Source organism: Prionailurus viverrinus, chromosome B4 (assembly GCF_022837055.1).
Source record: "Prionailurus viverrinus isolate Anna chromosome B4, UM_Priviv_1.0, whole genome shotgun sequence".
In the NCBI taxonomy this organism is placed as follows: Eukaryota; Metazoa; Chordata; class Mammalia; order Carnivora; family Felidae; genus Prionailurus; species Prionailurus viverrinus.
The window spans coordinates 136864326-136936237 of record NC_062567.1 but is presented as its reverse complement, the minus strand read 5'-3'; positions in this window follow the sequence as shown (position 1 = coordinate 136936237).

Below are 71912 nucleotides of genomic sequence, written 5' to 3'. Positions count from 1 at the left end.
ATGCAGTGTATTCATACAAAAGACCTTAAGAAAAAAGAAAAGAATTATAACCAGTTAATGTGGGGTGTTTTTTTTAATTTTTTTTTTAATGTTTATTTATTTTTGAGACAGAGAGAGACAGAGCATGAACGGGGGAGGGTCAGAGAGAGGGAGACACGACACAGAATCTGAAACAGGCTCCAGGCTCTGAGCTGTCAGCACAGAGCCCGACGCGGGGCTCGAACTCACGGACCGCGAGATCATGACCTGAGCCGAAGTCGGCCACTTAACCGACTGAGCCACCCAGGCGCCCCTTAATGTGGGTTTTGAAAGTCACTTTACCCCCTTCCAATGAGAAGCATAAATCCTTGTGGGTTTACAACCGACTCAGGTTAAATGTGAATTATTTTGTCCTACTGGAACAATCAGCAGGGAATCCATGGAAGGCGCTCACCTATTCTGCTGCCAGGAGCCCAGGGAGGCTCTATGCTATGCAGCCAGGAGGGGAGGGTGCCCGGAAGGGAGGAGGTGGTGGCCAGGAACTCCACCCCCCCATAGCTCTAGATCACAGTCAGACCCGGCTGCCCCCCAGTGGGGCTCCAGGGCATTGCCCACTGTGACGGGTCTTTCCCTGGACCTTCTTTTACTGTCTTCCTTGACTGACCCCTCTTCCAGTCCTGAAGATAGTTGTCCCCCTCCCCAAACTGCTCACCCACTCCCGTGGGAGTTCCAGCAGGGACAGGACCTGTGGCCGCCACAGCAAGGAGGTGCTCCTTTCCTGGCCGTGGGAGGACTTCACCACTGGGTCCTCAAAGCTGTCTTCCTCGAGGGATCTCCGAGGCGGTCCGAAGGCCAGGGGGGCCCTCAACACCTCTTATTTGCCGCTGTGTATTTCAGCAATCACAAGGTGTTACTGATTGGCGAATTCAAACGCATATTGTCCTTAATTTGAGGTTAATTATAGATAACATTTCAAAGGAGGTAATCTCATTAATTTTGATTTGCTTCTAACAGTATTAAAGCTCGCAGTGGAAGACTGGCTCAATTAAAATGGAGCGCGTGGGGCGGGGGGGAGTCCTGTTCTTGCTGCATTGTTAGCGCACTTTATTAGCCATGGCGAGCCAAGAAGATGCTGGTGGGGCCGCTCCAAAAACAACAGTGCGCTTCACCAGAGCTCCCTCGCCGCCGCGGATCCGCTCACACCGTGTGACCCCGGCCCCGCGCCTGCACCTGAGGGATGTTTCCTGACCTTCTGTGGGGTGAACGCACGCGCAAATGGGAGGCTAGGTGGGTCAGTGGCGGCGGGAGGTAAAAGGGGCCGTGAGGAATCGCATCATTCGTGCGCTGACTCAGCCGCAGTGAAAGCACAGAGCACCGTCCTGGGGTCAGGTTCTTGGAGGGAATCACAGCGTGAAAACAGAGGAGTCAGCGGCGGGACCTCAGGCGTGGATCTTAAACCAGGGTGGGCGGGCGAGGTGCGCCGGGGGTCAGGGAGGACCCCTGGGGGAGGTGATGCTGGACCCCACGGCCAGGAGGAGGGCCAGGTGTGAGCAAGCCTAGGCCAGCGGGTCCGAAGGGAGTTCAGAGCCTGGGGGCAGCCCCATGGTGGCAGGACCAGCGTGCCCAGGGACCAGTGTGCCCAGGGAGAGACCACCGGGGGCTTCAAACAGCTGTGAGGCACAGAGATCTGGTTACATATTTACTTTAGACGTTTGTGGGGAGTGGATTGAAATCAGACAGGAGGGGTCGGGGCAACGGCCCGCAGTGTATTAAATACCCCTCAGGCGTAAGAAATTTAGATAAAAATCTTTTAAACTTTTAAAATTGCTAAACATCTCATAAACACAGACGCGCATACTTAGGTTACTTCCTCTTTTTCCGGAAGACTGTAAGCCCACCCGTCTCTGAACAGCCAAACTCAGAGCCCCTGCTGAACAGAGGGTGTCCTGCACTCTGGTGAACACCTTTGTTTCCCCCCAGAAAAGAATGTTTCCACGTTTTAGACGATGCCCACGGGGTGTGAACATTTCTACAGCTCTCAGTTATTTGCTGCCAGACCGCTTTCTGAGCAAATTGTACCAATTTACAATGTTACCCGCAACCAATGACTATCAGCGTCCACACACCCTCCCCCCCAAAAAGGATTTCGCTAATTTCAGAGTTACTTTCTATTTGTGCCCAAAGTCTCCATCAACTCCCTCCCGCCCTCCACCCTTCCCATCTCCCCCCTCCTTCCCTTCTGTAACTAGGAGGCGTCCAAGGCAGGTGGGGGGCTCAGAGAGCAGAGGAAAAGGTGGGGCCCAGACCTCTGAGCCTCCCCTGCCACATGAGAGTCTATCTTGTGTGTAACTCAGGAGCCACCGATGCGTTTGAAGCTGGGAGCACGTCTCAGTCCGCTCCGGCCGCTGTAACAGAGCAGCACAGAGTGGGCGTGGCTTGTAAACACGAGATGTTCACTTCCCACGGTCCTGGGAGCTGGGAAGTCAGAGATCAAGGCACCCACAGGCTTGGTGCCTGGTAAGAACCCACGTGTTGGTCCACAGACAGCCATCTTCTCGCTGGGTCCTCGCCTGGCAGCAGGGTGACGGAGCTCGAGGGGTGTCTTTACCAGGCGCTGGTCCTACTCACAGGGGGTCCACCCCAGGACTCGCTCGCCTCCCCAAAGCCCCACCACCCAACACCGTCACTCTGGGGGTCAGGTTACAACACATGAATCTGAGAGGGGTGCAAACAGAGAGTGGCTGGATTGGAGGTCATCGTGGCTGTCCTGCAGACTTCCAGGTCGAGGGCAGAGAGAAGGACCCCAAGACAGAGCCCCATCAGTGAGGGGGGCTTTGCCAGGAGATGAGCAACTCTGGACAGAGCCCAGGGCTGGAAATCAAAGTGAAGGGGTTTGGGAGATAAGGCGGGGCCAGATGGGCAGAAGCTGAAGGAAGGGTCAGCGAGCAGCTGAGGCCAGCAGGTGTCTGGGGACAGATGTGTGCCTCTGGAGTGTACCAGGCCCCGAGAGGAACGGACACAGGGGCAAGATGACATTTCAACCCTCCCTGTACCCTCCCCTCACTGCCTCTGCCCAGCCCACTCTTCTTCAAAAGGAGTCTGAGCTGCCCCAACTTGGCCCTGCCCTGGGGTGGCCGCAAAGGGCATGGGGGTCAGGACACGGTGTCATGCTCTCCTCTTAGCACGGTGTCTGCATCCTGAGAGCCGAACTTCTCTGCAGTGAGAACAGAGCCCTCCAGCCTGGGCGCTGAGACCATCCAGAAGGGAAGTGGGGGACAGAGCTCCAGGGCTGGGGAGTCGGCAGGTCGGCGGCCATAATGAGCGGCTTTAAATCTTTATTCTAAGAAGCACACCAGCCACAAACAGATCCAGAGTGGTGACAGCAGGGCTAAGACAAATCGGGAGTAGAAAATTAAGTAGCAATCAACTTATTTGATTTGGGTATATATTTGTGACAAGAGAACTAAATCGTATATTGATCCCAAATAAGAGAAAATTCAAGTTGGCTTTTTTTTTTTTTTTTTTTTTTTTTTTAGGTGCACAATACTTTGGAGCCTCAGCCAGAAGGAAAAAACACAAATAAAGGAAGCAGGGATAGTCGACTCCGAATTAGAAGGGCCCCATGGTGTTTGCATTGATTGGATAGATTTTCCACTTTATTTTCTTGGAGGGAAGTTCATTTTATGCCTTTTCCAGTTCAACCAGCTCAGCCAGACCCCGAGGATCCCTGGGTGGGAGGGGTGTTCAGACAAAGGCCGCCACAATCGATCAGGTCAGTCAAACCTGGGAGAACACGGCTCAGCTCTGCCTCTGGGTCTCGGGAGGCTCCATCAAGGAGGCTACAAGTGGTCTTGACCTGGAAAGATAGGTGAGCATCCAGCAGGAAGAGAACGGCCCCGGGATCCCAAGCAGAGGAAACAGCTGGAGCAAAATGGTTGCTTGGAAAACCAGATTTCGAAGGTACAGAAGCAGGGAGACATGATGTAGAAAGGCAGGCGGTGGCCAGCCCAGGGGCTCTTGGCGTCACTCAGAGGATGGCAGATGCCACTCCTTTATTCCAAAACGTTTCCCAAACATACACCTGGTGGAGACCCTGTGTGAAAGTGGGTACGGTTTCTGCCTCGTGGAGCTTCAAGTCCGGTTGGGGCGGCTTATGTTAGAAAGCATCACGCACAGGGGCGCCTGGAAGGCTCAGTCGGTTGAGCGTCCGACTTCGGCTCAGGTCACGATCTCATGGTCTGTGAGTTCGAGCCCCGCGTCGGGCTCTGTGCTGACCGTTCAGAGCCTGGAGCCTGCTTCGGATTCTGTGCCTCCCTCTCTCTCTGCCCCTCCCCTGCTCGTGCTGTGTCTCTCTCTGTCTCAAAAATTAACATTAAAAAAAGAAGAAGGCACCACGCACAGTCATATGCAGGGATGAAGGGTGTAAGTGGTGTGAGGGAAAGAGCCAGGGGCCACAGGGAACAAGGCCAGAGGGAGCGTGCACAAGTCGGGAGTTTCCCAGGGACGCAGACAGGCAGGCATTGTGTCCAAAGACAGAACAGAGGGGAGGGCATATGACGTTAAATCAAAAGGTAGTTTTTTTTTTATTTCTTCAAACAACAGACTTTAGGGAGAAAGAAAGAGCTCGAGTAGATGTAGAATTATGACTGCAACAGATCCATTAATCGCAAAATTAAATTCACTCTTGATATCAAAGCCTGTTACAAAGCTACAGTAATTAAGAGTATGGTCTGAGCATCAGGATAGAAAAGACACAGAACAAAAGGGAAGATGAGAGTGGAAATGACGATAAAGGTGATGTTTCAGATCCAAGGAAAAAAAGGAGATTTTTTTTTTCTCAATCAGTATAATTAGTGTAATTGGTTAGCCTTTCAGGAGAATGTTGAGACGGATCTGTCTTCTACACTTACACCAAAATAGATCCCAGATGAATTTAAGATCTAAAATGTTTTTAAACGCTCAATCTGTAAGGCGATATTTACATTTATTTATTTTTTAATGTTTTATTTATTTATTTTTTTTTTAATTTTTTTTTAATGTTTATTTTTGAGACAGAGAGAGACAGAGCATGGACGGGGGAGGGGCAGAGAGAGGGGGAGACACAGAATCCGAAGCAGGCTCCAGGCTCCGAGCCGTCAGCACAGAGCCCGATGCGGGGCTCAAACTCACGAACCGCGAGATCATGACCTGAGCCAAAGTGGGACACTGAACCGACTGAGCCACCCAGACGCCCCTGGAGATATTTACTTTTATAATCTACGAAGCAATTATGTTTTTATAATCACTGGGCAAGCAACGCTTGTCTGCACTGGTCTCTTCTGGCAAATCTAGACCCACAATCGGAGACTGGACTATGTCAGAGTGAGAACCACATAAGGGACATAAAGACCATGAACTAAAGTTAGAAAGTAAATGACCTGGCCCACAAAGCATTGCTTTGCTTCATGTGTGAAGAGATCCCACAAACGAGGCACAACGAGAAAAACTCCAACAGAAAATAAGAGTGGGGGGCTTGGCACCCCTCAAAGCAACTCTTACAATAATGAGTTAAAAATTTCCAAATACAGGATTAATTATATTTATCTTTATACACCCTTCAAGCAAGGTAATAGTGTGTATGCGCTAAAAATGATCATGTGAGAGGCATTCGTGACATGCTCTAAGGGATTTTAAAAATCTGCTTATTAAATAACTTGGCGTGCCACCATTCTTGTTTAGAATTTTTGTTAAAAAACTCCCCCCTCGGGGCACCTGGCTGGCTCAGTCGGTGGAACATGCAACTCTTCATCTTGGCGTTGTGAGTTCGAGCCCCACATTGGGTGTAGAGATTACTTTAAAAAAATAAAATATTTTTTTGGAGGCACCTGGGGGGCTCAGTCGGTTAAGCGTCCAACTTCAGCTCAGATCATGATCTCATGGTTTACGGTTTCAAGTCTCGCGTCAGGCTCTGTGCTGACGGCTCGGAGCCTGGAGCCTGTTTCAGATTCCATGTCTCCCCCTCTCTCTGCCCCTCCCCTGCTCGTGCTCTGTCTATCTGTCTCTCTCAAAAATAAATAAATGTTAAAAAAATTTTAAAAATTAAAAAAAATAAAAATATATATTTTTTAAAAAATCCCCCCATGTATCTATATCTATCTATATGTCATATCTCTACCTCTGTGTCTATCTCTCTCTTCCCTATCTATCTGTCTACCTATCATCTATCTCATCAAAATTGTAATATATTCCTAGAAAAAAATAGTAGGAAACACCACAAATCCTTACAGTTAGAAGTGTTATCTTTGATCTTTGTTTTCGTCTTAGACTTTTCTATATTTTATGTATTTTTTGTGATAAGCATAAAATACTTTGAAAATCAGGGGAAAAAAATAAAGCTACTTCCAAAGAGGAGGCAAAAACACGATAGCTCACATAATAGTCTATAAAGGATGACCCCACTTCTGTTTTTTTTTTTTTAATTTTTTTCTTTTAACGTGTATTTATTTTTGAGACAGAGAGAGACAGAGCACAAACAGGGGAGGGGCAAAGAGAGAAGGAGACACAGAATCTGCAGGTTCTGAGCGGTCAGCACAGAGCCCGACGCGGGGCTCGAACTCACAGACCGCGAGATCATGACCCGAGCCGAAGTCGGACGCTTAACTGACCGAGCCACCCAGGTGCCCCCCACTTCTGTTTTAAGTCCGTGTGTTTCCGCACGCACGGCCGGGGGACCGTCCCTGGCTGTCGGCTGTGGCCGCGGAACTTCAGGATGATGAGTACGTTTGGGGTTTCTCTCGTCCTGGGATCCTGCGCTGGCTGACATCTTCACCGTGTGTATGCAGGACTTTAGAACACAAGCAGAAAATGTCATGAAGTGTCAGGAAGTGTGTGAACAGGGAAGGCTAGCCAGCACAGGGACAGCGGAGAAGACAGGGTTCCACGGCCTTACATGCCCTGCCCCAGGTGGGGCAGAGGGACAGGAGGTGAGGCCCACCCCACTGTCTGAGGCCCACGCCACCCCAATGCACACACTCAGCACTGTTGCTCAGGGTCCCTTGGCCTGACTTAGTCACTGCAAAGGGTGCTGGGAAATGTAGTCCAGTGGGGCTGCCGCGAGCCGGCTGTCATCCCTGCACTTAGAAGGGGAGGGTGAGTTTATTGGACAGCTAGCCATCCTGGCCACCAGGAGCAGCTAGGGAGGGGGCCCTTCACACTCGGCTTAGGGTGAGGGCCTTGTCCCAAGCAGCACCCCCACTTCCCTCCCTTCCCTTGCGCCCCGAGAATGCCTTCGCCAACAGGCGGCTTAAGTAAAGTCTCTGAGCATCTCAGCGGGCCCTCGATCCTCCCGCGTTCTGAGCAGCCTGTCCACAGGGAGGGGTGTCCTGGTTCACACTGGATGGGAGGTGAGCCTGCAGGGTGGGCTCTGTCCCCGGGGAAGAGGGCTGCAGTCGCCCGTCTGTGCCCAGGGCTGCGTGGTCGACCCTCCCGTTGAGGGCAGCTGCTCACAAGCCCATTTGGACCCACGCAGCTTTGTCCACAACAAGCCGGCATCGAGTCTCCATCTGCCTGCATTCTCATTTCCTTTGTTATTTGCGTCCAGCCTCGGGGGGGGGGGGGGGGGGGGGGGGAGGGAGCGGTGTCCGTCCGCCTACGAAACTGTAGCTGTGGACTCCTTTATGTTTCATCTCCGATCGCAAGGTGCGTCCAGAGGTGAACGTACACTCACCCACACACGGCCTCGCCGCACCATCGCCCCAGAGGACGGGGTGGGGCGGGTGGAGGGACCGCAGGGGAGGGTCTCAAGGCCTTCCCATGCCAGGCCCTTTCCGATACACAATGCACAAGAGTCTTGCTCTGCTCTGGCCCGCCCGTCACAGTGCCCATCCAGGAAGGGCGGGCTGTGTCCAGTTTGGGGGAGAGGGTCTGTCTTATCGAGGAATCCCACAGCTCAGTGCGGGCTGGCCTTCGGTCCAGGCGAGGCCCGCAGGCCCCGCTTTCCTTCGCTGGTTTGTCCTCAGGGCCCATGAGCCTTCCGCACTGCAGCCTTCTTCCTGCACGATACTTGGTCGCCTCCCCCATTCTTGCTGTCACCCTCCACTCAAGCACACGTGCCATGACCCTTCTCGAGCAGGCGGGCTCTTAACAAGAGCCAGGTTCCTTTGGGTCTGGAGTCTGGGGAGAAAGCACAGATTCTAGCCACTCCCTCCAGTGGCTGAGAAAGACCAGGGCCTGCCCGGTGCAGGGAGGGGGCCCGCGGGGACGACGTCATCCAAACTGCATCCCCGTGTTGCCAAAGGGCCTTCAAATAACTCATCTCGCCGGATTCCTGAGGGTCAAGGAATAGTTATCACCTACGTGTGATCAGGACCAGAGCTGGTCCCAGAACCTCCCACCCAACCCTCTGTATTAGTCATCACCTGCTGTGTAACAATCACCCCAAACTTAGCTAAAAATAACCACAAACAGGGATCATCGCACTGTGTCTAAGGGTCAGGAATTCGGGGCCACGTGGCCGTGTGGTTCTGGCTCGGGGTCTCTCGGATGCTGCTGTCACCGGGAGGCCCCGCTGGGGGTGGGGATCTCCTTCCGAGGCCGCTGGCAGGAGGCCCCCCATCCCTCACCACGTGGGCCTCCCCCCCGGGACTGCCGGGTGTCCTCACGACAGGGCAGCTGACCTCCCCAGAGCCAGGGCTCCATGACCTGCCCTTGAAAGTCACATGCCCTGGCCTTTATCTCATTCTGTTTGTGGGAAACTGAGTCGCCAACTGGCCCACATTCAGAGAGAGAGGAATCAGGCTCCCCTTCTCGACGGGAGGAGTGTCCGGGGATTGTGGACAGCAGGTCAAACTTGCACACTCTCTGTGGTTCGCTCTGCGCCACGGCCCAGCGCGGTCCTTCTCAGACGCGAACGCGCGTACAAACAACGGGGTTCCTGTCCAAATGCAGACTCTGAGTCAGCAGTTCTGCGGTGGGGCTGACTCAGCTTTTTCGAAGCTCCCGGGGGATGCTAATGCGGCTGGTGCTGGACCCACAGCCCAACCAGCAAGATTTACAGGAAACAGGGAGCCAACCAGAGATGCCGGGGGTGGGGGAGGGGGGGTCGGAGCGCAGCGAATGCCCAGCTGAGGCTGATGGGCGGTTTGTGGGCTAACAATCAGCGTGATTTCAGGTGCAGACCCCCATCCCCTGACCTTGACTGCAGGCCACGTCTGAATAGCTTTGCCTCCTGGCAGAGTTCGGGGTGAGCCTCTCTACCTGTTCCCAGGAGCATTTCTTCAAGGCTGTTCACACAGCCCCAGGTTACAGAGATCCCTGGCCAGGAAAAGAAAGCAGGACAGGGGTCCGGCTCAGGATGCTAGGCCCCGACTCCCGAGACCCTGCCTCAAGGGCTCATGATGCCTCCCACCCCGCCCCCCCCCTCACCCCGCCCCGATCCACTGCAGACAGGACTCAGATTCTGCCCACCATGTCTCAGGCCTTTCTGTTTCTGTCCCTGCCTGGATGCCCAGCTTAGGCCCAGGAGCAGGATAGGAGGGGCGGGCCCCAGGGCTGCTAGGCTTGGGCGTCCTGGGCAGTTGCTCAGGGTTGAGCAATTCTGGAGTGCCAGCATCGGGAACCCATAGGGGACACAAGGCTTAGGAGAGGGACATAGCGAACCCAGAGGGGACACAAGGCTTAGGAGAGGCTCATGGGCATCAGGGTCTCTGCAAGGCTGGTTCTAAGGGAGCAGAGGTCTCAGAGGGGAGTTTGGCGGGGAGGCCCATGACAGTGTCCTCAGGACGAGATCCTCAGGGCAGGCCGGTGTCCAAGATGTGGACGAGGCTCCAGCTCTGCCGAATGCTGTCCTCAGAGAGCAAACCTGCAACATGGGATCGTGGGAGTCCCTGCCCAGACCCTCTCACATGCGAGAAAGCCACCCCAGCACCGCTGTAACCGCTGTCCCCTCCCTGTGTCCTCCCTACGTCAAAGGGAGCCATGATGAGAGGCTTTGTCACCACATTCCCATTGCCTACCATCCCCCCTGGTAGGTAGGGGGTGTCCTGATCCTGGATGCATGCATCCCGTTAGTCTCCAGTTTGAAAAGGAAGCACATTGGGGCAGCTGGGTGGCTCAGTCAGTTAAGCGTCCGACTTTGGCTCAGGTCTTGATCTCACGGCTCGTGGGTTCAAGCCCTGTGTCGGGCTCTGTGCTGGTGGCTCGGAGCCTGGAGCCCGCTTCGGATTCTGTCTCTGTCTCTCTGCCCCTACCCCGCTCACTCTCTGTTTCTCTCTCTCTCTCTCAAATGTAAAATAAAACATTTAAAAAAAACTTTTTTTTTTTAAAGAAAAGGAAGCACGTTCACAGCAGCGTGGGTCACTCACAACAGCCCAGACGCGGGCCCGCGGGCCAGTGAAGGATACACAGAATGCAGTCTGTACAACCCTGGCATATCGCTCGGCCTTGAAAAGAAGGAAATTGTGGCACAAGGTACCATATGCATGAACTTGAGGGCACTGGTCTCAGGGAAAGAACTCAAACACAAAAGGACAAATCCCATATGACTCCACTCGGAGGAGGCTCCCGGAGGAGTCGAATCCTCAGAGGCAGAGAGCAGACTCGTGGCCGCCAGGGGCTGGGGAGAGGGTGGGGAGTGAGTGTCTAATGGGGACAGAGACTCAGTTCTGCAAGATGAAGACAGTCCCCGAGACGGACGGCGGTGATGGTCGCACCACAGCGTGAATGTGCTACAGAACCACATGCTTAAAAACGGTTTAAAAGGTAAAGTTACGTCCTGTGTATTTTAACACAGTTTTTAAAAACTGGGCAGGTCTGGTAAATAAGGCGGGCTCTCCAGGAATAGCGTAACCAGGAAGGGCCGGGTCATCACCCGAGATCCTTTATGAGGTCACCTTTTCTGCGCACCAACCAGCCCGGACTGCAAAGTGGTCCCTAAGTGTCCCCACGCGTGCAGCCGGGTGGCCCCCTCATACTCAAAAATATTAGGGTGCAGATTTTACTTGTCTGCGTCACAGAGGTTAAACACCCACCAGATTATCTGCTAGAAAACACACAAAAGATGAGACGTGACCTGTGGCTAGAACGTGGACACATCATTGGAAGATGAGGAGAAAAAGGAAGAATTAACGTGCGTTTCTTCTCTAGTTTGATCGACAAATAATTGTTTGACCGGAATCCGGGAAGATATGTGTCTTTGTAGATTTTAACAGACACATTTTTAAAATATAAAAGGTATTTTTATACGTAAAGAAGGAAGAAGCAGCATGACAGAAGGCAGAGAGCCAGGCTGGTCACCAGGCGAGTGGTGGGCACAAAGGCCCGGAAGGGGTGACGCCAGCCATGCGCCCCAGGGACACAGAGCAGGTGGTTCACACTCACCCACCGCGACAGGCCCCGCTCCCGCATCTGGAGTGGCTGTCCCGTGATCACAGGAAACCTCCAAACTCTCAGCTGTCTTTCCAAATCCTCTTGTCCGGGTCTAGCCCTCGGTGTGAGCACGTGGGTCTCTGCACGGCCCCCACACCAGGTGCGTGTCCCCACCACTCCCCTCCTCCCTCCCCAGTGCTACGGACACCATTACTCACCTGTCCCAGACCTCAAGACCTTCTCAAGGGCACCTCTTCCGGGCAGCTGCCGCCCGGGGGGACGGTCCCCTAGGACATTCGTCTCCATGCCTTCTCTTGGGAAGCTCCAGCAAGGTCACTGTCCACATGACCCTGGGAGGAGACCAACAGCCAGAGCACCTCGAAGTGTGCCTTGAGCACAGCATCGCCCCTGCCCCTGCCCCTGCCCTGGGGAGGGGTTTCTAGGTGTTTCTACTGCCGTGATCGTCAGGATGGGGCTGAATCGCACCTTGCCCAAAAGTCACACATTGGAATCCTAGCCCCTGGGACCTCAGAATGTGACCTTATTTGGAAATAAGTTTGTTGCGGAGATGCAATTAGTTACGAGGATGTCACGCTGGGCGAGAGTGGACTGCTAATCCATATGACGGGCGTCCTCATAAGAGGGGGAAATGTGGACACAGAGGCCGACACACAGGAGGAGAGGTCCACGTGGAGGTGAAGGCAGACGCGTCAGGACACCACGGGACACCCGAGACCACCAGCAAAGCCCCAGGAGCGGAGAGAAGCCTGGGACAGGGTCCCCCTCGGAGCCTCAGCGGGAACGAACCTGCCAACACCCCGTCTCGGACCTCCAGCCCCAGAACTGTTGAGAATAAGCCCCACCTTCGGAATGTGTAGACCTCCCTTAGCCACGGGGCAAAGCAGCGCGTGCACAAAGCCTGTGTCGCGGGCACAGAGAGCTGGGTGGCGGGGATGCGGCGGGTGTAAGGAGCATCCCCTTCCGAACACCAGGGCCAGGCTGGCGGCCAGCAGCCAGCGGACGAGCCCCGGAGACCACGGCACAGCCCCGTCGCTCGTTCTAACAAGTCTTCAGACTCGCCGTGTGTTTCCAGCCTTGCTGCGCCCGCTGGGACCGCCCTGGGCACTTAGGTCCTTTCCGCTTTCTTGGCCCACCTGCACCGGACGACACAAACACAGGGGGCAGCGCTAGGCCTGCAACTGGGACCTTTCTTTCCCGCCTCCTGCCGTCCTCCCCACCCCCACCTCCTGTCCTGACCCTCCCGGGAGCGCAGCAGACGTGGGGGAGAGGTGGGTGACCGCCTCGCCTCTCCCTGCACCCGGGCGTGGAACTCCCACACAGCCCAGTCAACATCATTGCCAACGTCTAAACTTCGCCCCGTGAGAAACACCCATTTCCCTGGAACCTGGAGGGGAGTCGCCTTCCTGCCGAGTCCCTGTCAACCTGGCAGAGCTGACGGACGGCCCTTGGATTTGCTCCTGGAAGAACAAATCAGGAAGGACCGTCAGAATCCATCCGACCCAAGGGAGGCCGCTTGCCCAAAGTGGCTCAACAGAGGGAAAGCTCCCGTTGGCAGGGCTTTAAGGCTCCAAAGTCACGTTCACAGCCTCCCGTTTGGCCCCCACTGTAAGTGCTAACGCGTTGTCGCAAAGGAGGATCAAGGACATGCCGCCTTGCGTAAGAAGAATGGAGATCCAGTCCCTCCAGGTTGGCATGAGCAGTCTCCAGGTGCAGACAGGTGGAGGGGCCTGGGGCCCGGACGCTTCTCCGAGTCTCACCCCTTCCAGGCCTCCCGCTCAGTCCACGGACACCCATTCACGGCCCCAGAGCAGCCCGGAGCACCCCAGCCCAGCACTTCCTGGCTGGCCCCACCCGGATATACAGAAGCAGGTGTTCCCAGGCTCAGCAGTAACAACCAGGGAAACAATACCCACCATCAACCCAATTCTTTCCCTGCAGGCGTTTTTGTAAGTTCGCCTCGGTATCTCGGCCCTGTGAGCTGAGCCTGGTGCATTTACATTCAATGGGATTACTGTTATGCTTTGAATTTTCCTGCCGTCCTATTCTAGGTTCTATTTTGGCCATCGTGTTTAGTTTCTTCCCTTCCCTCTCTCTCTTAATTAGATAAAAGTTTCTCTTTTCTGTTGCTTTAGATGCTATATATTACATTCTGTAAAAGCTGTGCCATAATCTTAATATACATAATGAATAAACACAATTAAATATGTATTATTTTCCTAATAATACCCACAGATGCTCAGTTTTTCCTTCCTTGTCCCCATACACCATGGAATTCAGCTCACTTTACCCTTGAACACCCTCCCCAACCGCCCTGTTCTTGTTATTGTAGGTTAGTTTTCTGCCAGCTCTTTGGGGGAGAAAAGATACAGCAATTTACTGTCGACAGTTGAATTCATCGGCTCATATTTACCCATTTATTCTGCTCTTATTATTGCATATTGGACCTCAGGTCCACAGAATCGGACCGATCACCATCAGCTTCACTCCTCCAGCAGATCTCATGTTCTAAAGTCGGCCACATGGTCCTACCTCATCCTAGAGGACGAGCTGGTGCTCTCTCCACCGTCAGCCCACAGGCGGGACCTTGCTCCTTCCTCTGAAACCCTAGCACGCCTTGTAACTGCCTCCCCCAATGAGAAATGTTCCTGTTCTCTCTCTCCACGTGATGCCCCTCGGGAACCTGGAGCTGGCATGTAACACTCTGGCCACAATGCAGCCACCATGTGACAGCCCATGCAGAGCCCACGTCGATGCTGCGTGAGGGGCCCCGGTGTGCCGGCCCCCTGTTGTCCTTGCCTTCCAGATGAGGCCCCAAACATTGAGAAGCATGGACGAACCTTCCCACCGTGACCTATCTAAACTGGCCCACAGAATCCATGAGCATCACGATTGCGGTTTGTGCTACTAACTTTGGGTAAGTGTTCAGGCAACCATTGTCCCTGGAATGTACCTGGAACAGTCAATAGTCCACTGTGGCCCTCTGCTACTTAGTTATTTAATTAGTTACTTGTAAAGGTGTAATATTCATACCCACTTTCTAGAACACAGTCTAGGACCTTGACAGTGACTGGCTTGTGTGTGGTCCACTCACTGCTGCCCCATGGCCTGTCCTCCCAAGGGAACCACCATCCTGAATCCCAAATGTGCCATTCTGGGTTCTTGTCTTGCTCTACTGCATCAGTAGGTTGTTGTTCATCATGGCGTACAGCTTTCTTTACAGTGGAAGCAAATAGTTTTCTTTTGGTTTAATGTTTCTTTTATTTTTGAGAGAGCACAAACAGGGGAGGGGCAGAGAGGGGGGACAGCGGATCCGAAGGGGACTCTGCACCGACAGGCTGACAGCAGGGAGCCTGATGCGGGGCTCAAACTCAGGAACCACAGGATCATGACCTGAGCCGAAGTTGGAAGCTCAACCGAGTCAGCCACCCAGGCGCCCAAGGGATCCTTTCATGTGCGGGTCTCTCTGAGCTCTCTGTCCTACTCCAGGGCAAATCTGTCTACCCCTCCAGAGTAAGCCCACAGCTGAACTGCTTCGTCATGACCATGCCTGATTTATCCAACGGAGCAAGTCCTCCCCGCTCTTCAGAAGTGGTCTGGTATTCTCAGCCATTTTTCTCGTCCATGTTTCCAATGTTTCGAACCACCTTTAAAATGTTATTTGAAAAAATGCCTGTCGGGAGTATGATTTGAATTGCAGTGAACCTTTAGATCAGACTGGGGTGAGTTCCCATCTTTATCATCTTGTCTTCCTATCCATGAAGACACTATCCTTACATGTATTTCGTCTTCCTTCTTATCCCTTAACAAAGTTTTTATGTTAGAGTCATTCAGAATACTCAGATTCTGACACTCTCATAGATGGTATCTTCTCCTTAATTACGTTATGCATTTTTTACTAATATTACATTAAGCCATTTAAGCTAATCAGTCTAATTATTTCTGATAATCAATGCATGGGTTCTTTTGGAATCTCTGTTTAAATAATTATGTCATCTACAAATGACAGTTCTATTTCCTCTTTCCTGTCCTTTGTCTCACAGCTTTTTCTTATGTTAATGCATTGGCAAGGATCGCTAATACAATGTTAAAGAGAAGTGGCAATAATGTGTATCCTTCTCTTTCCTGACTCTAACGAATGTTTCCAACACTTCCCACTGTAAGATGGCGTTGACCCCAGGTCTGTTATATTCTTTTGTAGGTTAAGAAAATTCTCTATTTCTAATTTACTAAGAGTCTTCCAAATGAACGGTTGTTGAATTTTATCAGATGCATTTTCTGGGTGTATTGAGAAGACACGTTTTATTTAATTTGTTAATTTAATAAGTTACATATATAAATTTCCCATATTAAACCATCTTTGCACACCCAGCATAAATCCAACTGGGTTGTGGTGTGTTATGTATTTCATACACTAGTGGACTTGATTTTCTAGTATTTTATTTAAGACCTTTGAAATATATTCATGAGTTAGTATCAGAGTTACATTGACATCACAGGAGAGGTTAGAAAGTATTCTTTTTCTTTGTTAACTTTAAAACCACTTGGGGATATTCATTAGTTTTGTTTTGCTTTGTCATTGTTTTGTATAGAAAGATATTTAAGTGCTTCCATTTCTTTAATAGTCATCAGACTATGTAAGAAGGTTTTTTTGTTGTTGAGTCAGTTCTGATGTTATATGTGTCTAAGAAATTTTTTATTCCTTCAAAATATCAAAACTATTGGCACATATATATTGATAGTTTCCTCTTAGTCTTTAAATTTCTATTTATCTATATTGATTTCTCCCTTTTCATACTAACATGGTTTGATTGTGTCTTCTCTCTTCTCTTGAAAAGGCGAATAAGAATTTCAACGATATGATTTTTTTTTTCCTAAGAAATAGCTATAGTATGTAGATTTTCTCTATTGTGTTTCTACCTTTATTGACTTATATGATTACTTTAAGATCGCTTTCTACTTACTTTGTATTTATTCCTTATTAATACAGAAATACAATTAACTGGGGCGCCTGGGTGGCTCGGTCGGTTAAGCGTCCGACTTCGGCTCAGGTCATGATCTCACGGTCCGTGAGTTCGAGCCCCGCGTCGGGCTGTGTGCTGACAGCTCAGAGCCTGGAGCCTGCTTCGGATTCTGTGTCTCCCTCTCTCTCTACTCCTCCCCCGTTCATGCTCTGTCTCTCTCTGTCTCAAAAATAAATAAACGTTAAAAAAAATTAAAAAAAAAAAAGAAATACAATTAACTATTTTATAGGATTTTTTTCTTCTCCAGTATAAGTATTTAAGGCTAAAAAGTTCACTGAAAGAACCATACCATTTTTTTATCATTCAGTTGTAGGTGCATTTGATTGTATTGTGAGTTATTCTTTTATCTATGAGTTATTTAGCAGTGTGCATGTTTTTTTAACTTAATTATAATATCTAGATAGAGAAGTATATAAAATAAATGGTTTATAGCTCAACAAATTATTATGAAGTGCACAGATCCAAGTCACCATCACCCAAACAAACAAAAAAAATAGCATGTTAGGTTCATTTATCGTCCACCACAGGCACTTAAAGCCCTTTCAAAAGGTAACCATTACCTGATTACCTGATTCCTAATCTCAAATTAGTTGCGGCCGATTTTGACCTTTATAGGAATGGAATCCTGCAGTACATATTCTCACGGGCCTGGGCTTTTTTTCACCTATCACTATATATATGAGATTCACGTTTGTGGATAGATGTGGTGCTGGTTTTTATATTTTATATGCACCCATATACAATCACCTATACTTACCACTATGTTTTTATCCATTCTACAGTCAATGAACATTTGGATTATTTACATACATTTTGTTACACACGTGTGCAATTTCAGTAGACTATACATCTAAGAGCAGGAATTCTGGGCACAGACTAGTGTTATGTTGTGTCAAGCTATGGCAGATTGTTCTGAGTACAATCGCACAAGCAAAGTATGAGAGTTCTGGTTCCTCCAAATCTTTGCTGGAACCGAATGGCTTTCATCTTCTAAAACTTTAACTATTGTAGTGTGTCTGGGGTCTTAGCAATGTGGTTTTAAGTGTATTTCCCTGGTAACTAATGACATTTAATCTTTTTTTTTTTAACATGAAGTGTTTTCTCATGGCTTTTGAGTTTTATTTTCCCATCGAGTTTTTTTTTTTTTCTAATCTAATGTAGTTCTTTATATCCTATGAATATGAGATTTTTGTTGAGGATACACAATATTGCAAATATTTTCTTACTCTGGGGATTGCCTTTTCACCCTCTTAATGATCCTTTTGATGACCAGAACTTCTTAATTTTAATGCAGTATAATTTACCAGTCTTTCCCTTTGTGATTGGTACCTTTCAGTTTAACAAAGCTTTGTATATCCCAAGGTTACGATGCTATTCTTCTATAGTTTCCTCTACAAACTTTAGTGTTTTACCATTCAAACTTAGATACACAGTAGGTCTGTATGGTGTACAGGAAAAGAATAATTTTTCCTTGTGGCTAATGTTTCCCCCCACTGTCCTACAGTGTCGTTTGTAGGCCTGTTTCTGGACTTTTTATCCTGCTCCATTAGTCTATTTGTCTGTCCTTGACTAATACCCTATTATCTTAACTACCACAGCTTTATGATAAACTTTGGTAATCATTTGCTGTTCATATTTAATATCGTCTTCGTTATTCTTGGTCCTTTGGATTTCCATGTACATTTTTTACACAGTTTATAAATTTCCTCAGAAAAATCTACTGAAACTTTTATAAGGACTGCATTAGATCTAGAAACGAAAGTGCATACAGTGGCTATCTTTGCAGTATTTGGTTTTTCAGTGCATGAGAACGGCATCGCTGTTGATGTGCTGGTGAATGGGAGACAACAGTTTCTCCAAGGGGAAATATGTGTCTCGCAGATTTGCCAATTTCTGAGCTGTGAATACCACTGCTGGCCAATTTCAAGCTACCATTGTGGATTCCTGGACACAGCCTTTGGAAAAGATACCTGCAATTGACTTTTCTGAGAAGTTAGGAACAAACCAGTGGTTATAGCCCTCCATTTATGTAGGTCTTCTTTAATATTCCTCAATAGTGTTTGTCCTTTTCTGCGTAGAGAGCTGCATGTTTATTCCTGGGCTTCAGATGCTCTTGTAAATGTTATTTTAAGTGGCATTTAAAATTTTTATTTTCTAATTTGTGTAGTATATACACAAGGCCACCCACCTAATGTAGAAAATACGCAAATACATAATAAATGATTCATTGATGTTACAATAGGGGAGAAAATAATATTCTCTGTATTTCCAGACTTGGGGACCATCTTAAAGAAATACAACTGATTTTTGTGCGTTGACCTATTTTCAAAAACAACTTACCAAAATCCTGCATTAATTCTAATAACTTATTTGCACTTTGTTTTGGATTCTTTATGTCTATGAATATTTTGTCTTCAAATAATAACAGTTTTATTTCCTGCTTCCCACTTACTCTACGTTCAGTTTGTCTTTCTTACCTTTTTTTTTTTCCTGGTTAAAACTTTAATTAAAATATTGGCTGGAAAAGGTAATAATTGGTGATCTTGTTTCCTTCTGTGTAATATTATAAGGTACAATTTTTCTGTAGTTTTCTTATGAATATACTTCTACATATTAAGGAATTAGCATACATTTGTTTCTAGTGTTTTAAAATTTTTGCATTACTTTTGTTCGAATTTTATCAAATATATGTGCTTTGAATACTGCATCATGTAGCTTTCCTTTCCCCTGTCCCCCCCCCCCCCCCGTGTTTCCAGTATAGTACATGGAAATACTCTTTATCTTGATTAAGGAAAGAGTTGCATGACCCAATGTTTTTGTCACAATCCATAGAACTGTACATTTAAAAAGGGTGAGTTTTACTTTTATATAAATTATAAGTCGATAAGTCTAACTTTTCAAAGAAAGTTCATTGTTTCCCTTTAATATATCTCTATTTTTTGTTTCCTTGTTTCCTCATTACCTCTCATATCTCATAACCTGAGTTGGACAACTCATCTAGCATGGGAGTTGTTTCGCCCACGCCAAACGAGGGCTTACGTTACTCCGCTGTTTCCTTGCTCCAAATGGAGGAGGCAGTTCTCAGCGAGCATTTCCACTGTCCGGACCTCTCTGGGGGGCCAATTACAATTTCCAATCGGCCTGGGGGTACCCAGCCTCTTTTCCTGTGTTACCAGTTATGCAAATGTCCTGTCCCTTACCTGTTCTTTAGTCTCCGACTTCAAGTACCACTGGTAGTTTCTTCCTTGATCGTTGATCTAGTCAGGCTTCCCTACATACCCTTGAGTTCATTTTGGTACAGCGCACCCATTTACAATGCCATTTGCCAAAATTATTTACCATTTAATACATTTTTTTTTGAAATGTACAAAATTTTAAAAGTGCATTCATACATCACTGTTGATGGGATTCTCATAGGACTTCGAGCTTTTCCATAGCTGTTCTTACAGACTATTTTTGTATCCAGTGATTTATTTGTGTTTCATTCTTTTTTGCTGTTCATGTTTGCTGAAGTTTATCAATTTCACTGTTTTGGTTCCAGAGAGTAAGTCCTGAGTACATTTACCAGCTCTGCTGCCTTTCTATTTTCTACAGCACTTGTTTCTGCTTTTATCTTGATTATTTAATAAGCTCCCTGCTTCTGTAGCATTGTGCTTCTGTGGTTTTCTATGTTTTAATTAAAAGTTGCAGTAGATGGTTAGCAAAGCTGGCTGTCATGACTGCCTTGCCTGAGCATTGCCTCTGGGTGGTCCTTTCCTGCCCTGGCCCTGGGCTTGGCCATGCAATTTGCTTTGGCTGCTAGGTCGGTAGCATACGGGGCACAAGCAGAAATTCGGACATTGCTCTGTGTTGGGGTTCACCCTCTCCTTGCTGCACTTGGAACCATAAGACCATCACGTGAGTGAACAGAGGCTGGCCTGCTGGAGAAAGGCCACCTGAGAACCTTCATGCCCTGGCCAGCAGCTGGCCAACCACCAGATGTGTAATTAAGGCATTTCTAGATCAGCTATCCTTCCCACCAACTGGCCACAACCCCACGAACGAGCCCAGTGGAGACCATCCATGCCAACCCTGTCAGAGGACTGACCCAGCCAGTGCACAGAGCCAAAGACAACAGCCGTGCTAGGCCACCAAGATTGGGGGTGGTTTGTTTTGTACCCAGAGCTACCAAAAATAACTGCCACATTTATAATGTTGTTTTCTGATAATAAGGTAATTCCTGGTTATGAATTTTCCTTTGAGGACTGTTCCGGCAGAATGCCCGAAGGTTGGGTACGTGATGGTCGACACGGTCTGTAATTGCACTATGACTTTCGTTCTTCTCTCTCTCTTTCCTTGCAAACAGTGAGTTAAGAGAACATTTCTGTTCCATCTTTCCTTAGTTCAAAAGCTTCTGATTATTTTCTAGCTTTATGGTATTGTAGTTTGCAAAAGTAACCTGGACAATTTCTGCTTTTTGTAATAGATTCCTGTTTTCTTTACGGCTTAAGAGTTTGTCAGTTTTTATAAATGCCCCAACACCTCTGGCAAAGAATAGATATTCTCTACAGGATTCATATTTCAATGATTGATGTCTTTCCAGTCAACCCTTCTCAGAATGCATGCTTCATGGGGATGGGGTGGTTGCCTCTCCTGCACGGCCGTGCCCTGGCCCACAAATGTGGCCTGGCACATAGTGGGTACTCAGTTAGCATGTGATGGATGAATAGACCTAATTAATAATGCCAATTAGATCCTACATTGCCTCACTATGATTCATTATTTATGATTTCTTGTGATGATTGATCCTACTAATACGTTGGGAAGTGAAATAGACGTGCGATCTTGCTGCCGTTGTAGGATTTCCAATTTCTCCTTGTATATCTGGTACTGTTTTTTTTTTTTTTGCCAGTTGTATGCTATCTGTTGTTGATAAGGTTTCCTACATCTTTGAGGTTAGCTTTTATCTCTATAAAATCATAGGCTTTGTCTTGCGATGCATTTTTTTGCCATGAATTTCTCTTTGTCTAATATTAATATTGGAACTCCTGGGAATCTTCTGCCTGATCTATTGTTGGCTTTCTGGGGCAGATGGCTCAGTGACTACCCAAGATCATTTTCCCTCTCATTCTTGGTAGAAAGAAGAAGGAAGGAAGGAAGGAAGGAAGGAAGGAAGGAAGAAGGGAGTGAGGAAGGAGGGAAGGAAGGAGGGAGGGAGGGAGGGAGGAGGGAAGGAAGGAAGGAAGGAGAGAAGGAAGGAAGGAGTGAGGGAGGAAGGAAGGTGGAAGGGAGGGAGGAAGGAGGGAAGGAAGGAAGGAGGGAGGGATGGAGGGAGGGAGGAAGGAGGGAAGGAGGAAGGGAGGAAGGAAGGAAGGAAGGAAGGAGAGGAGGGAAGTGAGGGAGGAGGGAGGGAGGGAGGGAGGAGAGGAGGGAAGGGAGGGAAGGAAGGAAGAAGGAAGGGAAGGGGAAGGAAGGAAGGAGGGAAGGAGGGAGGAAGGAAGGAAGGAAGGAAGGAAGGAAGGAGGGAAGGGGGAAGGGGGGGAGGGGGGAAGGGGGGAAGGTCACTTGTGTTTAAGGCATCAACGTGTCCAGCTAGGAAGGCACATTTCTCCTGAAGCAGGGATGACATGACTGGGTTCTGGCCAATGAGACGTAAGGGGAGGTTGCTGAGTGGAACTTGATGACGGCTCCTCAGGAAAGACGTGCCACCAAGGAGTGCCACTGTGTTCCTTTAGGTCGCCCTCCTGCCCGGCAGCATTGGCAGAGTCATCTTGGGTGCCAAATCTCTCTGAGGGTCAAGGCCAGCACTAAGCGACCATGCAGCAGGAAGACGGAAGCTGAGCTAGCCTCCAGCAGCATCTGCGGTGGCCGTACATCCCCAGTGTCCTGACATCTGGACTTCTGTCACATGGCACCTAAATGCTCACACGTAAACTTCATGCTACGTGCCAGGCACATGTTGCAGCGTCCAGACTTCATCCCAAACTGGCTCACTCCAATTAGTGGTCAAGACGCAACTGAACAGCCTCAAGCTCAGACAAAACATTAAGTATGCTCTCCTCGGCTTTCTCCTCATATGTCACATCATCCCCATTGATTTCACGTACCTCCCCCCTCTTCCTCCCTCTGTCTCTCTCCATCCCTCGCTCTGCCCCCTCTCTCATATATTATTTACAAGATTGTTTTCCTTTCCATCAGAATTTTCAAAAATTGTTCTATATTTAATTCTAATGCTTAAAATAAACCTTTTCATGCCATAACTTCATCATCATTGAGCTCTTAATTTGCTTCCTCCATTGGTTGATTGGCATATATCTCCAAAGGGTATCTAAAGAAGGCCATGCAGGGAGTGTGTGTGTGTGTGTGTGTGTGTGATCCTTTGCCTGTTGCTTTCACACCTTAAAAAATCAATCAATTCAATCCAATCAACCCTGACTAGATACCAAATTATTGGATTATACGGATTTTCTTTTAAAATCCTGGCAGAACCAACAGACACTTTTTTCTGTCTTTCTTTCTCTGTAAGCATGCCTGAATGAGTGGGTTATAACATGCAGCCTCACAGGAAAAATGGTCAGGATTCCAGGCCTGAGCAGGGCTCTCTGAGACAGCATCTTGTGGCTCTCACTCCCTCAGGAAGCTTGGGACATGGGCAAATCCCTAGCTTCTAAGAACCATCCTAACTCAAACTCAAATGAAAGCCTGGCTTCTTGGTACCCAAGAAGACCCAAGCGATGGCTGGCCACAAAGTGAGAGACTGACTATCTCTGGGAAATATCAAGGCTGCCTCTTCCAACTCTCAGCACACGGTGAAAAGTTGGTGTTGGGTCGTTGGGTGTGTCCCACTGACCCTTTGGAACACGAGGAAGTGTGGAGACCCATGGAGCCTGGGATTCCCATTCTATCCTCCATGGTCCACCAACTCCAGAGAACGTTCTGGACACTGGATCCTCCACCAAGACTCTGAAGCGTGCCCTCCTGGCTGAGCTTGGGCTGAAATTTCATTCTAGGACTGTCGTGGGTTGGATGGCAGATCTGAAGAAGAAATACCTGCCCTAATCCCAGGAATCTGTGAGTATGGCCTTATTTGCAAAAAAGATCTTTGCAGACACAACTGACTTAAAGATCTCCAGACAAGATCATCCTGGATTTCAGGTGGGCCTCAAATCCTTATGAAAGAAAGGCGGAAAATGCTTTGTTTCTGACTTCTGGCCTCCAGCCTGAGATGATAAACTTCTGTTACTTTGAGCCTTCCATGTCTGCAGTTAGTTGTTACAGCATCTCTGAGAAACTAAATCGGGCACTTAATTCATTAGTGGGGACGTATTGATAAAAATGAGTTCCAATTATTCAAGGTTGGAGCATTTTGTGTGGTCACCTAGTAATGTTTGTAGGGTTGTTTCTGATGATCTGTAATAAAAAATAGATCGCAGCATACGCAGGGGGCCACGTGGGCAGTTTGACCTTGGAGTGACCCTGAATGATACTCTCCTTTGACTCCTCTCAAAAGCAATAGAGCATCATAGCAAGAGCATGGGCACTGCTGGGTGTGGACCTGGTCCTGTGCCAAACTAGCCAGTAGCAGGACCTTGGGAAAGTTAACCCATCTTTCCATGCCTCACTTCTACAAGGTTGGATGCCAGTGTTTACTTTATAATTCATTTAGTGCGTGTAAAAAGCTTAGAAGATTGTTATATCACCATCATCATCACCATCACCCCCACCAAGAGCTAAACTGTCAAAACCACCATCACCATTAACATCACGGTCATCATGACTATCAAGAACTGAACTGTCCACAATGCTAAACTTTGCCTGAAACCTACGCTCCTGAAAAACAGTGATGGTTAAGACAAGCTTCCCCACCCATATATATTCCAAAAAATGCCCTACTGCAAAGAATCACCTGCCCGTATGACTTACGTTAAGACTCATGGATGCATCTCCCGGTTAGCTAGGAAAAGCCAAGACTTCCAAATTCCTAATTTTCCATGCCTCTTCCAAATTCCTCTTCCATGCCTCATAAATAATGACCAGAACCGCTTTTTCCCGTTGATCATTCAAAACAAAGTGCTTGCTAACTAGTTCGACCAAAGGTAAGTTAAGCTCCTCTCCTTCCCCCCAGGCCCCTGGACCTTCACCCACCCTCCGGCTGGGCCAGCAAAGGACCCCTCCTTAAAGGCTCCTCCCCAGAATCTGCTGACACAAGGAGAAACATTGGTCAACGGTCCCACCACACTGCTCCCCCACCCCCAACACCAGTTCCTTTCAGCCTTGCTGGCCCCTCCGTAGAAAAGGAAATCCTCTCTGCCTGACCTCTGAGACACTGCAGCTCTGAGGCCCATTGTGTTCTCCTATTGTGATGGTCCCCTTTCACTACTGCAATAATCCTAATAAATAGAGGCATTCCTCACCCAGGACAGTCAGTGAGTCACAGCTTGAATAGTCCCCGTGTTAGTGTCCTGTGGCCACCGTAAGAAACAAGGCAAATCGATTAACAGAAATTGATGTTCCTCACAGTTCTAGAGTCTAGAAATCCAAGATCAGGATGCTGACAAGGTTGGTTCTTTCTGATGGCTGCGAGGGAGAATCTGTTCCAGGCCTGCCTCGCAGACTCTGGGGTTTACTGGAGACCTTTGGTGTTCTTGGCTTATAGGCACACCTCCCCAGTCTCTAATTCCATCTCCATGTTTTCATTCTGTGAGTGTCTCTGTGTCTAATTTCCCCCTTTATAAGGACAGCTGTCATGTTGGATTAGGGCTCACCCTCCTCCAGGGTGGCCTCATCTTAAATGATCACATCTGCAAAGACCCTATTTCCAACTGAGGTCTCATTCAGAAGTGCTGAGGGTAGGATTTGGGGGCCATCATTCAACCCAGAATGGTCATCATGCCTTAGGGGGCACCTGGGGGCTCAGTCGGTCAGGCATCCAGCTTTCAGCCCAGGTCACGATCTCGCGGTTTGTGGGTTCGAGCCCCGCGTCGGGCTCTGTGCTGACCGCTCAGAGCCTGGAGCCTGCTTTGGATTCCGTGTCTTCCTCTCTCTCTGCCCCTTCCCTGCTCACACTCTGTCTCCTGTAAATAAACATTAAAAAAAAAAAAAAAAAAGACTTCGGGCTTCCATGAGCATCACCCTCTCCTGAGTTTCCTGACTCCAGGTGAGGATCCTCCCTAGCGGAGGGGCACAGGATTGGCCCCTTTCCAGGGGGCATCTCCTTTTTCCACGGAGCTCCAGCTCCCTCTTCAGCCAACCCAGCTGTCAAGGATGCGGAGGACAAGCAGCAGGCGTCAGGGACGCCTGCACCCCGGTGAGGTCACGACTCCGCCTCCTTCGGCACTATTTCCCACACGCAGAGTGGGACTGACCGTGGCGTCTGGAAACCCCCAGGGCGATTAGCAGGCAACCCGCGGACACACCTCCTGAGCCCCTAGCAGCCGCCCACCCCCCCCCCACCGTTCCTGGTCACCAAATGTGGCAGAGGAGACACCTGAGGCCAACGGGACCTTTGTTCACTTTGACATATCTCTCTTCTCCCTGGATGTTGACACAATAGCTTTCTTTACCCTTGCCACTTCAGAATTCCACGGGCTGTGCTCATTCCGAGGTCCGTGCAAGAAAATCTTTCTACCCGGTAAGTGAGCTGTTTCTTCGAGGGAGGAAACGCGACTTCTGTCCCTCCCACTTTTGCTTCCTCTGTGTGTCTCCAGACCCACGCGCTGGCTCCCCGGACTCTGCCTACCCCACCCGACCCCTGCTGTCTGTTCTCTTCCTCCCCCAAAGGAACAAGACGGAGCAGGTGCCCGAGTGCAGGCTCCTCACTAAAGCCCCCCCTCCCCCCAGGTTAGATCGGGGTTGTCGTCGGTAGGCAGAGCAAGTCGAGAGCAGAAGGGTTAAATCGACTGCCCTGGGTTCATGAGTTTGGCGGGGCAGAGTCAAGACTCTCACAGGAAACTGTCTTATTTTGTTGCGTGGACAGAACCGGCCTTGTACTTGTTGCCACGGCGCCCCATCCACTCTGGAACATCGTCTCCTGGTCCCCCGAGATGCAGTGTAAACGCCCTGACCTCCTCTGCTGAGGCAGCTCCCGCAGGACTGCAGAGCGGGCGTCGGGGAGGAGCGGGGCCCTCGGAGCGACGTGAGCTTGCCCCCTGCAAGACGTCGGGGCGCATCCGGGGCAACCCACGGGACCCTCCGCCGCCGCCAGCTTCCGCACATTCTACATTGTTCTTCTCCAAACACTAAACACCCCAGACGGTAGCAGAAACAAAAACACCGCACGAGTTATCACTTAGAAACTCAACCTGTTTTTTCTTTCCCGAGCAGAAGCCTGTCCACACTCCAACGCTTTTACAGCCTTTATTAAGAGAAGCGAGAACTCAGTCTATTTGATTTATAATTGAAAATCATAAGCTATAGCATTCACCTGCTGTTCCCATGCACTGGTGAAACGATACAAGGCCACTTCATCACTCAGCCTCCTAATTGGCATGAACCAGCATCAGTATGCACCGTGGCGCTCCCCGAGGCCCACTCGGCAAGTTCATACAACTACACAGGCTGGAGAGCAGAAATTTAGTCAAAATATTATTTCGCGCTGATTTGTTCTCTAACTCCTGCTTAGTGAGGAGTCACCAGGATGCACAAGGGCACTTCATTAGTAGGGGCTGGAGGAGGGGCTGCGAGAGCCCGGGTCTGGCGTGGACACGTGGCCCCACCCTCAGCCACACAGCGACCCTGCAGCTCCAGCCCAGAGCGGACCCCGGGGCCTGGTGCACCACCAGCAGCCTGGCACGGAGACCCTGGGGCTCACGCAGCCAGGGGAACATCTCACACCCCGCAGCAGAGCCCTTGAGGTCTGAGGGCACCTGCAGGGTCCGGCAGGACTGGGCTTTGCCGAGCGCCGTCCGCCTTGTCTGGCTGGACCCTGGGGACGCAGAGGTGACTGGGACCAGGACCCTGCCCTCCCCTCGGGGCTCCACGTCTGGGGTGGAGGACGATGGGGGGAGACGTCACAGGGACAGAGGAAGCGAAAAGAGCAGTCTAGACAAAGAACTGGGGGTGGGGGTCGGATCACTTTGGACCGCGTCACCCCGGAATCTCCACGAGGGGGGTTATGACCTTTATCAGCTGAACTTAGCAAGTGCTCTTTGAAGCTGGGACGCAGGAAATACGGGGGAGCCACAGGGAACCTTCTGGTGCTGTTGGGGTGACGGCAGGGCCGGGGCACTGCCTGGACAGCAGGGTGGCCACACTGTGCACAGCCGAAGTGCTCTGCTAACATTACAGTGGCATCTTTTCTGCAATTTGTTTTAAAGTTTATTTACTTATTTTGAGAGAGAGAGAGAGATGGGGGGAGGGGCAGAGAGAGGGGAGGGGAGAAAGAGAGAATCGCAAGCAGGCTCCGTGCTGTCAGCGCAGATCCCGATGCGGGTCTTGAACCCACGGACCGTGAGATGAGCTGAGCTGAAATCAAAAATCGGATGCTTGACCAACTGAGCCACTCATGTGCCCCTTTTCTACAATTTTTAATTAATAAAAAGAACACGAACAGGTATTATATACACCTGTGAGCCAGGCCTTTTTTTTTTTTTAATGTTACTTAAATCCAAGTTAACATACGGTGAAGCATTGGTTTCAGGAGAAGAACCCAGTGCTCATCCCAACAGGTGCCCTCCTTAGTGCCCATCACCCATCTGGCCCATCCCCCACCCACCACCCCTCCAGCAACCCTCAGTTTGTTCTCTGTATTTCAGAGTCTCTTATGGTTTTATCCATTTAACCACGTTTTATTTTAAAAGTTAGCATACAGTTAAATAGACTTTTTTATTTACAATTATATGAGGTTTTACACACGTATAGATCCATGTGACCACAGCATAATCAGGGCAGAAGACGGCTTCATCACCCCCAAAATGCTCCCAGGGAACCCCAAGCCCGGGCCACCAGGGACCCATTCTTTGTCACTCTGGGCTGGCCTTTCCAGAAGATATGTAAATGGGATCGGACAGCGAGACCGGCTCCCTTCCCCCCGCAGAATGCCCGGTCCGCATCCATCGATCTGTTCCATTGGCAGAAAGGATCTCTTCGTATGGACTCGCTACACTGCTTCCCTGTCCACCAGCCCAAGGGCCCCGGGGTCGTTTCCCCCTGTTGATGGTTGTGAATAAAGCCACTGCAAGCATTCCTGTGTGTGCTGTTCGCTTCTCTTGCTCCGGCTCAGAGATCGCCATCGGTTTAACTCACAAGACCCCGCCAAACTGTCTTCCAGAGCGGCCGCTAGCTCGACGTCGCATTCCCGCCGGCTTGGCGCACGCGTCCCAGGGCCTCCACATCCTCCCCAGCGCTTAGTGCTGCCAGACTTTTTATTTTTTATTTTATCCCATTTGGTTCAGAAAATACAAGTTGCATGGTTTTGATCATTTCAAACTGATTCCAGCTTGCAGTGGGGTCAGAATGTAGTCTGTTTTGGTGACTTTTCCAAGCACACCTGAAAATGACATCTGGTCTCCCGATCTGGGTGGGAATCACATAAGCGTCCCCAAGACCCATAGGGCGATGGGCTTCTTCAGACTTCCAGATCCTCCCCCTGTCTTCCGTCTCCGTATTCCATCACGCCCTGACAAGGGGGTGCTGGAGTCCACAAAGGTAGTGGTCACGTGGTCCATTTCTCCTGTCCTTTCCACCAGTGCTGGCCTCATTTATTTTGAGGCTTTATTTTTTAGGACTGTCTTATCTTCTTGGTAAATTGGCCTTTTATTCTCGGCTTCGGTGTAATACCCTTCTTTATCCCTGATCATCTTCTGTGCTTTCCATTCTGGGTGGCCCTGGTTATACTATGCCCACTCCAGGGGTAGATGGGGGTGCACATCTCCCCCGGTGTCGTAGCTTTAACTCACCTGCACTGACGTACTCAGTGTGGTTTTGGAGCGGCCCGTCGCTGTGTCTTTTGTTATCGGTTCTGATCCTCTCTAACTTTGAAGATCTGTAATTTACTAATTACACTAATTTTTATTTTCCAGTCCATCAGTTTTTACAGCATTGTTGAAATGTATTTCAAGCACACAAAATTCACTCGCCTAAAGTGCGCAGTTATTTGGTTCTCGGTATACTCACAGAGCGTGTAGCCGTCATAGCAACCTAATTTTAGGGAATTTTCAACACCCCAAAAAGAAGCTCTACGCTCACTGGCGGTCTGTCCCCACCCCCCCCGGCCCCAGGCCACACTGTTCACTTACTTCCTGCCTCTGTGCATTTGCCTGTTCTGAGCATTCAACGTAGGACATGGGGAGTTTATGATTTCCAACGTTGGCCTTTTCATCGGCATGTTTAGATGACATTACATTTCCTTATTTCCCATTTTCTGGTTCCATTATTTTATTTTATTTTATTTTATTTTATTTTATTTTATTTTTTTAGTATTCTACTTATTTTATCTACTGAGGTTTTGCCAATATCTTGTGTGTGGGTTCCTCTTAGTGATTGTCGCCTGTGTAAAATTAACATTTGCCACTTGGAGTAGAAGGTACAAATCTGACCGTCACCCGCGTTCCTTGCACCCTCGATGCCATAGTTGCCAAGAGTGTCGCATCCGCACACACTGAAAATCCCAGCAGACGGTCCTATCTTATTTGCTGCCAGTACTCTTACTCGTTGTAAAGAATTTAAGAGGAGAAGAGTCTTTTCACCCAGATATTCATCATATCCTTTGTTCTTCCTTCTTCCCCAGTGTTCCAGATTTCCCTCTGGTGTAATTTCCGCTTTTTCCCAGAAAACTTCCTTCAGCATGTCTATGAAAGCCGGTCTGTCGGCAACAGAGTCTCCTAGGATTCTTTTATCTGTCTTTTACGCCTCTACTCTTGAAAGATATATTTTGCTGAATATAACATTCTGGGTCCACGGTTCTCTCCTTTCAGTATGTTAAAAATGCGACGTCCGTGCCTTCTGGCTTTCCTCACTCCCCGAGAGATGTGCAGCTGCCTGAGTCTGGGCAACATGGTGCCTTTCTCTGGCTCCCTCCTTCTTTTTCCTGGTCTTTAATTTTGAGCAGTTTGATTATTATTTGTCTGGTCAAGGATTCCATTGTGTTTGCCTTCTTTGAGTTTCTTGAATCTGCAAGCTTATGTCTTTCCCCAAATTTGGGAAGTTCTAAGCCAATATTTTTTCTGCATTCTGCTCTTTCTTTCCGGGCCTCTGATGATGTGGACATTAGACCTTTCAATGTTGTATTACGGGTCTCTGAGCTTCGGTTCCCTTTCAGTCAATGAATTTTCTCTCTGATATGCAAGATGAATCCTTTCTAGAGGCCCACCTTCTAGCTCATTAAGGTTCTTCTGTTGACTCCAATCTGCTACCCAACACCGTCATGAAAATTTTATTTCACGTAGTATATTCTCCAGTTCATAAACCTCCACTTGGTTCTTCTTTGTGCCTTCTGTTTCACCATCAAGACCTTCTGTTCCATTTGTTTCCACAGTGTTTGCCTCTATTTCCTGAAGCACGGCTTTTGAAGCATTCTCCTAATACTGCCAACATCTGCATCATCTTGGCATTGGGAGGGACCCTTGCAAGCTGGCTCTTCTCTGGTTTCCTGCACACCAGTCGATTGGGGGTAGCATCCTGGCCACTTTGACTATCGTGTCAGGAGGCTCTACATCTTGTTCAAATCCCAGGGATCATGTTGATGTTTTGTTTGGCAGATAACCAAGCTGATTACATTCAGAGCGGAGTGCAGTGCTCCCTCGGTGGTCGTGGCCCCAGTGTCAGTTTAGTTTTCGAAGCCTCACAGGGCCACTCAGATCTGCCCTGCCTGTGTGACCAGCAGGTGGCCACTCCAAGCCCCTGGACAGCAAGGGATCCTGTAATTCATTCTCAAGTCCACCGTGTGCCCTTTAAGGTCAGAACCGCGTGTGCACAGCCTGCAGGTGACCTCAGAGTTTATACACCACTTTATAGGGCAGCTGCCTCGATTTCCATTCTCTTCATGACCACCCCAACACTCCGGTTCTCTGGGGCCCTCTTCTGCCACCCCCAGGCCAGAAACCCGGGGCCAACATTCATTTCCCACCTGTATTTGTGTGTCTGGCCACACACAGGAGGGACAGGGAGGACAAGGCAGTAAGAGCTCACCTCCTGCTCTTGGGACCTCCTCTGCTTGTGGGGAGGAACTGTCTTCCCCTGTGTGCTGCCTTCTCGCGGGATCGCACGGGTACAAGAGAAAAATAAAACCGTGGATTTCCCCCCCGGAGCCCCCCTTCCCTGATAAGCAAGGCGCTTATCTGTCCATGGCTGGTGAGCACTGCTCTGTGCCGCCTCATGTGAGACCCGCCTGGCAAATCAGAGAAGAAAATGGGACCCCTCGTTGCCAGGCTGGTACTTCTTCAAACTCTCGTCCACCTCCCCGACCTGCCACGGCCATTTCCATCTCGGAATCCCACCCGCCCTTCTCCCGATGCTTGTGAAAATTCAGAACCTAGAACCCGAAACCGTATCTTTAATCTTCTTAATAGTCTCGCAAGGAAGGATCATTGTCTCCATGTTGCCAACAGGGAAGCTGAGGTTCAGAGATGGTATGCCACTCACCCAGAATCACACAGCAAGTGAGCGGGACTCAGGGCCGGGTCTGTGTGACTCGGGATCCTTGGACTCTGGTTGCTCAGCCACTCTCCGGGAAGCCGTGTGGGGAGGAGAGAGATGCCGGGTCCGGAGCAGGGAGCCCAGATCCCGCACCCTGAGCCATACTGAGTTCCACCATCCTAAAGTGATGGGGGTTCGCTCAGATACCCTCCAGTGCCTTGCGAGGCAAGCGTTGCTGGGTGTTCTCTGTGAACGGGCTGTACAGAAGGCACTTTGTGCAAGCTGAAGGTGCGAAAGACCTCTAGGATCGGTCACCAACGTCGCCTTCCTTCCCCAACAGCATTCCCTTGACCCCCAGGCTGGCTTGGGGCTTTGCTGTTAGGCCGCGGTTAAGGGATGAATTTCTCTTCTTTAGTGTCAGTAGAGAATCAGTTACACCTGCTTTGTGCTGGGGGAGTCCCGGGACCCCACCCCACGTGGCTACAGCCTGGGGCCACAGGGACAGGGAGAAGTGGCCCTGTTTCCCAGGGCGGAGGCTGGGGCCGCAGAAAAAGCCATCGATCAAGAGCTCCAAGTCTCCTGGGAACAACACGCGGCTGCGTTTGAGGGATGACAGGCTGGCCTGGGGTTGTTGACAACGTTCTGGGGAAGGTTGGGGAATTCTGCGGGAAGCCCCTCTCCCAGACGTAAGGTTTGTACCCATTTCCCTGGCCGTCTCTACCCGGTGAGGGTGGGGACCTAACCGGCCTCTGCTGATGGCCCAGTCGTCTCATCCCTGCCCGTCCCCCCCCGCAGCCCACGGCCACCAGGCTGTCCCCAGAGGGCTCGGTCACAAGGCACATCCTCCTGTGGGGCGGCCGCCACGCCCAGCATTGTTCTTCTTCTAGATGCTCTTTTTGTTTATTTAGAGCAGGAGAGCAAGCCGTGGTCAAAGCCCAAGGTGCCGAGGGCCTGGTGCCCTGAGCTCCGGAGCCGGCAGCCAGTTTGGGCCTGGTTCCCGCTGCCTCCTCCGCCCCCTTCTGCCCCCAAAGCCGGGAAGCATCCGAAGGGAGAGATCATTGCTCGTGAATTCCAAGCAGGCAGCAGGCTTTGTACTCCACAAATGGGGTTTTTCTGGGTCACGGCTCAGAAGGAATAAAAGGGTTCTGATGGCGCTACAGGGAGAAGTGGCTGGGTTCCAGGGTCAGACGCCGGCCTGATGCGATAGTGGGGCCGGAGCCCCGGCGCTCATCTGTCGGGCGGCCGATAAGGAGGCCAGCTGGGGAGGCGGTGCAGGGGGCTGCGGGCCGGGCCGCCCCTCCTCCTCCCCCCGCAGTGGCTGTGTGACCTTGAGCTCTCTGGGCCTCGCCTCCCACCTGTAAATGACAACAGCCCCCAGCCCCACAGTTCACCATATCAGGGGAGGCTCCGCCGAGGGGACCCCCAGCTCAGAATCGATTTTACCGTTATTTCACGGTTTAGCAGCTGGTGGTATCCTCCTGGCTTGTGGGTGCGGGAGGGACGTAGGCCAGCTGCTGCTGTCCTCCTGGGGCCCCTTCACACGAGGTGAAACTGGGGCCCGGGCAGGGCACAGACAGGGGAGCTGGGGAGCTCACAGCAGGGCTGTCCCCAAGCGAGGCGGGGGCTCCTCAGGTCCTCGGGGGAAGGCGCCCGGACTCGGCTCCTTCCTGACGCTTCTGAGCATTAAGCAGGGACGAGGCACACGGCCGTGTCTACAGCAAGGACCCCCAGTCTGCTTGCAAAGGCTGCCTCCTGCCTCGGCCCCTCCCCCCAGGGTCCCCCAGCCCCTTCCCATTAGAGCAGAGAACTTTCTCGCCAGCCACCTGTTCAAACCAACAAACAGACTCTATTCAAGACAAGTGCAACACCGACGGCCGTGAGAGATTGAACTCAGTTTCGAACACAGAGAGGATGGCCGGGGCTTACGGAGGGCCCAGCGGAGTGGACGGAGGATTCCCGAGAGGCTTGCGGGGGCCCCAGCGGGGAGGCAGGGGCTGCCGGCCCCAGAGCAGGCCCCGGCCGGTCCGTGGGGTCTGCCTTGTGGGATGTGGGGTTTGGCTGCCTGTGCCGTGTTGTGCTGTGTTGTTAGCGGAAGAAACTCCAGCGGCCGGAAGGAAGAGGCTGAAGACAGGGCGTCACCAGGCCCCGGTCAGGCCAGAAAGCCGGTGGCAGAGAAGCTCTCCGGGAGGCTGAGTCCCTGACGACCCCTTTCCGCGGGGGTCCCCATGGCCTCACCCCCCAGAGGCCCCAGCTTCCACCTCCACCCCCGCCCCGCCCCCCCCCCCCGGCCTATGCTGCTGCTGGGGGGTCACAGCCAGCAGGTGGCAGAAATGAGGGCCCACGTGTCCCCATCCAGCGGGACCCCACCCCACTCTTCACCGCCCGGCCTCCCCGTTCCTCTGTGCCTCTGGCTCCTCACGTGGGAACCGGACGGTGGTGACAACGATAAAAGCCCATAGAACGCTAACTACACAGTAATGACTATTATTATTATTATTATGTCAACCCCCCTCCCGGGAGAAACAGGATGAGTCAAGGTGGAGGCAGGTGCAAGATGTTGGGAGGAAATGGCTTTCCCGGACCCTCTCAGCCCTGGGCTGAGTCCAGAAATTGAACGGACAGATTAACAGGAGAAAAGCACCCAGATTTATTTGGGGTGAGCTTTCCGGGGCGCGGGAGCCGTCGTGGGGACATAAAGCCTTGAAGAAATGGTCAGGCCTGCATTTCCGATGCTGGGTCTGATGAGAGCGCAGCTGGATACGGCAGGGCGAGGAGTGTGGGGTCGGCGTAGTGAGGCGTGCGTGTCCCGGGTCCTCCTGGGGTCCGTTGAGGAGGACGCTCCTCCGGGCGTGGGAGGTCACCGCACAGGAGGCCTTAATGACTTCTTTGGGGGAGGTCAGAGTGACCTTCCGGCTCCTGCCCTTTTCCCAAATTCCTTCACCTTAAAATATTCAACGTGCCAGGAGGCCGTATCTTGGGAGAGCGTGTCCCTGAGTCCACCAGAGGAAACCACCAGGGAGAGCGCGATTCCCCAGAGCGACACCGAGATGTGGGGGGGAGGGCAGCGTGCTGACCGCCACCCGGACGGACGGGGCGGGGAGAAGGCCGTTCTGAGGGCTGCAGGGACCCTGCCTTCTGACCTCATCCCACAGGGCCTACGCAGTCGGCACTCTGTGCTCGCCAAGGCCCCGCCCAGGACTAGCCCAGGCGGTGAGGACAGGTCCGGAAGGGCGTGGGCCTTGGTGGGGCCTCTTTCCTCAATGGGGAAGGAGTCTGGAGGGGTGGCTGCAGGTCAAAGGGAGATGAAATGGGCTGGACAGATAAGGGGGCAGGACACCAAGAGGCAGCACAGGGCAGGGTGAGGGGAGAGAGCGGCACGGCAGGTGGAGACGGGCGCCCCACTCCTAGCCCCCCCAGAGGAGGGGCACCAGGACCCAGGCAGATGCCATGGGGTCAGGAGGGCTGGGGTTCTCCAGGTCGGCCTGCGTCCCTCAAGAAGGACGAGGGTTTCTTTGTTTTGTTTAGAAAACGAATGAGGTGAGGGGCTCCTGGGGGGCCCAGTAGGTTGAGCGTCCAACTTCACCTCAGGTCACGATCTCACGGTTTGTGAGTTCGAGCCCCGTGTCGGGCTCTGTGCTGACAGCTCGGAGCCTGGAGCCTGCTTCGGATTCTGTGTCTCCCTCCCTCTCTGCCCCTCCCCCTCTCACGTTCTGTCTCTCTCTGTCTCTCAAAAATAAACAAACATTTAAAAATATATAAAAAGAAAAAAAGTTAAAAAAAAAAAAAAGAAAATGAACCAGTTGTCACTTATCACAAGAGCTCTTAGCCGTGTGCCATGTTTTCACATCACGTCTTTCACGTGGACACGGTCTTCTGCCCCCAACAGGCCACGTGCTCAGCTCCGCCATGAGGGCTCCACGTGCCTAACACCCTTGTCCCAGAGCAGAGGAGGAAACTGAGGCCCCGGGCAGGTGAAGGATCCTGCTGAGGCTTTGTGGCTGAGCGGAGCTGGCCCAGGCCCAGGCTCAGGAACACGGTCACAACAGGCCACGGCGGGAGCCACGCGTGCGATTCTACATTTCATAGCAGCCACATTTTAAAAAGTTAAAAATCCAACAAAACCAAAAAAAGAACTGAAATTAATTTTAATACTATAGTTCATTAAACCCAACTGGTGCAAAATATTATCATTTCTACACAGAACCAATATGAAAAATTGTTGAGTCATTTATTGTTTCTTCCAGAACAAGTGCTTAGAATCCAGAGTATGTTTGCACTCATGACGCATCCCCAGGCAGGCCGGCCACACTCCCCGTGCACAGCAGGTGCACACGCTTCCTGGCCACCACACTGGATGGCACAGATTCCACGTTCCCAGATTTCTGGCCTCCGGGAAAGCGGGAACCCTTCGGCAGAGTGAGAAACCCCTGCTTCTCTCGGCCCGCACAGCAGGATTTCTCCAACCAGCAAGCTCTGGGGACCAGCCTCGCCTGTCTGGGAGCCGTCTGGCTGGAACATCCTTGTTCTGACTGGTGGGGGGGGGGAAGCCAGACAAAAGGCGCCTCGGAGCACAGATCGCTGGTCGCTCCCACCGAGGCTGCCTGCAGGCTCGCGGCTGCCTGGCTGTGCCCCCGTTTCTGCCCCTCATGGCATTTAATAAACGTCACGTCGCCTGTTGGTTACCATAGAAACCACCAAGTCTCTTTAGCCTCTGCAGGATGGTGGGCGCAAAATCGGCTGTAAGTTTGACCAGAGTCTGTCACCTTTTCTGAGTTTATTGAGTTTATTTAAATAAACAGTTACTCCCGGGGAGGGGGAGACATCGTGAGCCTCTAAACAGACATCTGTAAATCTCCACAGGCGCTTGTCCCCAGGGTGCTGCCAGGCACGGTGTCCTGATCTCATTAATAGTCATGCCGCAGGGGGGCAGAAGGCAAGCTAGCCCTTCATCGGGCATTCAGCCGGACAGCCTGGCCTGGAGCCTCTTGATGCCCAGAGCGGGTCCACGAGCCTCAGCGATGTTCCTGGCTCTGTGTGGGCAAGCCGCAAACCCCTCCGACAAAGACGGGAAGGGCATGTTCGGTAGGAGCTTCTCGAACAGGGGTCAGAAGGGGCTCATAGGCCAGTCACTCAGCCAGTCCACATCAGGACTGTTCTAGAACCTGGGAGGCTGGATGAATGAGCAGCCCCTGAGCCCACAGAGTGAACTTTCTGTGGGGGGTCCAGTGGGTGTTCCGCCACTGTCTCCAATCCCCCTGAACCCCCGGGACTCTAACTCCTCAGCTGGGAAGCAGAAGCACTGATAACCCAAAGGGCCCTTCCTGAAACCAGGGCTGGGTTATCACGGCCGGGTACTGAGCAAAGTGCATGCAAATGCCCAGAGGCAGCGGCAGTCCCAGCGCCCGTGAGCGGATGAGAGCACACACAGGAAGCGATGCGTCCACACAGCGGGATGTCATGTGATCATGAAACAAAGGGAATTCTGATACATGGATTAACAGGGATGAGCCTTGAAGCCCCACGTTGGCTGCAGTGAGCCGACCCAAAGGGACAAACGGGGCACAGTTACACTGCCAGGAAGTCCCTGCAGCAGGCAGATGCATAGAGGCAGCGGGTGGAATGGGGGGGCACCGGCGGCCGGGGAGGGGGGGCCATCCCAGAGCTCCCGTGGGGAAGGTGGGAGAGCTCCGGGTTGAGACGCGGTGGTGCAACACTGAAAACGTAGTTAACGAATCCATTAACATTGGTAACAAGGGTCCATTTTATGTCCTGTTTTGCCACGATCAAAAGAAAATTGAAACACTTCAAAGGTTTTATTTAAGTAAGGAATTACTACCATCAACGTTACTATCATTTGCAAGACAGCGGTCTGGTGTGTGGGTGCAGGGTCCCTTCGATGCGATCACTCACCAGATTCATCAAGGGCCTGGCGGGGTGGGGGGAGGGGCAGAGAGGGGGGAGAGAGGCCTCAGGACAGGAGCTGAGCCAGGGGGCGTGGGGGCGGGGCAGACAGCCGAGGCCCTTGTCTTCCCGGAGGTCTGCCTGGTGGAGACATGCAGGCAAATGCCTAACAGGAGCTTTTGTGAAGGACTGAGAAGGGGGAAGGAGGGGAGGGAGGGGCTCCAAGCAGGGCCCACTTGCACTGCAGGCCGGGCTCAGGCCCCAAATGGTGACCACGGAATAAACGCGTGGCCTTCAAGGCTGCAGCAAATCAGGGAAGTAGTGAACCCATCAGGTCGTGTTCCACTTAAGGGGGGAGCAAAGGACCACTGAGCCCAAGAAGAAAGAAGGGAATGCCAGCAGCAGTGAGCTTGTGGTGGAGAGCAGCGTTAGGGAGTAAGGTCTGCTGAGTGTGCCTGTGTCAGCCGGAGGACCCAGGGCTCCAGAGGACGAGTGGAGGGTACGTACCGCCTCAAGGGCTGCGGGAGAGAAGCGGTTCGAGGACGAACCACCTGAAGTTTCCGCTGTGGAACACGTTTCCGCTGGAAAAGCCAAAGCAAACCCAAGACATAGAAGAAAGGAAACAAGGAAGGTAACGAACTCAGACTCATACCCAGAAAGCAAGGTTGACACAGAAACGGTCGACAGAAGTAAGAGCCGGTTCCGGGACGGCCTGACGATGCGGACAAATCTACCAGCTGGTCCGGAGAGGGGGGAGGGGCGCACACAGGCAGAAGCCCGTCGCGGACAGCATCAGTGCAGCACCCACTTTGCAGACCGAGTCACCGACAGCGAAGGTACCGACATCTGTGTCTTACGACACAGAAGTTCCTCCTCTGGATAAACACACGACAGCGGCCGCACCTGAGGCTCGCGCGCGTAGATAAGTGCGAACACGACAACCGGTCACATGGGGAAAAGTGGACCCACGTTAAAAGTTCACCCAGAAAGAAACTGAGTGCGAAACCACGGCCTCAGTACAAGACGGGACTCCACGGCAGTTAAATTTTTTTTTTTCAACGTTTTATTTATTTTTGGGACAGAGAGAGACAGAGCATGAACGGGGGAGGGGCAGAGAGAGAGGGAGACACAGAATCGGAAACAGGCTCCAGGCTCTGAGCCATCAGCCCAGAGCCCGACGCGGGACTCGAACTCACGGACCTCGAGATCGTTACCTGGCTGAAGTCAGACGCTTAACCGACTGCGCCACCCAGGTGCCCCTCCACGGCAGTTAAAATGAATGAACCAGAGAAGCGCAGATCCATCTCAGAATTAGCCTCAAAACAAGTCTTCGAGATTTGGAGACCATGCCACGGATGGTTTATGAATACATATGTAGCAAAAACATAAAGCAATAGTTGAGGGAAAGATGTTTTCATGGAGACCAGCAAACGATTGGTGTCCACAATATGTAAAGATTGTCTACAAATCAACAAGAAGAGAGCAAAGCACCCAATGGCAAGAACGCAGAGCACAACGGGGCACTTTGCAGAAGCCCCAGGGGTCGGTAAAATTATAGAGAGGGCCACTGCTCTACAGACCAGGGAAATGAAAATCCAACCACACTGAACAGCACATAGCACCCCCGATTCCACCAACACCAGGATTTGGCCAGGAGGTGAAGCAGTAACTTCCTGTGCAGATGAACCGTCACCACCATGCTGGGGGAGGGCGGGACGGAATCTTCACAGGGCCGACAACGCCCCCTCCCCAGGTGGCGCCAAGGGACCTCTGTCTTTGCGCCGGCCGTGTCATACTGACGTCCACTGCAGCATAGTTTGGCTGTGGGAACATCCTAAACACCCCAAATGTCAACCAAGACGGAAATAGATCAATGCATCTGATGCAGTTGTGTGAGGAGAGGCAATGAAGCAGGTGCCATGAATCCGAGATCTCAGAATAACCAGCAAAAAAAATTAAAAAGCAAATAAAACATGATGATACATGCGCACATTTCGAAACCTCAAAACAGCATTAGGATCGCCACGCCTGCATGAATCGGTAACAAAGATACAAAGTGTCGATTGTGAAATAAACACAAACCTCAAGACAGTGAGAGATTCCAGCGAGAAACAGAGGCGGGTAGGGCAAGGAAAAGAAGCCCTGGGGGTGTCAGCTTGTCCAGAACGGTCTGTCTGTCTTGTGAAATGGTGACCTCTGAGGGACACTTGGAGAATGTCAACATCTGTTCATTCCAGCCGGCAGGTGCATGGGTGCCGGTCACACACTTTATTCTCTGTTCCTTCTTTTCGAGAGAAAAAGGGAAACGTTCTATGCGACACTGCCAACCACAGCCCTTTGAGACAAGGCTGAGAGGACCAGGAAGGTGCAGGAAGCTGGAGACAGAGGCTCGGACACACGAGGACAAGGGCCATGGAACCAGCAGCCGTCACGCAGCAGACAGAGCCGTAAAGGGCTGTGCCATTGTCCAGCTCTCGGGGAGACCGCTGGCTTGGCTCCTACCTCACCCTGTCTGCCATTTGTTTTTTAAAAATGTTTATTTATTTAATTTCCAGTGAGAGAGTGTGCACGAGCTTCAGCGGGGAAGGGAGAGAGAGAATCCCAAGCAGGCTCCGGGGCTCGAACCCACAAACCATGAGATCATGACCGGAGCTGAAACCAAGAGTCGGAGGCTTAACTGACTGAGCCACTCAGGCACCCCCCCCCCCCCCGCCAACTTGCCATTTAAATATTTAAGTGGAATATGGGGAGGGGGGAAGACACCACCCTGAGCTGGGAGGAAACAGAGATGTGGGTTTCTCCGACCTCAGGACAAGACGCCCCTCCCACACACAACATCCAAGGAAAGCACCATGAAGGGGAAGATTGATAGATTTTACTACTTTACTACATAAAAATAAAAAATTTTATCTTTGCAAAAACACTATAAACAACATTTAAAAGCAAATGACAAATTTTACAAGGTGGGAGAGAGCTGAGATGAGCTCAGGCAGGGGAAGGCGGGGGGGGCAGAGAGGCCTCCAGAAACAAGGGCAGGCCGGCTGCAGGGGGGAAAGGGGGCCTCTGTGGGAGAGGACCAGCCCTTTCTGCCCAGCCCAGGCCCCTGTGCAGACTGGCAACCTCCCTTTCTCAGGACGCCGGCTGATGACAAACACTCAGGGACTAATGAAGTGACTGAGGAATGGTGAAATCTCAGAACGCCTTCCTCGGGGTCATCCAACCTAGCATTCCCCCTTTAATGGCACTGCGGCCGTGAAGCTCAGAAGTAAGTCAAAGCACCCAAGACGTGTTTGTGGAAGCTCGTCCTTCCAAACCCTGAGCTCCCCACTCTGGTGCATGTGGATGTTGGTTAGAATCTCAACCCACCGCCCATTGGCTCTGGAGGCGACACAGAGCAGGCCTCCCAGGCGTCCCACCTGGGGGCCCTGGGCACCCATCCTCTGGTCCTCCAGTCACTGCCACCTGCCCCAGGGCCGCAGCCGGCCAGCATCCCCAGGCTGCCCCCGGGGGACAGAGCCAGGCTCGGGGGTGGGTGGCTATGCAGCTGCCTCCCCTCCATGTGCCCAGAAACGTACCGGCGAGAACAACAGCGCCCACTAGAGGGGACAGACGGATGCGCAGGAGAAGACACAGCTCGCGAGCTCCGCGGCCGGGGTGGGAACCCGGAGTGTCTGGGTCAGCAGAGGCTGCGGGAGGCCGCCCAGAAGGTGGGCGTCAGTTGAGCCTGAGGCACAGTGATCTGGGAATCGGGGGAGAAGGGAACAGCTGTGAGGCCGCGGTCAAGGACTCAGTGATGTCAGCTAAGGTCCCCGCCTGGGGAAGAGGGCGGCCAGCGGCCCCGGGGGGACGGAGGGGGCACGAGGCGTCGGGGGCACCTCTGTCCTCGGGTCCTCAGACTGGCTGGTTGCCAGGAGTCTGCAGGGTCATGGGCCTCCGTTCCCTGCTGGGAGGGGTTCCATCCCCGCCTCCCGGCTCATCCCCCCGCAGGAACCAGACCTCCAGAAAGGGCAGCGATGGAATGCCACCCAGACTGGGGTGAGCGATGGGCGCCCCCTCACGGCCCCTTCCCCCCCCCCTTGCCCAGCGTTCCCCGACTGGATCCCGGGACCTGGCGGGCTGAGCCACAGCACCGTGCTGCAGTGTGAATATAAATTCACTGCTTTTCTTAATAACTGGAAGTAAAGTTTGTGTAAACCCAATTGTCGGGGCTCTAATAATCCGATTTCTCTCCGCAGGGTCAGTCCTCTGGGCTCCATCTGTAAAACAAATGTTTGTCATCCTCGGGTAAGCACTTCTTAGGGATAAATAAATAATCAAGGAGCTAATCGAGTGTATACCTTGCCACACATTTATGTATTCTTTTCTTTGCACATCAATAACCCCATTGGAATTGCATTTATAAATTCAAATTATCTTCCCATTTCTTTTTCCCCACTGGCAAAGCCAGCACCGAGGCGAGGGGAACCGTGAACCCTCATCCTCTGGGCCATGAGTCTCCTCGCCCAGAGGTGACTGCTCCCCGACGCGGGCCCACCTGGACAGTAGGCCAGCTGGAAGGGAGCTCACATTTGCAGAGACCCCTGCTGTGTGCCAAGACGGGTCACGAGGCTCCTTGTCTCTTTTGGGTCCTGAGTACACCTCCCAGGACTAAAAGATCCCGAAGTCCAGATGAGAGAGAGGGGCGGGCGCCTGGGTGGCTCAGTCGGTTGAGCGTCCGAGTTTGGCTCAGGTCATGATCTCTCGGGTTGTGGGTCCGAGCCCGGCGTCGGGCTCTGTGCTGACCGTTTGGAGCCTGGAGCCTGCTTCGGATCCTGTGTCTCCCTCTCTCTCTGCCCCTTCCCCATTTGCTCGTGAGCGCACTCTCTCTCTCTGTCTCAAAAATGCCATTTGAGGGCGATGGCTCCTGAATGCCCGGCGGGCACTCCCCTCCGCCTGCCCACGGAGCACACGGGGAAGAAGTCAGAGGAGCAGGTGGAGGTCTCCAGGCAGGCGGTCAGGGAAGGCCTCCGCGGTGGGATTCGAGCTGCCCTCCAGACAAGTGAAATCTCAACTCTCCATCTCTGTCTTCCTCTGACGTCTCTCTCCACGTCTCTGTCTCTGGGAAGCCAGCTGCCATGTGTTGAGGACCCTGGCGTAGCCCCGGGGACAGGCCCGCACGGCAGCCGGTGACACTCTGAGGCCTCCAGCCAACACCCCGGGGAAGGTCCTTCAGGAGGCAGACCCTCCTGCCAAGTCAAGGCCTGTGGCGATGCCACCCAGCCCGCCGCGGCCGTCCGCTCGTGGGGAGCCTCAGGCCAGAGTCCGCCAGCTGAGCCGCTCCCGGCCTCCCGAAGGCGAGAGGCTGCGAGCCGGTCTCTGCAGTGGTAAAGCCGCGGAGCCGTGGGGTGATTTGTAGCACAGCGGCCGGGAGGCACACAGAAGCACCGCTGCCTTCTCACGGCCCAGCCGCTGGCAAGGGCCCTGGCGTGAGGGTGCCGTCTGACCCACGCGGGCGCCCGGGGCTCCCCGGCAGGATGCAGGACGAGAGGCAGCGAGGAGGGCTGGGCCGCGGCACTGTGCCCTGGCCGGCGGGAGGCAGGACTCGAGGGCCAGAGAGGAAGAGGACTCGAGGTCTGCAAGGGAGCGGGGCGGAGGGGGCCTGTTCTGGGGAAAGGAGACAGCCCGCGAGCAGGCCGGGTCGGGGTGCAGAAAGTCAGGCGCTCCGTGGTGGCCGTGCGGACGCAGAGAAGCCACCACGCCGGGTGGGAGGCGCGCGGGCCAGTCGGAGTCCGGGGTCGCAGCGGCCCTGGGAGCGAGAGCCATCGTCACCCTACTGCTTGAGGTGCCCTCGGGGCCCAGAGGGGTCAAGACACCCGCCTGAGGCCACACAGGTGGATGTGAACCCAGGCATTCTGGCTCCAGGGCCCAAGCGGCCTCTAGATGAGATCCCCAGAAGGAAGCGCATCACAAACACACCTGCCTTCACTCCCTTCAACGCACAGGATGGGGCCTGGATGCCGGGGCCCCCGCTAGTCCTGGAGCCAAGGAAGGCAAGGAGCCTCATGACCCAACAGGGCCCGTGGGGCAGAGCCCGGCCGGGAAGGCTTGAGTCACCCGCGCTCTGTCCCCACGCTCGGGGCGCACACAGTGGCATCTTCAGGCCTCTCCCTGTGGGCAGGGCCACGCCAACGCTCAGTGGCGGTTTGCAGTGGGCACGCGCCTGGGGGGCTCTGCGCCCCGGCCTCTTCATCCCCCTCACTGTGAGCTGGTGCTGAGTGAGGGTGCAAGGCCCTCCTGGAGGGATCCGCGGAGGTTCACTATGAAGTCAACAAATACTTCATTTTCAATGATGGGAGGCTGGGGAACGTCGGCTGGGACGAGACGGGGTCCCTGATCCAAAGGGTCGGTAGATAAAGGCTACAAGAGAGACGCAGAGGATGCTGGGAGGACATATCAACACAGGCTAATTCTGGCTGGAGTGTGAAGGTGCAGCAGGAGGGCATAGGGGAAGGTCTCACGGAGGAGGTGGTGGAAGATAACCAGACACTGAGGGAAGCAGAGGCGTGTCGGGGAGCCTGGGAAGCCAGAATAGCCAGGGGCAGAGGTCGGGACGTGTGATGGCAGGTGCAACCACTCCAGGCTGGCAGCGTCCGGGGACCTTGGGGACCTCAGGATGCCACACGGGGAGACTGGGTGCGGCTGGGGCACTGACTGCCTCCATAATCCTCACCCCCTTCCCCCTTTCCACCGATCCAGAACCCCCAGCTTGCTACTCCCTCCGGGCACCCAGCTCCGTGAACCCGGCGGGGGCTACCCACGCCCTGCAGAGCCCGGGGAAGGAGCTGGGGGGTCGCACCCACTCGGGGCACCGCTGGGAAAGAACCCAGCACGTCATCGGTTTCCACGGCCGGCGAGGGAGCCGGCAGGCGGTGAATTTCAGATTTCATTGCAAGGCCTCCTTTGCAAACAAATAAGGAAGTAAATAAATAAATAAAGAGCAGCCGCTCTCCTGCTGGCTGAAATTGATTATTTTCTTTGCCCTGTGCCCGGTATCTGTGCTTATTGAGAAGCATATATCTGTAGCGGTGGGTTTTTAAACTAGTCTGTGCGCCTGGCACTCTCAGGGAGCATCTTTCTTCCCTTTGAACGCCAGGCTCTCGCGGCAGGGGTCTGCTGGGCCTTTTTATAAGCTGCGGAGGTATTTTTCATCCCTGAAATGAGAGCCTGGGCTTCAGGTCTCCAGCAGCTGCCAAGGCTTGGGCGGAGTGTGCTTCCCGGGCCAGATCGGCCCTCCTGGGGACGTCCTGGCACCCGTGCCTCTGGCTGGGGCCACAGGGGCTGCGCGGTCGGATCCTGACGCCTGGGGTGAGCACGTGGCCCCTCCGTGTCTGCAGGACTGGGGGGCGCACCCATGGAACACAGGACAGCGTGAGCTCTCCCGGGTAGGACCAGGAGGGCCTGGGCCTTGCCGCTCCCCCCCATCAGGGCACCCCCTCCAGCACCCTCACCCCTGCAGAGGCACCCTGAACTGCATTCACGATTCCAGAACTGTGCACAGTGCCTGCATTCACAGGCCCAGAACTCCTGGTTAATTTGGGAAACAGAGCAATTCTAACAAATTGAAGACATGGACGGTCTTTCCAGGCCCCAGATTCTGTAACACAGCAACAGTGAGTCCCTTGTAAGGGCCCCCAAGGGTCGACGTGGTGCATGAAAGGACACATGGGTGCTTTTACGTGGTCTGTCCACAGCCCTAAGACGTGCATGCACGTCAGGGTGGCTCAGCTGGCTGAGCATCGGGCCTCAGCTCAGGTCACGATCTCAAGGTGGTTCGTGAGTTCAAGTCCCACATCGGGCTCACTGTTGTTGGCCTGTCAGCACAGAGCTCACCTCGGATCCTCTGTCCTCCTCTCTCTCCCCTCTCCTGCTTGTGCTCTCCCAAAAATAATAAAAGGAAACGAGTCCACGTTGCCAGTTGTGTAAGTGGTGGCACCAAACCCAGACAACGGGGGTGGCCGGCCCGTGCTCAACCCTCTGGGAAGAGTCGGGGTTTGTCTCCACTGGGTCGCTCTATGGCCACTGGGCCGTGTCTTGTCTTGGATCACTGGCCCAGCCACACTCATCGCCTCTCCCAGCCCCACTCTGTCCCTTCAGGAAACAGCCGCCTGAGCTCAGAGACGCTCGCCAGGAGCCCGGAGACCCACAGCAGGGAGGCCGGTGGGAGAGGACCCCGACCACCTGCCCTCCGCCCGGGCTTCCTCTCCAGCTCCCACGGCCAGCCGTCTGCATGCACGCGGGCCTGCAGGGACAGCTAAACACTGCTGTTAGCAACCATTACGCCTCGCTTCGTACGCAGGGCAGTGAACACAGCCATAAAGGCAGAGCAACAACTGAATCAGGAAGATATGGCACTTTTAAGAATAGTTTACGAGTTAAACAGAAAGAAAACTCCAGTATTCCATCCTGGGGTATCGAGCAGGCTCCTACGGCTATTTGGATTGTAAAGTATTATTGAGTGCTCCTGTAATGGAAAGCGTACAAGACGGACATAATTAAAAACAATTGATTCAATATTTTTTCCAAACCTCAGGGTGAGAATATAAACCAGTCGTGATGGAGAAGTGCCAGCCCTGGTGTGACCTGAGCGGGGATGGTCTTTGTAACACAGCAACCGTCAGACTGCAGGCGACGGCATCCAGCAGGGGAGTGATCGCACACGCACACGCGCACACACACACACCACAGGAGTGATCACACACAGAAACACCACGGGAGTGATCACACACGTGCACATGCACACGCACACACACCGTGGGAGTGATCATACACACACACGCGCGCACACACACACCACGGGAGTGATCACACACAGAAACACCACGGGAGTGATCACACACACACGCGCACACACAAACACCACAGGAGTGATCACACACACACGCATGCGCGCGCACACACACACACACACACACACACCGTGGGAGTGATCATACACACACACACGCACACACACACACCACGGGAGTGATCACACACAGAAACACCACGGGAGTGATCACACACACACACACGCACACACACACACACAAACACCACGGGAGTGATCACACACACACGCACGCACACACACACACCACGGGAGTGATCACACACAAAAACACCATGGGAGTGATCACACACACACGCACACACACACACACACGAACACCACAGGAGTGATCACACACACATGCACGCACACACACACAAACACCACGGGAGTGATCACACACAGAAACACCACGGGAGTGATTACACACACACACACACACACACACACACACACACACACCATGGGAGTGATCACACACAGAAACACCACGGGAGTGATCACACACACACACACACACACACATCCCACGGAAGTGATCACACACAAAACCGGGAGTGATCACACACGTGCACATGCACACACACACCCCACAGGAGTGATCACACACATGCACCTGCACACACACACACACACACACACACACACCACAGGAGTGATCACACACACATGCACACACACACATGCACACATCTCACGGGAGTGATCACACACACGCACACACACATACACACACATCCCACGGGAGTGATCACACACACACACACGCGCACACACACACACATCCCACAGGAGTGATCACACACACACACACACACCCCACGGGAGTGATCACACACAGAAACACCACAGGAGTGATCACACGCACACACACACACACACACACCCCACGGGAGTGATCACACACACGCACACACACACACACACACACCACGGGAGTGATCACACACAGAAACACCACGGGAGTGATCACACACACACACACGCGCACACACACACACACACCACGGGAGTGATCACGCACACACACACACCCCATGGGAGTGATCACACATACACACACGCACACACACACACTACGGGAGTGATCACACACAAAAACACCACGGGAGTGATCACACACACGCACGCACACACACACACACACACACACACCACGGGAGTGATCACACACAGAAACACCACGGAAGTGTACGCACACGCACACACGCACACACACACACACACACCACAGGAGTGATCACACACACACACGCACACACACACCATGGGAGTGATCACACACACACACGCATGCACACACACACACACCACGGGAGTGATCACACACAGAAACACCACGGGAGTGATCACACACACAATGGAGTGACACTAACCATAGTGCACCACAGACCATGTGATCGACACACACCTGCCCAGTGGACACATTCGCGTCTGGTGATGTGATGGAGAGTGAAGCAGACCAAGTCCACACCCCACGTGGTTCCACCTGGAGGAGCCCCGCTCCCCCACCGCCACACGAGTTAGGGGCGACCCGGGTGTTGGATAGAGAGGGGCCGGTGCTCCGAGGGCGGCTCCGGGGGCCCCACGCTCACTCTGCCGGCTGGGAGACCAGCTCATGCTTGCAGGCCCCACACGTGCTGGCTGCAGCAGGGCCTGTGCTGGGCGAGCAGGTGCACAGGCAGCCCGTGCCAACCACCACGCCAACCGTCCTGCCTGGAAACGACATGGTGCTGCGCGGGGAGATCACACCTGCCCGAGAGCTTTGCCGGAAGCCCTAAGCAGCCCCGTCACCGGGAAGAAGGTCTTGCTGAGGGGCTGAGCCCAGGGCCGGCCATTTGCTGGACATCAAGCCCGCCTCCCGCCCAACGTTCCCCGGAAAGGCCACTGCAGAGCAAGGTGGGCAGGGGACAGGGCCGCGAGAGGCCGGCGTCTCACCAAGTGCAGAAGAGTGACACGTTGATTTATGGTGGCCATTAGGAAGGAGGCGCTGGAGAATTCTGGGAGGAAACACAAAGAAAGCCCTTCCTGCTGGAAACCAGCCGCGGTCCTGGCCAGCCCTGCCGGTGAAGGTCCCACAACCAGCTCTCCGTGCTGGGGGCGGGGTGGTGTTCTCGTCCTCATAATAGCTGTGGCGCCAGCACCCCCCCAGTGCCCCCCCCCCAGTGCCCCCGCCGAGGCCCCACCACCGTGGCCAATTTCAAGCTACCAACGTGGTCTCTCCCGACCATGAAAACTCCAGGTCACTGAGCCACCAGCTCTGCCGGGCAGTGCCGGCTGGCTCCCGGGCCACCCTGCCCCTGCTCAGGCCAGCGTCAGGCGGCTTTAATGGAAACCCCAAGGCCGGCAGGTCCCTTGCGGGGCGGGGCAGGGCCATCGCACTGCTTGCTGCAGGACCACGGGAGCTGTGAGCCTCGCAGCTCCCAGTTCGTTGGTCCGACCCAGCCACTCGGTTTATCAAATGCAGCTGGAGCACCTGATCTGCTCAAGGTCTGTGCACGACCCGAAAGCCACACGCTCCACTGAGCCCCACCTTCCCTGGAAGCCACAGAGGCCGGGAGCACCCTCCCGGCAGAGGGTTCGGGCAGAAGAAAGCGTGCAGCGAACATTGCACAACTTGTGGTTTGAGAAGGTGGCCGGGAGACGTTCCAGGGATGCGGGCTCAGCTCTCTGACTGCGGGGGGCAGGCCCCAAGGGGGCAGAGCACAGCAGCGGGAGCACCTGCGGACCCAGACATGCAGGCAGGAATGCAAGAGTACGAGAGCTCGAGGCGCCACTGCCTGCCCGATGCCCCCTGGGTGCCGCCCTCAGGACTGCGCGTTTACACGCATCATCTCATGCGCCCTCGAGGTCCAGGGAGGCGCGTCCCAGTGTGTCCCTGGGGAAGACCCAGGAGCCCAGGGCCGCAGAGCTCACAGGGGCCAGAGCCAGCCTGGGAAGATGGAGGAGCCACAGTATCCTGCAGACCAGAGCCCCCTGCCGTGCTCACAACACACACGCCCACCAGTGTCACCGTGGGTGAGCTTGCCCCCTGACCTGCAGGTCCCCCTCCCCACCGACTGCCAGGCTCATCCTCAAGGACCTGGCACTCGGGGGCAGACACATGACTCCCAGGGACGCACGGGGGACCGGCTGAGCGGTAACTGCATGGTAGTAACAGGCAAGAGGAAGATGGGAACGTGCCCAGATTTTCCGAAATAAGCCCGAATTTTTACGGGATCGGCGAGGCGCGGCAGCAGAGAGGATGTGACGAGGGAGACTCCCGCCCCCCACCCGGCTCCGCCAGCCTCACGTTTTCTCCTTAGATGTCGTGTGCTCCCCCCGAGACCATCTCCGCCCAGAACGGCGTCTGTCATTCACCTTCAGGGACGCGTCCTTTTCCGTCCATCCAGCACGTATTATTCACGTCCCCAGGATCGTGCAGGGCCAGCCCCGGTTAATCTTGCCATTAGGTCCACTTTTAACCTCTTTGCACTTTCAGTGTCCACATATGTCCAAGAAGCGGGAGCCGGGGTGCGCTCGGCACGACCCACAACGAGCACAAGCCCCTCAGGACGCCTGCAAGCCAGCGTTTGGAGGGAACCTGCCGGAGCAGGATTGTGGGGGTGGCCCGGCCGCACCTGGACCAAAGCAGGGGGGAGGGTACGGCTGCACCAGGACTCAAGACTCGGGCCTCCACAGCTCAGAGCCACGCAAGCTAGCGCAGCCACAGCAGAGGACTGTCCTTGCGTGGGGGGACGGTGACGGCCACCGGGTCCTCTCCCAGCCCCGAGGGCAGCAGCACCGCTGGCCTCATGGAGGGTCTGAGCTCCTGGCGGGGCGTGGGGGGCGGAGGTGCGTGTTCCTGGTAACTGCTGATGCGGCCCCAGGCCCGGCTCCCTGCAGGTCAAACCTTCTGGTCACAGCGTAAATAAGAAGCCCGAGCCAGTGGAAGGTCAGGCCCACATCTGATCACAAATCCACCCCTTCCCTGTTCAGACAGGGTCCTGGGGCCCCGGCCTTCCACCCTTTGCTCAGCCCGTCTCAGGAAGGGCAGGTGGAGGAAAGCAGAAGGCATGCCAGGGAAAAGACACCGAAGTGAAGGGAGGAGCTGGGGGGGGGGGGCAGATTTGTGGGACCCGCCACTGGGAGGCCTGGAGGGCTTCCTGGAAGAGAGGATCTTCTCCCTTTTTCTTTGTTTCAACGCCTCAGCAGTCTGCTGCCCACAGTGAGAGTGCACTGCAGAGGGGAGGGCGGACGGGCACTGGTGAGGGTCCCGGCCGCCGGGCTCTGAGATGCAGAGATGGAACGCGGGGGGGGGGGGGGGGGGTGGGTCCCAGAGATGGGTCCGGGCGGGCGGGGGTCTCCCTGTGCCCCTGCCCCTCCGGTGCAGGTTGGGGCACCCTCGAGAGGAGGGGTGGCTCACCTCCCCCCACAGGCCGTCAGCTCCTCCCGCAGAAGCAGCGGAGGCTTCTCACCGTGGATTTAGAAGCAAGATGACAGGAAGGGGAGACGCCTGAAACCCATCTGCATAGTAATTGAATTTTTTCAGCTTTTATTTAGACTTGTCGGGTTCTGATTCCAGGCAGGAAAAAGGAAAGGCTGATTCTCATTTCCCTTTGCTCTTCCCTAATTGTACCACTGGGTGTTTTAATTCACAAGTCAAAGTTAATACATTGTGCGTGCGCTCGATGACTCCCCGGTCCTCGTGACCGCCTTCCCAGCCCGCAGGACGGCGGGCCGGCCGTGTCCCCGGGGGCAGGCGCTCAGCGGGTTCTGGAAACACAGCCTCCCCATCTCTCAAGGCGCTGCCCTGGGGCCGCCTGGAGGGGAGACCCGACCAGTGGCCACTACCTGGATCCTCGAAGGCTGGGTTCAGTAAAATAAATAAATAAATAAACAAATAAATAAATAAATAAATTGATTTAAGAATGAGAAAAAAGGGGTGCCTGGGTGGCTCAGTTGGTTGAGCATCTGACTTTGGCTCAGGTCATGATCTCGTAGTTCATGGGTTGGAGACCTGTAGTTCTCTGAGCTGTTAGCACAGGGCCTGGAGCCTGCCTTGGATTTTGTGTCTCCCTCTCTCTCTGCCCCTCCCCTGCTCATGCTCTCTCTCTGTCTCAAAAAAAAAAAAAAATTAAAGAAAAATTAAAAAAAAAAAAAGAATGAGAAAAAGAGAAACCTGGTTCAAAATGTATCAATAATAATAATAATAACCCTCAGACTCAGCCGGTGGCATTCATGTGCTTCATAGCATTCAAAACAGCCCCATAGATCATGCTCTGTCTCTCTCTGTCCCAAAAATAAATAAACGTTGAAAAAAAATTTTTTTTAAAATCATGCTCTGTCTCTCTCTCTGTCCCAAAAATAAATAAACGTTGAAAAAAAAATTAAAAAAAAAAAAAAAGAGGGGCACCTGGGTGGCGCGGTCGGTTAAGCGTCTGACTTCAGCCAGGTCACGATCTCACAGTCTGTGAGTTCGAGCCCCGTGTCAGGCTCTGGGCTGATGGCTCAGAGCCTGGAGCCTGTTTCCGATTCTGTGTCTCCCTCTCTCTCTGCCCCTCCCCCGTTCATGCTCTGTCTCTCTCTGTCCCAAAAATAAATAAACGTTGAAAAAAGAAATTAAAAAAAAAAAATAAAACAGCCCCATAGAAGAGAAGGTCTCTTAGCCCCTCCCCCTGCCGACAGGAGGTGATGTCACCGCTCTTGGCCAGAGAGCCCCAAGGCGTCCAGTTGAGATGGAGCCTGTACCTGCCCAGAGCCAGCTTCGCCCTCAGAGCCGAGGACCACTTGCCCGAAAGCCTCCACTACTGATGTCTGGGGGGGTGCCTGAGTCAGAGCTGGCCCAGAAAGCTCTAGGGACATCTGGAAACCATCCATCTTCTCCTCTTGAACTCCGTCCATAAGTTACTCCCTTTGTTTCCACGCTGGCTGTTGGGGGAACGTGCAACTTCTGAAAAGAGAATCTGTATTTTCAAAGACATTGAATAAGAATAATCCAAGAAAATCAGGGGTGCCTGGGTGGCTCAGTCGGTTAAGCGTCCGACTTCGGCTCAGGTCATGATCTCACAGCTCATGGGTTCGAGCCCCGCATCGGGCTCTGGGCTGACAGCTCAGAGCCTGGAGTCTGATTCAGATTCTGTGTCTCCCTCTCTCTCTGCCCCTACCCTGCTCACACTCTCTTTCTCTCAAAAATAAAACATTAAAAAAAATTTTTTAAAGAATAATCCAAGGAAATTAATATCTGCACATGGAAGGTGAGGCATGAATGGCCTGAAAATATGAAAACTCTGCCCAGCCTGACGAATCCCCAGGACACACCCCATGCCCTCGCCCGCAACCTTTGCCGTGTGTCATGTCCCCAGCAGGGATGCCCTGCCCTTCCCTCCCCTGACTGTCGTGACTCAGGTCGAAGTGTCACCTCCTCCAGGAGGTCTTCCTGAGCGCACCTCCTTCCCATCCTGTCGTTCACCCATTCTCTCCTCTGTCATAGCGCTTACCACATGGGGTTGTAATTCCCCATCTGTGTGCCCCTTGTCCACAACAGTGGGAACTCCTCTACAGGGGCTAAGGCTTGCTCTGGCTCCCACGGGAACAAGAAGACCAATTCCTGGAAAGAAGAAAAGAAAACCCCCTTCTTCCCAAATGCTGCACAAACCATTCTGTGACACAGCCCGGCTGATGCAAAGGGCAGAGGAGCGGGGTCACAACAGACAGAAGCCACTGGCCACCCTCTGCTGGCCCCCCTCTACCCCCTTCTTTTAAATTCTCACTTATTCAATCTATTGATAACAGTCTACTGAACACCTCCATGTCCCAGGCACTGTCCTAGGCACCAAGGATGACAGTCAGCCAGGTGTGAATGGCCCCAGCCCTCATGGGGTTTGAGCCCCAGGGAGCAGGTGAACAAGTAGGTAAGCAGAAAGGGCTGACCCACGCAGCGTCCCAGCTCCTCCACCACAAAATGAACTTCTAATTTTGTTTTACAAACATAGTCAAGACTGAAAGCAAAGGACCCAGTGCCTGAAGTAGAGTGGAGACTCAAAGCCGGTACATGGCAGGTCAGTGAAAACCTGACCAGATGTAAGGCCCAGCAGCTAGGGGCCAGGGTGTTCACACCCATCTGGAGCGAAGGACATGGCCTTGAACTGAAGCAGGACACAGAACCCGAGACCCCTGCGTAGGGTGGGGCCCCAGATGGGCCCATCCACCCTGAAGAGTGGACAGAAGCTGCCCGCAAGATGGAGAGGAAGAGGGACGCCATGTCTGCATCCGACTCCAGTTGGAAACAGAGATCTTATGAAGATTAAACATGGAAGCCTTGGCCATATATAGGAGTGAGGTCTGAATTTACAGGGTCAATATGGAATAAAAGTTCTCAGAAAACAAACACGGACCCAGACCAATGAAAACCTGGGGCCCCTGGGCAGAAGCAAGGAGAACAAGAAAACATGTTCAGTAGGGACACACCTACCACCCAGCGTCCATGGGACTCCCACAGTTACAAACAAGAACAACTCACAATGAAGATAAGTTCACAATAAAAAATTACACACCACATGAGTAATTGCTTCACCGTAAGTGAGCGTGAGCAGACGCCACAAAGGTTGAGTTAGTGCCTGTTGTAGTCAGCTTATGCTAGGTTATGCTGTGTAAGAAACAGCCCCAAAGTCCCATGAGCTAGAGGAATAACTCGCCTCTCACGTTACTTCTCAGGTGCAGCAGCTATGGGTTGGCTTTGGCTCTTTTCCATACGTTGCCTCCTCCACTCTAAACTCTACTCAGAATGAATAGCCCCTATTTAGTAGGGACATGTTCTCCTGGAAGAGAGGAAACTATGAAATGGTCAAACTTTGCAGTGGTTTCTGAGCTTACCGCTGAAATGTGGCACTGTTGCTCACATCCATTTGGCCAAAGTGATCCCTGAGCTGATGTCAGCAGGGTGGGAAGTAGCTCTTCTCACAGGGGAGCAGTGCACATCACATGACCGCAGCAGGGATGTATAACCCTCTCACGAAACCCAGAGAATAATTCGGAACAACATCCCAAGGGCCTAAAAAAAAGCTGGGATCCTGTGAAACCATGGAATTATTATGCTTAAAGCAATCAAGGAGATGACATAGGACCAGGAATCACATGGAAAGAATGAAATTCTAAAAAGAACAAACAGGTTTGAAAGCTTCAGCCGCAGAGGAGTTCTCAGAAGGAAAAATATGATCATTTGAAGTGAAAAGTTCATTAATCACTCAAATGATAGATCGAAGCAGCTGAAAAGAGAATTTGCAAACTGGAAGATAGAAATGAGGAAATCACCTAGAATGAGTATGGAGAGGCAAAAGGTGTAAAAATATGACTGAGGGGCCACAGGAAACTGAGGATACGCTAATGTGATCCTGACGTGATACAGATCTAGCAAAAATCCAGATGGCAAGCCTAAAGAGAAGGAGCCAGAGGATATTGGCTACGTGAGTTCTGGAATTGAAAATGCCCGTTGATTCATAAACAGGAGAATTAAAAATAAACATACATCTGGACCCAACATCAGGCAATGTGGAACAAAAAAGGCAAACAAAGCATCGTTAAAGCAACCGAAGAGATTACCAATGGGGATTACCAGTGGGGAAAGGGGGAGGAGGGAAAGGAGAAGAGGAGGAGGAGGAGAAGGAGGACTGATAATTTCTCCTCCACAATGCCTTTGGCTGGAAGACAGCGTGTAGCATCTTCAAAAGCCCTGAAGGTCCCTTGAGTCTAGCATTCTACACCAAACGAAACCCATGAAGGCTCTAAACTGGTGCCCAGCGTTCTGAGACAACAGGGAGCACACGTTATCCCTAGATGGCTCTGCCGAATAACGTGTAGGCTGCCTCCCAGAGCAGCTTTGACTCAAGCACTGTAGCAGAAGACAGAAGAGCTCCCTGCACGCTGTCACTGTCCCCACCAAAGACAAATGCCGCACAAAAGTCCACTGAATCTACAAGTGTGTCATGGACCGAAGGCTACATTAACCAGGGTAGAGACCTACGGTGAGGGAGGGGAGGGTCCTGATGGAGCAGAATTTCCAGCAACTGGCTCTTCAGATTGGAAGGTCCATATAATCAGAAATAAACCTCTGGACTGAGTAAGGATTGAATTGCTTAGTGTCTATTTACAACAGTCCGTCCCTTGAATCTCAAAATGTTTAACGCGAATCTCCACGCCACACGTCCCAGTTCACAGACCTAAAGACAGGAAGCCTTCTGTTTGTGCAGAAACCGGGTGCCGGACAGAGGTGGTGGATGGAGTGTCTCAGTCCTCACCTCTGGGGCCAACACCCCAGTTATTCACGATTCGGCAAGCCCTCCTCCTCCTGCTCCTCCCCGGGTTCAGGGTCATTTTCTAAAAAGCTCAAGTAATCGGATCTGAAAACATACGGAAAGCCTATTTACAGCGCATGTGAATAAGCCTGTGTCAAGAGATGCTGGCTTATAAGGAAATTAAATGAGATTATTATGGTAAAATTTATCGTTCCTTCCGTGAACACTGCTCAGCCTTCGAAAGGTTAGACTTTGGAGTAATAAATGCTAGTAACAACTGCACAGAGTAACATAACATGGCCATAAAGAAAGAGGGGACAGAACGGGAGAGAAATATTGCCCCTTCTGAGCCACCATCACTCACAGCTCGCGGCCCCTCAGTGGGCAGGAGTGTGGCTGTGTCTCAGGGTACTAATTAATAAGACCAGAACTCCTCCCTAATGCAGGCGTCCAGGGGAACATAGGCCTGGATGTAGACACCGCTTCCCCGGCGGCTTGCTATGCGGCCACGGACAATGAGTAACCCGCCATCGCTGCTCTCGGGGAACTTACAATCTAGCGGAGACACGAAGCACATATGTGGGTTTACGTCAGATGCTCATTTCACTGAATCACCGGAGAAGGGCGCCCAGGGAGAGAGGGCGGAGGCCTCAGCCGCTGAGGTGCTCAGCGAGTGTAGGCCACGGAATGTGTAGGCCACGGACCACGGACCACGGCCCGGACAAGCCTGGGCTGGCCAAACCCTGCCAGCGAGCCCTCTGGAGAGACTGCAGGATCCCACGTTTTCCACGATCGTTGACGGGGACAAACATTCCCGTTTGGGGGGCCAGTAAAGACTCCCTCAAACAAACAACAAGTCCTCAAGGATCGTAGCAAAGCACTGACCAGCCTATGGGCACTGACACAGAACTGTGGGCACTGCTCTTTATGGGCAATTGAAGGGAATTTTAAAAGTAATGTTGATGACAAGCAATTTTCACCTCCCAGGTGACGGGAGAACCAAACTCGATACGAGACACGACTCCGCTGTAAACAGGTGATTATGTGCAAAGTGATGTGTGTGGTGGCAACAGGGCGTCAGAGCCACGGGAGGAAATAGAAAGAGGGATGATTATCTCTGTTTGGGGTTTTCAAAAGAGACTTTGACCGAGGGTGAGGGCTAATAGGGTCTGCAAACCGAAAAGGAAGCTCTTTGGGTCCTGACATGGGGGCAGAAAGCGTTCCAGGCCGAGGGCAGTGTTCCCAGAACACAGGCTGGAAGCGGCCCAGGGAGGGGGCCGGGGGCTCCAGGTGGCCTGGGGTGTGTGGGACGCAGAATGCGACCAGGGTGGCGAGGAGGACAGACAGCAGCACCCTTTTAAGGCCTACGCCCCGGAGCTGTGACTGCTTCTGGCAGGCACACAGAGAAATGAGCGTTTCTGGCCGAGCAAGGGCACGATCGGACCTGCATTTTCCAAGCCCCCCTTGTGGCTTCCCGGTAAAGACAAGCACGGAAAGGGTAACTCTGCTTTGGTCAAAACCACGGCCACAGCAGCGGGGACGGTTGGAGGAGGGGCGGTGACAGGCCAGCCAAGTGGGAGAGTGATGACAGGGCAGGGAGAGGAGAAAGGACCCGGTGCCTAGCTTGCCTGTCCAGTGCTCACGGGACACCAGGGACGGCAAGTGCCCTTGCTTCCTCAGCCGCCACAATAGTCATTGATGACAGAGATGTTCCTTATTACTTGTTTAAATGGCTCTTTCCCCAGCTCCACCAGGGCTAGGACCATACCTGTGACATCCCCTGTCTTTTTTTAAATGTTTTAAATGTTTATTTATTTTCGAGAGAGAGAGAGAGTGAGCAGGGGAGGGGCAGAGAGAGAGGGAGACACAGATTATGAAGCAGGCTCCAGCCTCCGAGCCGTCAGCACAGAGCCCTACGCGGGGCTCGAACCCACGAACCATGGGATCGTGACCCGAGCCAAAGTCGAGTGCTTAACAGACTGAGCGGCCCAGGCGCCCTGTGACATCCCCTCTCTATGCTTAGCAGTCAGCAGTGGGGCCCGTGATGTGTTGCAGGCACCCACACGTACCCGTCAAATGAATACATGAGATGCACATCCCGTAAGGACACTGAGGGGGCTTGGATTTGCTGGGTTCAAGTGTATGGTCAGCCAACTGAGGGAACACGCACGTCTGGCCTGCCGACGGCCCTGCACAGAAGAAAACACAGGCGTTACCAGCCCACCCGGCGAGCATCGTGGGCAGTGGAGACAGGGGATCCCCAGTGGAGTTGACTGGGTGTCCAGGGACCCCAAGGAACAAGAGGGAAGGTTGGAAACAGAGCGTTCAGGGGGAAGGATGCAGCTAGAACTCCCAGAAGGTAAAAGCACTTGGTTCCCAAGGGCGTGGTCTGTAGGGGTGAACTCTGTCTCGTTCCCCAACCACCCCTGTGCGTCCTCAGTGGGCTTGTGGACACAGTGATGTTGGGGGCAAAGACGACACTGCTGAGCTGACTCTGTGGGAGCCCCAGGGACCACCAGCAGTGGCCAACTCTACACCCTGACCTGGTTGCAAACACAAGCCACTGGCAGCCGGTGGATTATATCGCACCTGCCAACGTGGAGGGCGCAGAAGTGTAGACACTTAGCCCACACAAGCATTTGCCTCGTCTGCCCACCTCTCTTTTCCCACAGCTTGGGGGGGTGGTTCCCCAATACTCTGTTCCTGTGAAAGAATCAGCCTCAACTTTGCTTCTGTCGAGGAGCTGTTTTGGGCAGAAGGGGACAAAAGAGGCAAACAAGAAGCTGATTCTCATGACACTTGCTGGTCACAGACACCATCAGGCGAAAGCACGTTGGGTCACAGGAGTGTGAAACGGCCTGCTAGGGACTCGCCCGGGACTCTACCCAGAGGCCCACATGCTTCTCTGCCCTGAGCCACGGGCTGAAATACGGTACTGCGGTAGGCAGCATCCGGAGGCTGGTTTCCCTGGGTTTCCAGTGCCTGGGGTAGACGGCCTGTATCTTCCCCTCCTGTTGAGTGTGGGCAGCACTTAGTTGTATGATGGGATAGCGGTTCTGTGGGTACATCAACGGATACGGTGGAAAAGACTCGAGGATGTGATTAGAGCCCCCTGATCAGTTGACTTTGAGTTGAACAAAAGGAAGATTATCCTGGGTGGGCCTGACTCAATCAGGGAAGTCCTCAAAAAGCACTGGGTGCTTCCTGAAGGACATGGTGTGACAGGGCCTGGGCGGGTCACAGAGCAAGGAACGGACAAGGCTAAGAGTTGAGAGCAGCCAGCAAAAAAAAAAAAAAAAAAAAAAAAAAAAAAAAAAAAAAAAAACCCAAAAAAAACAAAACAAAAACAAAAACCAGGGGCCTCAGTCCTGCCATCGCAAAACACTGGATTCTCCCAACGGCCCCATGAGTTTGATAGAGAACCCCAAGTTCTGAAGGAAGGCAGGCCAAGCAGCACCTCGATTTCAGCCCTGTGAGACCCTGAGCGAAGAGCCCAACTCAGCCAAGCTCAGCCTTCCGACCCGTGGACACGGTGCCGTCATGAACAGATGTTGTCAAGCCTCTAAGTTTGTGACGCAGCCTAGGGTCCCTCCTCCCAGCAGGTGCCGGCTCAGGACCCAAGGTGGGGAAGGGACAGTGACAGTTCTCACTCTGTCACTTACATGCGCACTTATGAACCCGTGTGTCTGGTCGGGGAAGCTCCGGGTTCTCCCGATTCTGGCATTTTGGTCCCCAAAGAAGCCCCAGTAACAGTCCCACTGACATAAAGGTTGGGGAGCCAACTGGCCAGGTTGGGCTCCTCATGTCCCTGGACAGGAGGAGGTGCGGACACCGTTGTGTCATCTGGAGAAATGTTTCCTGGCCATCCAGGGAGCATAGCATGTCACTACACAGTGGTGACGGCAGAGAGTAGGTCAGCAACCACACACCCTCTGTGGCACTTCTGGGACCGCCGGGGACAGGGACAGAAGCCAGAGGCTACAGCAGCCCCCAGGACCATCAAGGGCTCGGACAGCTCAGGACTGAAGTTCGGGCACACCCTACAAGAGGAGGAACCTATGTGACTGCGTGCTGGCTAAGGACAAATCCAGGATGGGTGACGGATGAAGGAACTTCCCATCAATCCCGGCCTTGCCCCAGGCAGGTCTGTCCCCTAGTCACATCTCCTTTACCCCTCCTGCCTCACAGACGGCATGTAGGTGCCGGGCAGCTTTCTCACCTGGCTCACGGGCTGCGGATACCAAGGCGGACCGTGATAGGACACCGTCTCCAGGAAGTGGATGCCACCACGGGTGACAGCGTGTCCCTCCCTTCCACAGAGAGGGCGAGCATGTTAAACCACGGGCAGGAGTGCCAAGGTGGTGACCCCGCTGGCAGGCCCAGGTCAGAGACCTGGGCCTTTGCTCGTGCCCCTGGCAGGGAGCTAGGGTTCTCCTGCCAGATGCAACCTCCACCCCGGGGGCCACGCCGGCCTGATTTGGGACCTAAACAGCACAGAGGGACAATGGCCAGTGGTGAAGGCCCAGGCTCGGCTGTGGCCTCTGGCCCCGCTTCACCGGTCAGTGCTCACTCAGTGATTGCCACATGGTGGATATTGCCACCCCTGGAAATTTCCCTGACGCGGCTCTCGGGCTGGCTGGGGTCTTCTCCTCACTGCTTGGCTCCTGGGAGAATGACACCCCAACCTGATTCCCTGTCCTTCCAAGATGTCCCTTATTCTAAACACGCTCCCGTTAAGGCGGCCTGAGCGGATTCTTGGCAGCCTGCGGCTAAGATCCCTGGATAACATAGGGACTTGTCGGACACCCATTGGGGGATATCGCTCCTGAACGGTCAAGGTGAGGAGCGGAGCAAGCCGGGGTTCTAGAAGCCATGGGAGCAGCTGAATCTTTCAGGAGGAGGGGCCAGGCTGCCAGCCAGGAGAAGGTCAGGGATGGACTGTGTCTCCCGGGTGAACCCAAGAATCCCACCAACACACACTAGTGGCAGGTGTGGCAGAAGATGAGGAACTCCTCCCACCGCAGAGAAGTTTCCTATCTGCTCCTCGCCAGCCTCCCAAGAGGGACAAGAGAGTTGGGGCATTTGAATTTAAAAAACATATATCCTGGGGACAGCCTCGGTTAACAGCAGGACCATTCTTCATGTGCTGGATCATTCAGATGGACGCACCAGGCAGCAGGTGGTGGCTGAGCCTTGCCGGGCAAGCCTCGTGCTTCCCAAGGACAAGAAAGACACAGCAGCACTTCCCTGCCCCTCAAGGGCTCGTGCCGGTTGAGAAGACAGACCCCAGCGGCGCCCCTGCCTCGGCTGGAAGCCCCCGGCATCTGTGGCTCCAGCCCGCCCGGCCTCCCACACTCCCTGCAAGGCTGGACGGAACGAGGTCCCTGTCCCTGAGGAGCTGCAGCCTGTCGGTTTGGGAGCCGGCAAGAATCCCCACGTTCTGGAACGATTTAGGGTGTTCTGGAGCCAGGGCACAGAGAAAGAATGGGAGCAGCCAGGAGCGTTGACGGACGGTGATTATGACCACGCAGAACCTTCTAGAAGGAGGTGGGAGCTCGGCAAGTCCTCTGGAGATGGGTGGTGGGAACCGAAACGCGGGCAGGGGGCTCAGCTTACGCGGGTGTGGATCCACAACCTCTGGGAATGGCCAACAGCGCTGAGAGGCTGCTCGTGGTTAAACGGCGGGAGTGGGGCAGTGAGGGCGAGGCTCGAACCCGGGGCGGAGAGCAGGTGGCTCAGAGTGAGCCTGCTCAGGGAAGGAAGCCAAAATGCACCCTTCATGGGATGGGAAGGCATCAGACGTGGTCAACTGGGGACTGGCGAGGCAGAAGCGGTCTCTTCCTCTGTGGCAGACTGCAGCAGCCCAGAGAGAAGCCAGGAAGGCGGGGGCCACGTTACAGACAGTGGGGGAGGGGAGCAAGGCGCTCACCATTTACCACGCAGCCTGAGCACTTTGCACTTGCGTCTGCCCCCCTGCCTAGGGAAGTGTCCCCTCCTTCCCCATCTCCCTAACACGCAGCACACTCCAGGAATGTGGTTCATGCGGCGATGACCGTCCACAGGCATCTGACCATTTACTAGAACTTTTCAAAGGAAACTTTGGTTGAATCTACAAATAGGGTCCTTCAGCGTATGCATCATCTGTCCCCTTTTACAGGTGAGGAGGCTGAGACGGAAAGACGCAGCGGCCGTGCGGCTTCCTCGGGGGCTCAGACCCGTGCCTCCTAATTCCAAACCATGGCCAACTCCCAGTGCCCCGGGCACCGCAAGCATGGACGCCCACGTGGGCACCAGGACGCGTGGATCCTCGACGGGTCAACGTTCCTCCGCATCCCCCTCTTCCTCGGCTCTTGTCATGGAGAAAAGGAAAGGGGGGTCAGCACCAACCTTTGCTACAAAGGGCATTTACTAGCACAGATCATCCACAGCACTTTCCCACTGAGAACCGCAGCCCCTTTTCGTGGCCCCGCGTGATAAGCCATGCCCTTGCTGGGTGGCCAATCCAGGCAAGATGGGTTGACTGGTTAGTTGGTTGGCTGGTTGGTTAACTGGTTGGTTGGTTGCTTTTGAGTTAATAGGTTTTGGTTTTGGTTGTTTGGTTTTCCGTTGGATGGCTGGCAGGTGGATGGGTGGGCGGATGGGTTGATGAGCTGGTTTTCTACCTAAATGACAGAATTTTGGTCCTTGCCTCCAATAGGAAACTTCCTCCCCACACCAATGAGTGGATCTGAATCCCAACTCCCCATTTATAGTGGAGACATGCCATCGATGAATTCCATTCATATCCCTTCACCTCTACTTTCTTGGCACAAAAGAGAAAGAAGTGAGAGAACGCAGATGGTGTGATTTCTTTTCCTGCCTTTTCTGCTCAACGAGTGAGCAAGACGCAGGAGATAAAAATCACCTTTTCTCCCATTCATGCACAGCCCTTACAATATGAGCAACTCATTAGCTATGTGTGCGTTTAGCACCTTGAGATAGTGTCTTAATACAAAGCAGCCCCTAACGCCAGCCGATGACTTTGTCTGGGTCTCAAACAAAGAGACACCCACCGGTGAGAGGTCTGTGAGCTCCCTGAGCCATCACACTGCAGAGGAGGTTGTGGATGCTTTGAGGAATTATCAAAAGAAAACTGGCTGATTCAGGACTTCTGTCACCACAAAGAATTTAAATCCCATGTAAGGAGCTCCTTGACTGCAGCACATGACTGATGTTCTTTCTGTGGGTATTTAGCGAGCGTGGGCGATGGTACACGAAGTATGCTAATGCAATGATGGCATAGGTGTGCCCGGCCTGATCTTCCCCTCGAGGTCCTACTGGTTTTTCCAAAAAAAACCTGTCCTCAAACTAGAGACCCAAATGATCTGGACGTGATTGCTCATTTCGTTCATCCGTCCTGCAAACACGTATCGAACGCCGTGTACCCCCTTCTGTTCTAAGCCTTAAAGGGCAAAGGGATAAAGCGGGACTCGTGCTCACAGACGTAGACGCCAGAAGAGTCCGGATGGCTGCACACCCTGGGTGAGTCCCTGGCTGAAGCACGATTCTGCGTGTGGCTGTGTGACATCCATCTAGGTGGCTAGGTCCCGTGGGTCTGACAAACATCACCCCCGTGTCTTAGAAGCCACACATCGTATTGCCGGAGCAGTCTGGCTCTGAAGTGACGTTGGAACTCGGGGCGAAGAGTGGCCGATGCCGTGCCGCGTCCTTGACAACAGGGACCACCGGGGAACTTGCCAGAGCTTGTCTCCATGGACCCCGCGGCAGGATCCGGAGTGTTCCTCTCCCGGCACGGGCCAGTGGGCGAGAAGCAGCTTCCCACCCATGTTTATTCATGCTCTATACTCAATTAGCTCAGGAGCAGTTGGAAACCCAAGTTCAGAAGTAAAACTCCACCCAGGAGTCTCTTAAAAAATCCCTCTCCCAGCGGGAGGCTTTCTGGGAACAAAAGCAAACCCATTTAACTTATTATTGAAATTGATTATCCTTTCTGCAAGACTCCCTGTTTGCCTGGAAAGAAGGCACATGACTGATGATGCCAAAGGGAAAATGGGCCAGAACCAGGCGGGGACCTTGCCTGCCACAGGCCTCTCAAGGAGCGACTCACGACTACCCTTTCACCCCGGACCTCGGGCTGGGGGGCCATCAGAGCGAGGTGTGTGTGACTCAAAATAGCCCTCCCTGTTGGCACGGCCATGCCCCCGACGCCAGAGCCCCCCCCGACCAAGCTGGAATTAATGCCTCCGGGTGGGCAGAGGGAGGCCGGGTTGACCTCGCCACCCTTCACCCACGGATGGACTACGTGGGCTCCAGGCGTCACCATCAGTCAACGCAAGAAGCACGTCAGGCGAGCGTGCTTGGCCAAGGGGACAGACTGCCTGCGCAGCACAGGAGGGGGGTGCGGGGGGGGCGGGGAGGAGATCCTCACCGGTTCACACACCGCAGGGGCTCTGGGGAAGAGGGGCCATCGCAGCCGGTTGCCGCTGGGGAACCCGGCACCCACGGGGCGCTGCTCAAAGGGGCTGATAGGGGAAAAGAGACGCCCTCTCTTGTACGCACCTCACAAAATGGTCTTTCTTTTGTAATATTCAGGCAAAACACTGGCTCTTGCCCCGTCCCCAGACCAACAGAATACTGAACAGAGGTTTGCTCTGAAAATCCACTCAGCCCAGAGACAGAGCCCTGCCTTTGGGCTGATGTTTGGCCTGGAGACTGGAAGGAGGGGGAGGAGGGCTTAGCCACGCACACACACTCACACACACACACACACACACACACACACAGGCTGGTGCACACACATACATACTCACACACTCCACCACCAGCACCACCACCCGGCTGATAATCCATGAGGAATAAACTGTGATCAGGTCCATAAGCCATATCCTGGGCCAACCCAGAATAGGGGGAGATTAATTCCGACTTGGAAGCAGGCTTTAACTCCCCAGCTGTGTACCCCACTCTGTGGAACAGCCCCTGTTCTGCGCAGGCCCACAGCGGGGTCGCGGCTGAGCACACACAGGTGCACAGCAGCTCATGCATTACAAGGCGGCGGTCCCTTTATGTCTGCAGCAGAGTGCGATCGCGGGGTCCCGGGGATTTGGGACCAACGTCTCCAATCCCAACAGAGCCACGAGCAATGGGGCACGTTGACCCTGGAGGACAGGATGGCCAAAGGAAGGTGACATTGGATCGGCCCAGGGATTGGCTGAGGAGCCGGTCCGATCGGCTGAGGAGCCTCAGGGCCAGGGACCTTCGGCCACCCCCAGGCAGACCTCCGTCGTGGGCACAGGGGTCCCGGGAGGGGACTGACCCTGCGCGGGTCGTGTGGGCAGGAAAGGCTTTCTCCCGTGAGAGAGGCTTTGCTGGAAGGAGGGCTCGGTGAGCAAAGTGGAAGAGTGATGACGTCCTTTTAGTAATTAAATACATCAAATTAATCATGATGCCACTTTGGAAAACTCAGGTTCCCAGCAGAAACCAGAATTCCACTCAGAGGTTGAACCGGGGAAATTAATGAGAGAGTTATTTGTGGAAACGAGCGGGACAAGGAGACGCCCTGGGGACTGGAGCCCCGAGCCCCACAGCAGCAGGAGCCACGGCCACATCCAGGTAAATGGGTAAGTGGGAGCAGGAGCGGGTGCTGGAGCCACAGGACGGAGCAGGGCGGAGGGGACTGCACCTCGTTCTGCTCCTGCCCCATCTCCTGCCAGGACCTCCAGGGCGCAGGGTAGGGCAGAGCCTGGATCTGGGGGTGCGGGGTGCAGACAGAGAGTAGCCAGGGCCCCTCCCACCTGGGGAAGCACCAGAACTGCCAGGGCAGCGCCCGCTGACGCCCCCAGCCCCTCGGGGCTCAGGGGTGACCGCAGACTCCTGTGTGTCTCCTTCTGGCCCTTCCCGAGAGCCGGGGCAGGGCCCCCAGCGGGACCCCGGGCCCCACGCTGCAGGTGGGAGGCTCCGGGAGATGAGGGTCAGGTCGCAGGGTGGGGGCAAGTGTGAGGGGTGACACGTGGTGGGGGTCGTCTCGGGTAGCGGCTGGCCTGGGGCCGAAGCTGGCTGGGCTGGGCACAGTGGCCCCGGTGTGCCATCCCAGGTGCTGACTGCTGGGACACAGCCGAGGCACGGGAAGGGACAGCCTGGGACTGGGGGACCGGGGCTCCGTTCCCAGTCTGAAGGCAGACTGAAGGCCCCGTAAAGAACAGTTTCAAACGTCAAGAACTCGGCCAGAACACTCCTGCTTGGAGCCGAGATGAGCACCCCGGGGCTTGCACAGTGCACCGCACGTGGGTGTGCATCTGTACATGGTCTCCCCATCGTTCCTCGCCAGCAGTGTTTTACTAAGAGTGTGACTCACCACGCCCTGATTACTTCTGTTTTCCTCTCTTCCCAAACATCCGCTTTCCCTTCTAGCTGCCTCCTTCTTCAGTTCCTTCCCTGCCTCCCTGGTTAGCGCATCACATCCACAGATTTCAGCAGGTGCACGTGGCTTCTGTGACAGTATGGAAACTGAGTCTGAGCGGAAGCAGGGGTGGGGGCAGGAGGCGGGACCACCCTCGGAACCACAGAGTCAGAAACACCGGTGTGCAGTCCCCTCCACGGAGCCCTCGGGTCAGCCGGGGACGGGAGGCCACCTGGGACCTGGGCAAGTGACACACTCCCTTCCTCCATCCTGCCTGATGGAAACCGGAAAACAAGCTAGTAGAAACACTGCCGACACCCTCCCCACCTGTGCGAGGATCAGGTGAGACCAGAAGGCAGGCCTCCACTGACACGTGCCTCCCCATGCCGGGGCCCCGCTGGCCTCGTGACCCTCCTCAAGGCAGCCATCTGGCCTCCCAGGTCCTGGGAACCTGGCAGGGGGGTGGGGGCGGATGGGCGTCCCTCTGGGACGCCCGACCCAAGCCTGTTGTGGACTCAGGACCTCCAGGCCGCAGCTGGGAATTCATCTCCACAAGTTCCCCACTGGTCTGTGAGTCGTCCGCCACGTGTGCCCGGGGCCCTGGAGGGGCGGCAGGTCGGGGATCCCGGCCTCACTCCATCCTCAAGGCCAGAAGGCACATGTTCCCTCCGTCTGACCCTCTGCCCCCCTCTTACCGGGACCTGTGCTGGCCTGGGGCCCGCCCACAGCGCAGGACAAGTCCCCATCTTGGATCCCTAACTCAGTCTCACCGGCAAGGTCCCTCTTGTCCTGGGATGTCACATAGTCACAGGCCCTGGGGACTGGGTGGACGTCTTTGGGGGCCCGGCCTTCACCGTCCCGAGGGGAGGAGAGCGAGAACTTCTAGGCACCTGAGCGGAAGAAAAGAAACCAAGGAGACCCAGGGACAGAAGTAAGTCCTGGGGGGTTTGGATCTCCCGGCCCCCGGGCACCCCCCAACCTTCTGTGGTGTCTTCTCTCTCCCACCGGCTCCATTTTGCTTGTAACCCGCACAAGACGCGCCCCTCCCCGTGGGCTGCAGGCGGGCGTCCGCCTGCCCTCTCCCCCCACCCCTGCTGCCCACAGGCTGGAGGCATCCTGAGATTATTAGTATTTTGCATGAAAAAAGAAGGCAGAGTGGCAACCCCCATCCTTCCTTTCTCTGCCAAACAGCATAAAAACCTCACCAGGTGTTTTGTGAGGCCAATTCTTCATAAACTGAGCTCTGCCTCTGCCGGTCTGGGGAAAATATTTCTTTAATATGCAGAACGATAATGGAGAATGCCGTTAATTACAGCCCAAAGACATAAAAAACACCCGATTAAGACAGTGCATTTGGAGCTCCAGATAACAGAACGCAGCCGACATCGAAGATGGAAAATACCCAGAAGGTACTCGGGGCTCTGCTGCGGACACACGCGGCCATCGGTCAAATACGTTCACTCCCTCTGACCTTGATTTCCATGCACGTGTCCTGTTCACTGAGACACAGCCACCTCTTGGGGGACGGCCAGCTCGGCACAAGCCCGCCCAGGGCGGAGGGGCCGGACTCTGGCCAGCCTCTCACTGCTCTGCGGCCCCAACCCTTTTCCAAACCGGGCCCCTCATCTCCCACCCATGGGCCTTTGCCTTCCTGATCCCTCTACCTGCCCCACACGCTGTCTCGAGGTGGCTTCCAAGGTCCAGCTCCGCTGCCATCTCCTCCAGGAAGGCCTCCAGATTTCTCCTCTTTCTGCCCAGCACCTGTTCTGTCCACAGCAAGATGGCAGTTTGCTTCGGCTGGTGATCTGCACACCCTCTGTACCCTCCTGGCTGCTTCGGCCCAGAAGGCCGCACCAGATAGGCCACGAGCATGCCCAGCCCCCAGCCCCCACCAGGCCAGGCACCAGATCTTTGAGCTGCAAGTCAGATTTCCTGTAAAATACTCAGTCTCAGCGTGTGAGAGTTTCAGAGAGGCCAGCCCCTGGGCCGTGTGACACACTGACTTCCTGGAGGCCAGCCCCGCCCCGCTCCCGCCCCCCGCCCCCAGCCTCAAGTCCCCTATAGCCCCGGGCAGGCGCTCCCTTCCTGGGCCTCAGTCTCCCTATTTGGATGATGCTGTGCTACCATCCTGAGAGGGTGCTGCTGCCAGGGGTCCTGGGGGGCTCCCGGGTCCCTGCACCGATGCCTCCCACATGCAGCCTGGGGCTGTGGTGCTGGGACCCTCCAGGCCTCCACCCACACTGACCAGGCCCAGCTCCCTCACCCTCCGCTCGCCTTCCCACTGCCCGAAGCAACCTTCACTGTATACACACTACACGTATGCACATCCACACATATGTTCACAGCCTCCCACCCCCACGTACGAATACCACGCACATATACACATACACACACACACACACACACACACACATACTTCCTGCCTCTGATCTGTTACCCCCACCAAGGCAGCACCTGTAGAGAGGAGCTCAGGGCCAGGGTGAGGGACGCGGCGCCTGACCCCCAGGGCAGACCATCCTGCCGAGGGAGTGAGCGTCACATGGAGTACAGAGCTTGGGCTCTGGCACAGGAGGAACAGAGCCCTTTGCGTGGCAGCCCGTGAACTCGGGTGGGCTCCCCTCCTCGTCCCCTCCATACACAGACCGCTGCTGCTCGGCCGTCCAAAAGCTCCCACGAGCTCTGCGTGTCTGGCGCTCATCGTGGTGCCTGGGGCCGGGGCAATATGGGTGCGCTCGAACCAGCATCACCACCGCTGCCCTTGCTGTGCGCTGCTCCATGTCGGCCAGGACTACATCTCCCAGGAGGAGAGACCACGCCAACTGACCAGCGGTGACACAGACAAAGGCAGGCAGGTCCTACTCACAGGTTGGCCCTGACCCTGTGATGCGGCACCGCTAAAGAATAAGCTACCCCAGACTCTAGTCCTAAATCCAGAAAGCACAAAGCACACTGTTCTATTTGCTCATAGCTCCGGGCCAGGACCTGGAGCAGGACCAGGCAGGACAGTTCATCTCTGCCCATCATGCTGGGGGCCCCAGGTCGCGGCTCCTTGGTCCTGCAATAAGATTGCCACCCATACCCCACCACTGTCCCAGAAGAAGTCACCTAGCACCTAGGGAGCACCTGCTGCATGTACACCAGGCTCTGGGTGAGGCGCACGGCACCATGCAAATTAATAAAAAGAAACCTCGTGGAGATTGGAGTCAGGAAACAGGCAGCGGGAGGCCTCAGGCCCAGCACCAGCAAGAGCAAGGAAGGTTTCTTTCTCCCCCTGCAACAGCCCAGCCAATCAATGAGAGACTGTCACAGCTCAGCCAATGAGAAGCCACTACGCTTCCAGCTCCCAGTTTACTCCAATGGGTTTTCTGCTTACATCAGTTGTTCCCAAGGGCCGCTTTCTTGCGTGAAAGAGTCTCCCGGCCTTGTTCTACAGACTTGCCCACGGTTTTGCTTGCCCATCCCGGGTTGCAATTCTCTGCTATTCCAAACAAAACCCATCTTCTGCTGGCAAAATAGCTGGAAACTTTATGTTTAAGGTTAATGCTACACACATCACCTCCACTGTCTCGCTCGGGCCTCACAGTCGGACTCCGGCAGGATGGAGGAGGGGTGCATCAGGAACAGACGGATACATGAAGGGGCCCGGGGCACCCCTTGCCTTTGAGGCCTGCCTCCGTTCCCCAGAACCTGCATGTGTGACCTTACTTGGAAAGTGGTCTTGGGGCGCCTGGGTGGCTCAATCAGTGGGGCGTCCGACTTCAGCTCTGGTCACGTCTCACAGTCCGTGAGTTCGGGCCCCGCGTCGGGCTCTGTGCTAACAAACAGCTCAGAGCCTGGAGCCTGCTTCAGATTCTGTGTCTCCCTCTTTCTCCCCCTCCCCTGCTCATTCTCTGTCCCTCTCTGTCTCTCAAAAATAAATGCATGTTTAAAAAAATTTTTAAAAAAAAGGAAATGGTCTTTGCAGGTGTATTCAAGTTAAGGATGTTAAAAAGAGATCATCCTGGATTATGCGCGTAAGCCCTAAATCCAATAAGTGTCCTTATAAGAGACAGAAGAGGAGAAGACACACCGTGGGAAGAGCAGAGGCCACATGATGAGGGATGCAGGGGTGGGGTGATGCACCCACAAACCCAGGAGCGCCTGGGGCCACCGGAGGCTGGAAGAGGAAAGGAGGGGTCCTCCCCTTGAGCCCCCAGAGGGAGCATAGCCCTGCAGACCCCTTGGTTTGGGACTTCTGGCTCCGGAACTACGGAAGGCTACATGTCTGTTGCTTTAAGCCCCCGGAACCTGATATGCCGCCTGATAAGTCCCAGGGTCACCGCAGCAGTTAGGGCCATCCCCCACCGGGAACCAGCACAGCCTGCGCTGGGCCTTCTGGGAACTCGGTGTGAGAACAGGGGCCCTTTCCGGACACCCTGAATCCTGCGCGGGGTCTGGGGAAAGGCAGGTGGGGGCAGAGCTCCTGGATCCAGAGAGAATCTCTGAGGTTCTCTGACTCCTGGGATGGGGCCTGAGGAGCAGGGGACGCCCCGATCAGGGCAGCTGTGATCCCCAGAGGTTTCAAACAGAACAGGAGAGGAGAGGCGCTGAGGGCGTCAGAGAGCAGGGAGAACTGCCGACCCGCTCGATAAGCGGGAAAACATCTGTGACATAAATAAAGCCAATGCCAATCAAGTGACGGAAGGAGCCAGCCGGCCATTTAGTATTGATAAACGGCTCATTAATATGAAACTTTGCTTCATTTAGCATTTCTTATTGCCAATTAGCAGTAATGCCTCCACCACACTTTAGACTACTGAAAATTAATGGTTATCTATTTTCCTGGGACAAGAGTGGCAGTGGCCTTCGGGACGCAGCTCTGGGCTGACCCTTGGAACTTTGTGGAATTCTGTCAGAGTGCAGAGACCTGGGACAGGCCCACGGCCTGGGCAGCAAGGCCACAGGCGCAGGAAATCCCCCAGACCCCCAGCCCATAAGCGCGACACAGCCACGAGGCTGTGGGGACATTCCTGAGCTCCCCGCCCCTTTTGCAAGCCAGCCGTCCACCCCCAGCCCTCTCCCCAGGTGATTAATGACGGCCCGTGTGTGTCACAAAGTAAACAATGGGATCTTGCCACAGAGAGTTACAGGGGAAATAAAGCCATCTCTCTCCTGGCCCAAACAGATAGCACGAGTTACAGCTGGGCATTAAGCATCCCTCACGGGGCGGAGGAAACACGTCGATGTGTGTTTAATGCATCAGGCCGTTTACGTGGTTGGTTTTTGGAAAATCTGATCAGAAAGACGTAGCCGCATTTTTGCAACTAGTCCCCAGAGGGGGATTCCTGGGCACGTGCCCTGGTCCTCGGGAATGGTGGGCAAAGCCTGTGGGGACCCGGCGGGCAGGCTGGCCTGTGCCGCCTTCCTCGGCCTCGGTTTCCCCACGTGAGCACGGGGGCCGCAGCTGAGAGAAAGGCCTCCTGATCCACACGGAGGGACTGGCGGACCTGGCGGGAGGCGCTTCAGACCCCAGCCAGAGCCGCTGGAGAGGGAGCGCCCCCCACCCGGCCCAGCCCAGCCCCTCCGGGCACGGGGGGGGG